This window comes from Gossypium arboreum, chromosome 10 (assembly GCF_025698485.1).
Source record: "Gossypium arboreum isolate Shixiya-1 chromosome 10, ASM2569848v2, whole genome shotgun sequence".
Taxonomy (NCBI): Eukaryota; Viridiplantae; Streptophyta; class Magnoliopsida; order Malvales; family Malvaceae; genus Gossypium; species Gossypium arboreum.
This window is the reverse complement of record NC_069079.1, coordinates 6,540,393-6,606,885: the sequence shown is the minus strand read 5'-3', so window position 1 is coordinate 6,606,885 and position 66,493 is coordinate 6,540,393. Positions and strand designations below refer to the sequence as shown.

Sequence of the window (66,493 nt, the reverse complement as noted above, 5' to 3'; positions counted from 1 at the left end):
TCGACATTGAGTCGATGAGACACTATGTGTCGACTCATCGTTAAAGTTCGGATTTGTTCCGATGAAGTACTTTGTGTACTATAATGTTAAAGTTCGGATTTGTTCGATGAAGCACTATGTGCTTATCCCGAGTGTGGGTTGGATCTGTATCCGTTAGTGTCCGAGTTATGTTAATAAGGGTAAATAAAGTAAAGGTTATTAAAGTCTTGATTGATATTGAATAATAGTAATAATGTGTTTGAATTACCATGTCTTAAAGTTGATTAAGCTATTGTTTATAGAAATACCACTGAGAGTATTCTCAACGCACGGTTTGTTTCGTCATGCAGCAGCTAGGTCTGAAAGTATAAGGACTCAAGATACAAGCCGATCCCCAAACTCAAATTGGTGAAGTTTCTATCTTTTGGAAAATGGCATTGTACTTAGGATGTCTTTTGGTTATTTTGAAAGTATCTAAGTTGTTAAATGATATTTTGGTATGTTTTGTAAATGTTACCAAAACCTTAAGTATGGTATGTTTTGATATGTTAGTGAAGAGTAATAAGAGGAATTGTTGGTAAATGTTGTAGAGAGAAGAAATGAAGATGTTATAAACTTAGTTATCAACATTTTATACTAAAACAGATTTGGACAGTAACAGTAGTCCAACTTTGAAAATATACCAAAAATAGTATAAAGTGAATTAGATGATGAATAAAATATGTAATTGAAGCTTAATGAATCTATTTTTATATGGAAGAAACAAAATAGGTAAAAGAGTTTTATTTTATGAGATATTTACGTTTTGGTGAAACAGGGTTAGAACAATTTCTGGATTCCCTGTTCTGACTTTAGAAATTCACCATAAATTGTGTATTAAGAATTAGGACTCAAAATTTATTTGTATGGATTCATTATTGAGTCTATTTTTAATTTAAACAAATGGCATAGTCATTGGATTTCTGTAAAGGAAGAAATTTGATTCGTAGTGCACAAGGGTCAGAGTAGCCGAACCCTGAAACAGGGGAGACTTCTTCTAATAAACTGTACTAATTGGCCCGACCAAAAATTCTAGAAAAAAATTAGTAAGTAGATATATGAGTCTAGTTTCAGGGAAAATTTATGGAATTGGATTTCGAGTTTCGTAACTCGAGATATGATTTTTTTAGCGACTGTGACGCAGATGGATAGTTTACTACGAAAACTGTTTAAGTGCTATGATAAGTTTTGTAATGTCTCCTGCTTGACTCCGGCAACGGTCTCGGGTAGGGGGACGTTACAGTGGCAGTTCTGAATAGAAACCATCGAAATGAGATACCATAAAAATCAACTTCGACGCCTCGTTTAACTACCAAACGAGAAGCTCTTGTTCAGGAGTTATAGCAAGGAATAAGGATGGATTGGTAATGGGAGCGTGTACCTGTCCATGGGAGAATATATCAGATCCAGTGATGGCTGAGACACGGGCATATTTGTAAGCCATCTCTATGGCTGAGGACATGGGCTTCCAAGATATTTGCATTGAAGGAGATACGTTAACGGTAATCCGGAAGTTAACCTCTGAAGGAGAAGATAAGTCTGAGATTAGCAGTCTGATTAGCGAAATCAAGGGAAAATTTTCCAGATTCAGAAGAACGAGATTTTTGCATGTACCAAGGGAAGCTAATAAGGCGGCCCATGGGATGGTGATGGAGAGACGGCGGTATGTAAGCCCCCAATACTGTATTGAGGAGGTTCCGCAGGCGGTGGAAAGACTGGTGGCTGGAGAAAGGCGAGTTAACAGAGAGGAAGGAGAGAGGGTAAGCTAGAGTCCAGACTGGAGGCAGATTGTTTGTCCGATGAGCTCGTGAGACCGGCTGAGGAGACTACTTCAATAGTTTTGATACTGGGAGATTATCGGTCGTTGTGGGTAGCTGATACAGAGAGATTGGAGTTTGCCGAAAGGGAAACTGAGTTTTCAGGTCTATGGTTGTCTAGTCTAGTCATTTCATTTCCATTTCTGTGTGGTTAAGAATAAGTTTAATTTTATTGCTTTGTTTTAGTTAGTTTTTTTAATTCTAATTTATTAAAAGCACCGTTTCGGTGTCCTATAGGATACAAATAGGTGTAGGTTTAGTCTTTTTAGGCCTGATATATTTATTTCTTTCCCTTATCAATACAAGTATCAGTTCTGATTTCAAAAAAAAAAATTTCTATGTTAGAGTACATAAATTTGAAACAATATATATATATATATATATATATATATATTTGAAAACCATTTTAAAGCAATAAAATAAAAATATAAGATATTTTAGTATGATAAACTTGAGTCATTAATTAACTTATTTAGCTCCCAAAATTATTGTTTTAGAAAAATCTTAAAATTTGAGCTTTCATTATATGTTCTTTAGAATTTTTTAAAACTATTATAAATTTTTGAATTTTTATAAATATTTTGAATTTTTGAAAATTATTTTGATTTTTTTGTAATTTTGTTGAGAGAGATCAATTTACTTATTTTCAAAATTGACAGAACCAAAGGGTATTTACACCAATATATTATTGTTTTATTCAAATTATTCAAGTTATTCAATTGTAAAATTTAACTCGATTTATTCAAATTTAATCGAATCACTTGAAATTCAATTTTTTTCCAAATCAGGATTTACAAGTACATCTTAAACTATTATTCCTTAAATTATTTCTAATTAAATTATGATTAGAATCATGGTGAAGGAAGAATTTTTTTTACCCAATGTCAAATTGAAGTAAAATTTTCTTTTAATGAAAGTTTATTAAAATTAAAATATGATTTTATCATTATTTTAACTTATAATTCTCAACACAAAGCAATATGGATTTTCTTCCTAGATTGCTAATTCTGCTTTAAAATCCTTTGAACCATTGGTGGATGCTTTAAGAAAATATTGTAAAATCACTTTTGATAATAAAAATAATGTTAAACAGAAGGTTTCTGCCCATCAAAATATTTTTAAAATTGCTTTTGAAGACAAATACTAGGTGTTTTTCTAAAGCATTTTCAATATAATTTTAAATTAGTCCACAATTAATTATGAATTAAAATTTATAATTTACATAATAATAAATTTAGTCTTCAATATTTATAAATTGTTGTCAATTTGGCTCTTATTTTCTTATGAGCTAAATTTGACCATTAACATTTAAAAAACAATCAAATCACTTCTATATAACGGAAATGCTGACTAAAATATTAATTTTTTTAATGATGTTGATATAGCAACTCGTGTAGTAACCTATGTGTACTTTATGCTAACATGGCACTATTTGTCTTATATGTCATGTCATCAAATAATTTAAAATTTGCAAAATATAAAAAGTTTATAAAAATTCAAAAAAATAGCTTGAAGTACTTGTGGATTGCCATGCGAGTTGTTGTTGGAGATCGACCCAATTAAGCAACGAATAAGTAAAAATAGCAGAAGAAATTGAGAAATTGAACATACAAATTTAATGTGAAAAAAACCCTCCAAAGTGGATAAAAAACCACCGGCAAAGATAATTTTACTATAATGGCAAAAGAACGAAGATTACAAAAGATGGAGATAAAAACTAAGCCTCGAAAACCCCCCCAAAAAAACTCTCAAAACGTAAACACAAAATTCTCTAAATGTGTTATGTGTTCTAATATCTAATGAGTGATTTTTTAAGGTTGTAAAAGAGAATATTTATAGGCTAAACTCATAGGTCAAAATATAATAAAATAATCTAGACTAATCAAAGTTTGATTGAAACAAATAAACAGAGTTTAACTAGAAGATTATTTCTCAAATTTGACTGAAATAGGAGTCATACTTAACAAATCTCCACCTTGACTCATATTTCCACAACGCCATCTTTGCCAAAGCCTACCACGGGCCTATTTTAAACTATGTAGGGAATTAGCTTAGCCAAATATGTGCTTAGAAACTGGAAGACTTCTAGCCTTCGACTTGTACACTACCAAATCAAAACTAATCCAGGTCTGATTTTCACAAATACAGTGCTTTAACTTTTCAAAACCTGCATTTAAAAGAGAACTTCTCTTCAACAAAACGGCCATACTTTTTCCCCCATAACCAAGTTGTCTCCGCTCCAAACAAGTTGACTTCGACTCCGTAACGGACGAGGGACGTCCAATTTCACCAGTCACTGTAGAACCTTCCAGAATATAAAGATTGTCGGTTCTTTTACCTTTTAATAAAATGAGAGCTCCATGAGATACTTTAATGTCACTCGACTTGATGTTGATTCTGCATCCTTTCAAGTTTAAAATACTCAAGGAGATGAGATTCTTTCGTAAATCGGGTACATACCTGACATCTGAAAGTGTCCTAATCATCCCATCGTGCATCCTAATTTTAATAGTACCAATACCAATTACCTTACTGGATAAATCGTTTCCTATGCGCACAACTCCACCTTCAAATGAACTGTATGTGGAGAACCATTCACTATTAGGACACATGTTGAAAGAACATCCCGAATCTAGGATCCACTCGGACGTAAGCTTGAAGTTATCACTTGTTAATACTAACAAGAAATCATCACCACTTTCATCGGCCATATTAGCACCAACTATGTAACAGCCCCTTTTTGATAAAAATCGAAACAATGGTTTCGGAACCACAAATCTAATTTCGGAAAGAAAATTTATTTTAAAATTATTTTATGGTCTATAGTATGATAGTAATGTCGTATAAAAATTTTGTAAAGAAATTTTACCGATTACATGTTTAATTTGATAAAGGACCAAATTACACAAAGTGTAAAAGTTGAGTTTTAATAGCTAAAGGGATTAAATAGCTATGAAATTCAAAATTTGAGGTCCTTAAATGGTAAATAGACCATTAAAAATGCTTAGTTGTTAAGGATGATTATTCATCCGTGGAAAATAAAATAAAGAAAAGGATGAAATTGAAAAGTGAAAAAAATAAAGATAATAAATGATAAAAAGATGAAAATATCATCAATTTATCATTTTCTTCCCCAAAAATACATAGAAACCCTAGGAAATAGAAAGCAAGCTTTCTTGACTCAATTAGATATGTTTTTTTGTCCCGTTTTTAATAATTTTTATATTTCTGAGATCGTAATAGCTTAATTTTGCTATCTCAGGGACTAATTTGTAAAGTAATTAAAGTAATAAGATTTTTCCATGGATGAGTATGCTGAAATTTTAAAATTATGATAAAAAATGAAAGGTTGGTGATAGATAAATAACTTTTACAAAGAGAATTTTGATGAAATTATGATTTAGGGACTAAATTGAAAATTTGTAAAATTAATGGAAAAATTTTAATTTTTTTGAAATATATGGGCTGCTATTGTGACATGTAAAAATCGGTTAGGGTTGGAATAAAGATTAAATTGCATGAATTTCATTTTCCGAGCCTAAGGACGAAATCGTCATTAATATAAGTTTAAGGGCAAAACGATAATTTTGCCTAAGATGTGAATTGGACTGAATTGAGTATGAATTGTATTAAATTTATGTTAAATTTACTTGTATAAATCCGGATAGACCAAATTCGGAGTTAGAACGAGGAAAAGAGAAAATGTCGGATTAATAGATTTTACATACACGAACATTTATTGAGGTAAGTTCGTGTAACTAAATTGTGTATATTTATATGCTTGAATTGAATATGTTTATGTGAATTGTATAAATGTTATAAATAAATGAAATGATCACATATTCGACAATGCCCGAAAAATGTCAAATTCCGTTTGAATAAATGAAAATCGATGGATACAGGATTTCTCAGTTTGGTTGTGGTCTTGCATATGTTGCAGACAAATCATAGCTCAAAAAAGCGTCCCGATATTAGCCCTCTCGAACTTCCTGTTATAAGGTTCTTGCTAGCTTCCCATTATAGCTCTTCGGAGCGTCCCGATAGGTTGTGATCCTACATTTGTTGTGGACACATCTTAGCTCTTATGAGCATCCTGATTATAGGCTCTTCATGAGCTTCTCATTAAATTGGCTCTTTGTAAGCTTCCTGATAGTGCTTGTTTAAACTTCCCGATATTGGCTATCCGGAGCTTCCCATTATATGGCTATCTATGAGCTTCCCGATATGGTTCTTTGTGAACTTATCAATTATGGCTTTTATGAGCTTCCCGTTATATAGCCCGAATAAGCTTCCCGATATGGTTCTCTGTGAGCTTCCCGATTAATGGCTCTTTGTGAGCTTCTTATTATATGGCTCGAGAGAGGATTTCCCGATTATGTGCTTTAATGAGCAACCCCGAATATGAATTGACGATTTTTAATTTGTACATTTTGAGTGTATTACCTGTGTATCCATTGATGTTTTCAATGATTCAATGGGCAAAATCCTGACATGAGGATATATGAATTACGAAAAGAATTATTACATGTATTTGCCTAAAAATACATGAAAAATAATGATACATGATATATGGAAATATGGAAATATGGAAATATGAGATGATGATATATGAACATGGAATTTGTTTGATGAATATGTTCATCTTTGATTATAGATTTTTACACCTTGAGTGTAATACCGTGTGACATTGATATTTCAAATGATTTAGTGAGTAAAGTTCTGACATAAAATAATCTGAACTCCACACGAATTATCATGAAAATGCACTTCAAATACATGGGTATGATTTGTATATGTTATTTGAATTCATGATGTAAAAAGTATATGTATATGGGAATTTGGTTATTATTGAGCACATACATGTTTCTTAATGTTTATATGAGATAGTATGACTTAGAAATGAACTATTACTCGTAAGAACATGAAGTACATGGAAATAACATTACCTAATATAATGATGTATGAATTGGTTGTTACATGAATGTGGATCATGCTTGATGACTTTGTTCATCCATGATCAAGGACTATTATATGTGATTATTTGGCTAACATGATGAGGATATGTGTTTAGGGCTTGTGACCAAATTGGTTGATAGTGCCTTGCATGTTTATTTTGAACATAAATATATGGTAAGTTATTTACCATGTTATACGAAGTTACTAAGCATTTCATACTTACTTTGTTTTATTTTCCCCTGTTCTATAGTAATTCGGAAGCTCGTTGGACTGGAAACTTAGGGGAGATCACTCACACTATCCATCAGCCCAGAGGCGAAACCAGAAAATTTTTTTAGGGGGGCCGGATGAAATTTTAATTTTCTATAGTTTATATCTTTATAATTTGTAAATGATTAAATCAAATTTTTATAATTTTAGGGGCCAAAGTGAAATTTTACCTTTACTAATTTAAAATTTTTAAAAAATTTAAAGGGCCAAAAATATAATTTTACATTTTAGGGGGGGCCGGGGCCTATGCTAGCCCCCCTAGATACGCCCCTGTATCAGCCCATCTTGGTATATATGATAAATTAATTATGGTTATAATGGCATGTATAGGTTAATTAACCAATGTTGGCATATAAATGTTTGGGTTATAACTAGCCATTGGAATGTCTTGTGATGAACATGTTTTGATATGTATAAATGAGGCTATAACATGTTTGGTGTGTGCTTAAATGGTTGAATGATAGAAATCATGTTGGCATATTGATGATTAATTCTAGCACATTTGGTAAAATATGCATATATGTGAACTTGATAAGTTAAGTAAGTTTTGTATGTTTGGTTACATGATGGTAAAGTATCATCTGAGGTGCTTAAGAGCACATTGGTTGTATGTGATGTTATGTCATGCATGAGACTCGGTTATGACTTAAATTAATTGCTTTAAAAATGGCTTGTGAATATGTTAAAGTATTGGTGTAAAAGGAAGACAAATTGGGTAAGAAATGTGGCTTGGAAAATAGCCTATTTTTGTCCGCACAGGCAGAGACACGGATGTGTATCTCAGCTGTGTGTGACACACGGCCTAGCACATGGGCATGTGACCTGGCCATGTGTCCCCTGAATCTTTAAAATGTCAAATCAGAATACTCAGAATTGATCACACGGGTGTGTGAACTGGCCGTGTGACCCCTACACCTACACACGGTTTAGCACACAGGTGTGTGAGTTGACTGTGTGACCCAAGTCAAAGAGTTACATAGCATAAGACACGGGCGTGTCCCTGGCCATGTGAGCCACACAGCTTAACCATATAGGCGTGTGACCCTTATACCTAAATTTTTTTTTAAGATTTTGCGAAAAATTCTCTAAGTACTGGTTTAGTCCCGATTCGTTTCTAATGCATGTTTTGGACCTTGAGGGTTCATAGAAGGGACTTTATGTTTGATTTCTAACATGAATACTGTATAAAATGAAATATTTGTTTACTTGATCTGTATATTCCATAAATGCTTTGTAACCCTGTTCCGGTAAAAGATACAGGTTAGGGATGTTAAAAGCTATATCTTCCTCGTTACTCTGAGCAGCTCTTTTAGTTCGCAGTTTATAACAATTTGCTTTGACGTGACCTAATTTTTTACAATAGCGACACCTTTTGTCTCGTTTCTTTAATGCTACCAAAACGGAAGCTTGGCTATCTACCTTGCTATCCAGACCAAACTCATTGTCGAGTTTGTCTCTACTCAATAAATGACCCTTCATATCTTCGAACGAGAGTTTGTCTCTATCATAAATCAAGGTCTCCCTGAATACTTGTATGAAGGGGGTAAATGGTATAATAATATCATAGCCTAATTTTCATTGTCAATCTGAACCTAAACTTTCTTTAAATCATTTAAAAGAGTAATGAATTGATTGATGTGATCTCTAAGAAGCTCACCTTCATTCATGCGAAATGTAAATAGACATTGTTTTAACACTAAATGGTTAGCCAGAGACTCAGTCGCATAAAGAGTTTCTAACATTTTCCACAAGGCGGATGAAGTCTTCTCCATCAATACCTCCTGCAATATCGTATTCGCGAGGCACAACTGGATTGCAGACAAAGCCTTTTCATCAAGCTCTTCCCATTCTGTTTGATTTAGATTCTCAGTTTTTTTCCCGGCAACAACCCTTTTTAACCCGGTTTAAACTAGAATTGCCATCATCCGAACTTGCCACAGATTGAAATTTATCTCACCATCAAACTTCTCAATTTCAAACCTTATTTCTGGCATCTCTAAACAGGTTGATCTATGAAAATTGAACTAGCTCTGATGTCACTTGTTGTGGATCGACTCGATCAAACAACGAATAAGTACAAATAGTAGAAGAAATTGAAAAATTGAACACACAAATTTAACGTGGAAAAACTCCTCCAAAGAGGATAAAAAACCATGGGAAAGATAATTTTACTATAATGGCAAAAGAACGAAAAGCACAAAAGATAGAGATAAAAACTAAACTCCGAAAACCTGAAAACAAAGAACCCTCAAAACGTAAACACAAAATTCTCTAAATGTGTTATGAGTTCTAATCTCTAATGAGTGTATTTTCTAATGTAGTAAAAGAGTCTATTTATAGGCTAAATTCATAGGTCAAATAATAATAAAATAAACTAGACTAATTAGAGTTTGATTTGAAATAAATAAATAGAGTTTAACTAGAAGATTATTTCTCAAATTTGACTAAAATAGGAGTCATACTTAACAATTGCCAAATTTAAATTTTTAATATTTTAGTTAGTTTCCTATTAAAAAAACAATTCGACTCTTTTTGAAGGTTGATGGTTAAATTCGACTCATTTAAAAAGGTTAATAGCTAAAAAAAAAGATAATGATCAAATTGACAAAATATATAAACGTTAAGGCTAAATTTATCGTTATGTTAAACACTTATTAAGTGAAAGTGAGATATAGGTGTAGTACTTTGATTAAGTGGAAAAGTGAAATGATGGAAAATAAGAAATAAAATAAATTTTAAATGTGCATAGTAAGAAAGAAATGTAAGATGAAAGAAAACGGAAAAATGATAATTTCTTATCCTAATACATAAAAGTAAATCAATTCATATTAGAATGGTAAAAAGTAATTATTATTTTCAGTGTTTTCATTTTCTTCGTCTCATTTTTCAACGCTAAACAATAAACAAAAAAATAATTACTTTTACTTTCAAATTTTTCATTTTTCTACTAGCCACACTAATAAAATGAAATATATATATATATATATATATATATATATATATCTTTATATATTTGCTTTTCTACTCCTTCAACTTTTCATTTTTTCAATATTTTAGTAGGAGTCATCGTAAAATGGTAAGAGGAGAGATATAATCTCAGATTAAGCATTTTTAAATAAAAAATCATTTCTCTAAATTTTTAATTTTACTAAATAATAAGTATTTTTTCTTCTCATTTTTCCGTAATTTCTACTAAATACACAAATAATAATAGTTATGTTTATTGATAAAATTTCCATCTTACCAAGCTAAGCAAAGCCCAATAAAATATAATAGGAAATAGCTTTTAGCATGCTTGTAAGGAATTTAGTCAATGGACCAATCATGTCACCGTAAATGTGCAAAAGCTGTAAGAGAGGTATGCCAAGAGAATAATATAAAAACTATAAATTTCAACCTTTTTTATTATTATATATTTTAGATACATAATTAATAATAATACAATATTTTTTTGAAGAAATAAAATTGTTAAATATTTTGTGAGTCTATCTCTTGTAGAAGTTAATTTACATATTTATATGATACAGTTTTTAGATGTGACGTATTAGTTAAATTCTTATGCATGTTAATACGTATTTTATTCTAAAGTCAACACACATTTTAAATATAAATTCGTTTGTTTGATAATACTGAATCCACCACATGTAAATTATATAGACTATAACTACTAAAGTAAAGAAGGTTAGGTTAATATTAATTGGATAGTGGATGGGTAATAACCAACACCCATAACAAAAATATAAATTATTAATGTGTAAATTTATTTGATATATAAAGCATATTATCATAGTGGTCCTGATTTTGAGGTAAAACGAAACTGTATCAATATTATATTGTTTTATTTTTGTACTGACTTGCATTAGTCGTATCTCATTGTGTCAATTTATATATAAACAAATTTAGATATTAGATATTCATAATTTTGAAATTTATGTTTATATATAAACAAATGTAAGTTTTCATGTGTATATAATAACTATATCTTAATAGAAAAATTAAAATAAATATATGTTTTGAAATTATCCACAAACTAATATATCCAAACGTAATTGTATTAATGGGATTTGAAAAATTTTTTCTAAGTTAATCTTGAATTTGGTGATTATTTTTATATTGGGGCTTAAACTTTTTTTTATCTATGTTAGTTATTGGACTTGACAATTGTTTCTATATTAGGCCTAAACTTCAAGGATTTCAAGGAAATATTAGGGACTAACTTGGGAAAAAAAGTTTCAAGTCCTACTGTAAAAACAATTGTCAAGTTCAATAACTAACTTAAATAAAAAAAAGTTTAGACCACAAATTAAAAATAATTGCCTAGTTCAAGCCCCAAAAATTTATTGGCATGAGGTACACGCAAATTGCTATGTACGCTGCCATGTTAAAAAAAATTAACATTTTAGTCAATATCTCTATTGAGAAAACATCAATTCAATTATTTTTCAAAAAATTGATAATCAAATTTGACTCTCTTTAAAAGGTTGAGAGTTAAATTTAACTAAAAAAAGAATAAAGAACAAAATTAACAAAAGATGTAACAGCTAAAGACTAAAGTTGAGATTATACCAAAATATATAACCTTTAATTATTTTCTTTACCCAAAATACATAAAATTAGAAATCTTAGTTAAAAAGATAGAGCACACTTTTATGATTCTGCATTTTTGGTGAGACTCTTGTAACTTTATTTTTGGCTTCTTTTGAGTTTTTTACTGAATGAGAGAAGGGTGGAGGTGATTACACAAAAACATATACATTTTTTCTTACTGGTAGATAAGAACATATACTTTTATGAGTAGAAAAATTAAAGCTTTGTAAAAAAAAAGAAAAGATAGGAAGGATATTTAATTTTGATTATATTATTATTTATAAGATGGTGGTGGGAAGAGAACAGAGGAAAAGACAGAAAGGGCAACGTCAGAGTTACCGTAAGGTTCCCTCTTATTTTGGTTGTTGTTGTTTGGACTGCTTTGGGATATCACACTATACGCCTTACGGAGGGATCTCAATCTCATCCTCATCTCTCTCTCTCTCTCTCTGAGTTTTATGAGCTCAGTCTTTTCTTTTCATAATTTCTTCATATTTATATGGTTATACCTAGTAAGATTTTATTGAAAGGTGAAATCATGAAGCTTAAAAGTGGATAGGGAAGTTCTCTATAACCTCTACCCGCCTAGTTATATACCCCTCTCACACACATATATATTTATATTTATTGAGTGTTTGCCTATAAAACAAAAAGAATGGTTCCTTTGGGTTTATGCCAAACAAAGAAAAACAATCAAGGGTCTCTATGATTAGGATTATGGGATTCATTCACATATATGTTAAGAGTAGCTACTTGAGTCCATAACTAGTATCTATATTTTCTTTTCTCTTTTATCACTTAAGGTTTTTGTTTTTTATCTATGGATTTTCTGTAACCAAGATCCATGGTTATTTAAGAGAAGATGATGAAAGGTTATATAGTCCACCACCAACAACAAGAAGTTATGGAAGAGAATATGTCTAATTTGACTTGTGCATCTGGTGAAGCCAGTGTTTCTTCAGCTGCTGGTGGAACCAACTATTCTCAACAATACTTTAGTAACCCACCAGCTCAAGCTCAGCCAGTTAAGAGAAAGAGGAATCAACCAGGCAATCCAGGTTTGTTTGGGTTCAAACTTCACAACCCTTATCTTAAAACACCGTTACTTTTATTACATTTTTTTTATTTGTTTTCTTAACTAAGACTTTTGTTTTTAATCAGACCCAGATGCAGAAGTGATAGCTTTGTCACCTAAAACACTAATGGCTACAAATAGATTTGTGTGTGAGATCTGCAACAAAGGGTTTCAAAGAGACCAGAACCTTCAGCTTCATAGGAGAGGGCACAATTTGCCTTGGAAGTTAAAGCAAAGAACAAGTAAAGAGGTGAGGAAGAAGGTATATGTATGTCCAGAAGTCAGCTGTGTTCATCATGACCCATCCAGGGCACTTGGGGACTTGACTGGTATCAAGAAGCATTTTTACAGGAAACATGGTGAGAAGAAATGGAAATGTGACAAGTGCTCCAAGAGGTATGCAGTTCAATCCGACTGGAAAGCTCACTCCAAGACTTGTGGCAGTAAAGAATATAGATGTGACTGTGGAACCCTCTTCTCAAGGTATAAAAAAACAACTAATCCCCTCCTATAATCATTTTTGGGAATTAATGTAATAACATGAACATTAAAGTTACTTTTAAACACAACAGTCAAAATATCCATTTATTGAGGCATGCACTTGAGTAAAATTTTGAAATTTTAAGAAAGGTTTTTTTGCCAAATCTTTGTCTGATACATTGAAGAATTCATTGCACTACACATGTAGCAGTTCCTACTTTCTCACACCCTAGAGGCTAGAGAGAGATAGAGGGATATGCCTGCTTGCAGCCTGAGTGCCTGCCTGGTGTAGTTTATTTGGTAATTTTGTTTGCACCAGCCCAAGTGGACAATCTGTCCCATGTATATGCTCTGAGTGAAATGAAACATAAATAAAAATAATGGGACGCAGAAAGAGAAAAGTCAGAGACAAAGTCAAATGTTTCTGGCATTGTCATAATAGCAGTTCATGACTGGTTTGGGTTTTTGTTTTCTTCTGTTTGTGTTTCTGGTTTTTTTTTTTTTTTCCAGGAGGGATAGTTTCATTACTCACAGAGCCTTCTGTGATGCATTAGCAGAGGAGAGTTCAAGAGCGGCAATCATGGGAGCCAACACTTTTCAACCAGGCTCATCTCATACAAATTTACAAGTACCCCAATTCAATCCCCATGACATCCAAGCATTTTCACTTAAGCAAGAGCAGCATCAAAGGTTCACTCCTCTCAAGCCTGATATTCCTCCATGGCTCGCGACCCAACCAATGCTAGGGGCTGGGGCTGGTCTTTCCTCATCATCATCTTCCATTTTCTCCCCTAGTTTAACACTTCATGAGAATCCCACCCCTATCCCTACTCTTGATCCGACTCTTCCTCCCTACCATCCAACAACAGTACTTTCCCCACACATGTCAGCTACTGCGTTGCTTCAGAAAGCTGCTCAGATGGGTGCAACCCTGAGTAACAAACCTGGCTCATCATCCGCGCCAGCTACTACTACTGCTATGAGACCCCACCTACAAACTCACGTGTCTGCTGATTTTGTTGCCAGCACCAACAACAACAGCACAACAGCTGGCTTTGGTCTCAACGTGTCTTCACGTGAAGAAGTCTCTATGGGGAGTGGATTTATCCATGGTTCGACTCATCATGCAGCTGAAAGCTCAGGTGCTCCTCCACCTCCTTCCCTTCTTCTACAGGGCATGATGAATTCTTTGTCTTCTCCCATTGGATTTGATTCCACTTCCTTTGATGATATTGCATTTAGTGGGATTTTGAACGCAAAGAACAAGAGCGGGACTCTCATCAATGAATCATTCTCGAAAACAACTGCAGCACCCAAAAATGGCACTGGAAATAATAATGACCATGAAAGTAGAGCGGGTGGTAGTACTCAAGGTGAAGCCTTGAGAAGAGATTTCCTAGCTCTTTGACCTTTCTCCCATGTCTAGTTTCTCAACATTGCTGATGTTAGGAACTGCATGAACAGTTGGATTCCATGATCAACAAGGCAGCCAGTCTCAAAACCATGGAAAGTTTTAGGTAATATAGAAAAACATTTCAAATACTATATCTTAAATTTTATACTCTCTTTTGATTTATTCTGCCTTTTCCCCTTTATCTAATCTCCTCTACAATCTTTCCAAAGATAATCATGTTACAAATTTTTGTTGTTGGTATAGTATGGTTTTATATAAATAATAAAACCTTGCATGCAAAGCAAAAACGTAAGGTTAATAGTATAGCAAATATTAAAATATGATAAATTAATATTGGGTGATGTTATGTTATATGAAATTAAAGCAACTTGTTGACCATGATGAATATGACATCCAATCAATGAGTTTAGTCTTGTAATGTAATCATATATGGTGTTTAGTTTTTGCTTTCTTGATCACCTTTACGTGTAAGTTGTAGCTAGGAAAGGGAAAACCATGTCAAATTAATTTTTGTTTTATTTAATAGCTTAGAAGGAAGGCTACCTATATCCTTTTATTTAAATCTTTTTTTTTTTTTTCATTTGTGGGAACGTTATGATTATGATTCAAATAATAGATAAGTAGATGTTATGTCATCATGATTAAGAAACATAAAATCTATTTCTCTAATTTCTTACTTCTCATCATTAATTAAGATTTTTAATAATGATGAATTTTCTTGTAACTCAATTTCCAAGCGGGTTTAGTGTGGGATGAAAATTACTGAGTTGCTATATATACGACCTATAGATGTAGCAAAGTTAATATATATTTATATTTGGTTGGATGGTGTCCTAGACCAAACCACAGTACCTCAATATAGACCAAACGAGAACTGACAAATAAATGTTAATGATTGGGTAATAGACTCCCATATTTCTAATGTTTTATTTTTAAATATTTATTTTGTTATAATTTCTTATTTTTATACCATACTTAAAATTATTCATAATTTTTATTTAACTTTACATAATAACACATGTTATTCGGGATTACCTGATATATATTTACAGTAAAGCACTTGGACAATTTAGGATAGTATATATCTTAGGTGGCATATCTTAAAGAATAACAATGGAATACTCTACTCATTTTCACTTTTAATATTAATAATGAGGTGGATCCACCATTAATTATTTTAAAATTCATTTCTATAAAATCAGTTTAAAAATGTTTTTTTTATAATTTCTTTTCTAAAAACATAATGCTTAAGTAGTTTTTGTAAATTAATAATACATTAAATAATTTTAATTTATTTAGTAAAACACTTTTTAATTTTGTTTTCAAATTAAAATGTTTTTCTTAAAATAGTTTTAAAATATTTTCTTTTCAAATTACTATAAAAAATAAATATTCTTTAAAATCTAATATTAACAATGATTATTTTTAAATTAAAATAAATAATTAAAAATATATTTAATATTAAATATAATTAGCTAGAAATAAAAGTAAATTTCCAACACAAAAATTTACATATAATTGTGATCTAAGTTAAAGAGAAATGATTGTATGACACTGTGATTCCACGTCATCCTTATCATTTTTCAATAGGAGAATGGCAAATCAAAATTTTCCTTCTAATATTCAACTTTTTATCCTAAAAAAAGTTCAAATCCAATTAAAAATGGTAAAAATCAAGAGGAAAAATCTGATTTATCATTCTCTTATTGAAAAAAGATAAAGATGATGTGCAACCACAATTTCATACCACCTCTTCTCTTAAGTTAAGTTATATTATATAACACTATTTCGCCCGAAGTCTTTGTTTGCAAAGTTGAGGTCTTATTAGAGTCCATTTTTGATAAGTTGATTTATTTTAATTTGAATATATATATATATATATATTATAATAAAAAGAATTAATCCACTCAATCCCAAGTTAGAAATAGAGTTGACAGGGAATATGAAAAAGCAAAGATATACATTTAACTTTAAGTACAAAAGTAATTTATTTGCTCACAATTATTTGGCTTTTTACTATATTAAATCAGGGCAAGTTTTCATAACTTTATAATGTGAAGGCTAAGACTTTCCATTCTAAGTAAACTCGTGACGCTCCCATTAGCTACCATTGTCCATATTCATGGTGGCCCACCAAGCTCCTTGGATCTCATATTCTTAAAATTTTCACATTTTTCTATTTTTACAAATCATGTGAAGGCTTTTTTATTAAAATATCCACGATTTTAATTATTTATAAAATGATCTATTTTAAAATTTATCTACGTAAATAATTCGTTTTAAAAATAATTTTTCTATAATTTTAAATTGTTTTGCCTCTAGTTTTAAAAACTTAAAACTTAATAATTTTGGAATTTTTTAGAGATGTATTTGGGTAATTTAAATAAGAATTTTATATAGGTTTTCAAGTTTATTATTTTTAAAAATAATAAAATTTGAAAATAGTTTATTTTAGTATTTTATATTTTTAAGGACTATTTAAATTTAATTTCAAAAGGGAACAAACCTAACATGCAAATAGACAAAAAAAATTTAAAAATCATTTAATTGGTGGTGCGCCAAAAGGAATGGCGCCAACCCTTTTTCATTTAATTGTTTCATCAAGTTCTTGAACGTTTTATATAATTATACTTAAGTCTAGTGCTGCCAATGGCAACAGCGGCACCTAAATTTTTTTTTTAATTGGAAGTGGTGATGCCAATGGCAATGGCGTCACTGACACTTACTATTCAAAATGGGTCATTTATGCACATAATTTCAAAGTGGGTCATTTTCATAAATAATAAAAAATTTTGAATCATTTTATATATTAAAAAAAAGCCTTGTGTGAATTTCAATATCCATGTATATCAACCACTATTAAAGTTAAAATTCAAAACTTATATTTATATATATAGTTAAGATTTTATCATAGTTGATGAGAAAATGTCGATTTTTTTAAAAGATATTTTATAAGGCATGAGTTTAAATTTCACTAGTGTAAATGTTGAGATTTCTTTTACAAGTAATTATGCGCATCTATCACGAGGTTAGAGCTTTAGTTTGATAAACCAACGAGTAAAAAAGCCATAGAGAAATAACACGCACCAAGTATTTGAATAAATGCTCTTAATATATTCTTTAACTCAAGAACGAAATAATTGAAAATGAAGGGGAGGGCTCTATTTATATTTGAACTCTCACAAATCCAACGATACAAATTGAATTACATCAATGGCTAAAAATAGTTCTCATCTACAATAAGAGAGTCCTTGTAACATCCCAAAATGGGCCTAAACGTTAAGACCAAATTCGAAAAATTACATTTGTAAGATTGAATTCGGAAGATTACATCGGCTACCTAATGGACCCAATAATATCAAAGTTTATAAAACAGTCTTTTTAAAATATTTGCTTATTTTAATATAAAAACTTAGTGTATTATCAAAAGGTACAATATCTTTCAAAAACTAGATGATTTTAATAATTAATTTCACGGAAAGTGATTTTCAACATAGTTTTAATGAAAACCATATTTCATGAATAAATAATTCAAAATTCATGTTTTATTATCCTAAAATCAAATTAAATGTCATGCAAGTTATATAAACCCAAAACCTAAGTCTCATGTCACAATTTAAAAATAACACAATACAATCTCTAAAAAATAGAAAATGCAAATAATAAATCTAAGATGCTTTAAATAATGAAATAAAAGAAAATATTCTGACCCGAGCTGTAATAGCCCAAATTTCAGCGATGTCGAAAATAGTGGTTTGAGACCACCAAATCTGAAAAATGAACTCGTAGATTATATTATTTAATATTTATGAGCCAAATGTAACTTTTAAAAGATTTTTAAAATAGTAAATTGTGTTTTATAAAGATTTATTTGGTCAAGAAATTGAGAAAAAAAAAGTATCGAGATCTCGGTGTTATAAAATAAGCCATAAATACTTTTATAAATATTTACGGAGTGTCAATAAGGTAGTATTAAAATTTCGTTAGAAATTTTTGACGTTTGGGTGATTAATTAAATAAAAAGAACTAAATTGAAAAAGGTGTAAAAGTTACTAGAAGGATTAAATAGCTCAATTGTCAAATGAGGAAGGACCTAAAGTGAAAATAAGCCTAAAGGAGATATTTTATGTGGAAATAGCTATAAAAAATCAGGAAATTGGTGAAATAAGGGCAAAATTAGAAAATTGCCAAAATTAGCTAAATAAAAATGGGACCAAATTGGAATATCTAGAATTCTCTTCATTTTCTCTTCATTTTCATCAGCTGAAAAATAGCCATGGAAGAGGGTTCAAGTTGATTTTCATACTCTAGCTTCATGTAAGTTTAATTCTTGCTTTCTCCTTGAAATTTCTAAGATTTTGGACTTTTACAATTGGGTCCAACTTACTATGTCATTAGTTTTTGATTCCATGGCTAATTTTTAAAGTTTCGATGGATGAGTGCTGGAAGCATATGATGAATAAATATAAAATTGAAGCTTTAATTTTGATATATAATGATTTTATCAAGTAAAATTGATGGAAATTGATTTTAGGACCTAATTATCAAAGAGTTTGGAATTAAGATCTAGTACAAAGTTATGATTTTCAAGGGTTATGAAGTAGTTTAAAATGATAGACTAAAGTATTAATTGAGAAAATTTAGCTCAATTGAGGGGGTTAATTGAGCAAGGACTAAATTGTATGAACTGTGAAATCTGGGGTAAAATGGAAATCAACATTTTGCATTAAAACTGTTTTGGATAGCAGCAGTAGCCTAACTTTGAAAAATCACCAAAAATTATAGAAATCGAATGAGAGAATGAATAAAATATGAAATTAAAGCTTATTGAGAAGGGATGGAATTGTAAATCATGAGATATAATAAATTTTGTGAGACAATGTCAGAATGATTTCGAGTTCCCCTGTTTTGACTTTGGAAAATCATTAAAAATTGAAAAAAAATAATTAGGGGCTTAAATTTATATGTTTAGAATCCTGAATGAGTTTATTTTCAAGAAGAACAAACAGGAACATTATTCGAATCCCGTACGAGGAGATAATTAATTTTTAGTGAAGAAGGGTCGGAACTGTTAGACAGCAGAACAGGGGTGACTTTAAAGAATAAACTGTACTTATTGGCTAAACAAAAAATTTTGAAAATTTTATGGTAAGAAGATATGTAAGTCTAGTTTCAGGAAAAATTATCGGATCTTAATTTGGAGCTCCATAGCTCAAGTTAAAAATAATTTAGTGACTATGACACGGATGGACAGCTTGGAATATAAATATAAGTAAATAGTGAAATTATAGATAATGTTACTTATAAGCATGTTATATACATTAAGGAAGTGAAATGGAGAGGAGGAAGAGGAAATATATATGAGTGACTTATGCATAAATTGATCACATGCTTGATTATATTTGGTAAATGTTAAACTTTGTTAAAATAAAAAAAATCATGTTTGAATTAAATGTTATATATGTTAAAGAATAATTTGAATATTTGATATTGCCTAATAAATGAATATTCAATATTACTTAATAAATGTCAAGCCAAATATAAAAAAAAATATGTTATAAGTGGAACATGTGTGAAAGAATGTGGCAAGTATTTTCATGTTATTGAGCTCATTTACATGAATTTGTCATTTGAAATTGTGATAGACAGGAAGAAATAGTGAATGGCATGCTTATGTATGGTTATATGTATTTATCTGAAACATAAGAGAATGATGGTTATATATTTGATATATGGAGACATGAGACTATGATATATGAACATAAAATCTATTTTATAAATGTGTTCATTCATAATTATAGAATTGTGCAACTCAAGTGTACTATTTGTATAAAGATAGTATTTCAAATGATTTGATGAGTAAAGCTCCAATATGAGATAGTCTCAAATCAAGGCAAATTGTTATGAAAGCATATTTAAAATACATAGATATGATTGTTATAAGTTATGTGAATAAATGATGTGTAAAAGTATATGCATATGAGAAATTTAATGAAAGATGAGCCTATACATGTTTCTTGATATTTATATGAATTATATGATTAACATTGTGATAAGAATAAGTATTAGGGTTTATGATCAATTCGAATAATTATGCTTTGCATAATTATGTTGAATATAGAGAAGCGGTAAGTTAATTATCATGTTATACGAATTTATTAAATATTACATGTTTACTTTGTTTTACTTTTTCCTCTAATTAATAATGATTCGATAAGTACCGGTAATGTCTCGTACGCTATTTTGATGACGGATATGGGTAGAGGGTGTTACACGAGCCCTTCGGATGCCGTGTCTACGTCTTAACCTAGCGAGTTATTTAGAAAGATGGAAATTAAAGGAACTGAGCTTAAGAAACTTAGAATGTGTCTAATCATAAGAAAATTAGTGTGAAACAGTAGACATAACATACAAAATAACAATTTTTAGAGTAATCATATTTGTATAGCAATTTAGAATTCACGGTATTAGTTTTCAGATTAACACATCACTATAATATTTCAACATCCACGGTTTTGTATACACATGCTTATGTATGACAATGCAATTTTAGTTTATTAGAAAATGTCCTACCCAACTTCGCTACACACCACACTATGAGTTCCCCAGAACTCACCCAATCTTATACACCGAGTTGTGGATAAACCGCCACTAATTCGCAGATAAACTGCCACTTTGTTTTGTAAAAATTATGAGTAAACCACCAGTATTTTCAGATAAAAACATTTAAAGATAAAATGCCACTTGGTTTGTGAACAAACCACATATTTGCAAATAAACTGTCATTGGGTTGTGGATGCACAACATATTTGTAGATAAAAGCTATCACTGGGTTGTGGACGAGCCACCATCATTTGCGGATTATTAAACTGTTACTCTTCCTTCGTACATATCATCCCCATGCAGTGCAATATGACATGCTTTGTAATAGAACAATTCAACATTAGCAGTCAACATGCTTAACATGTATTCAACACTAGCAGTAGACACGCTTAACATGTACTCAGTAGGGTGGTAACTATAACAGCCCATTTTCAGTAAAATCAAAACAGTGATTTCGGGACCACAAATTTGAGGTCAGAAGGAAAATTATTTTAATATTATTTCATGGTCTACATTATGATTGAAATATTGTATAAAAAATTTGTTAAGAAAATTTTACTCGTTACATGTTTAATTGATAAAAAGATCAAATTGCATAACATGCAAAAGTTGAATTCTAGTAGCTAAAAGAATCAAATAGTTATGGAATTCAACATTGGAGGTCCGTATATGGAAAATAGACCATTAATAGGAGTTAGTAGATAAGTATGATGATTCATCCATGGAAAATTAAATAAAGAAAAGGATGAAATTGGAAAGATGAAATAATTAAAGATGATAAATAATAAAAATATAATATATCATCATTTATTATCATCTTTCCCAAATTAAAAACATGGAAACCCTAGCCATGAGAACTTGAGTTCTAGCAAACTTATTTTACTCAAATAGATCTGGATAGACCAAATAAAGAATTAGAACGAGGAAAAGAGAAGGTATCAAATTAATAGATTACAAATACACGAACAGTTGTCGAGGTAAGTTCGTATAACTAAATTTTGTATATTTATATGTTTGAATTGAATGTTGTATATGTGAATTGTGTAAATGCCATATATATGTAATTGATCACATACTCGATAATGCTCGACAAATATTAAGTCTCGTTTGAATAATTGAAATTCGATGAATATAAGGTTCCCGAATTAGTTATGGTTCTGCATGTGTTGCGGACACACCACAACTTAAAAGAGCGTCCCATTATTAATTCTCATGAGCTTTCCGTTATATAGTTCTTATGAGCTTCCAGTTAATAGCTCTTCGGAGCATCCCGATTGGTTGTGATCCTGCATGTGTTATGGACATACTGCATCTCTTATGAGCGTCCCAATATATGGCTCTTCAGAGCTTCTCGATAAAAGACTCTTTCATGAGCTTCCTAATTAAAGGCTCTCCGGAGCTTTTCAATATTGGATCGCTTGAACATTCTCGTTATTGGCTCGTATGAGCTTCCCGTTAGTGGCTCTCTGGAGCTTCCGGTTACATAGCTCACATGAGCTTTCTGTTTACATGTTTGCATGAGCATTCATGTATATGAATTGACGGATTATAGTTTTGTACACCTTGTGTGTACTTCCTATGTATCCATCGATATTTTCAATGATTCAACGAGTAAAATCCTGACATGAGAAAAATATGAGTACTAAATGAATCATTTCCTGTATAACCTTGAAATACATGGAATTGATATATGTGAATACAAGATGTGGGAAATTTATGAACATGGGAATTTGATATTTGATGACTACCTTACTTGATGAGGATATGTGTTTAGGCTATTGGCCAAATTGATTTAGATGTATTTTGTGTACTTACCTTATATGTAAATGAATGGTAAGTTAATTTTCCGTTATATGAACTTTCTAAGCTCTAAAGTTTACTCTATTTATTTTCTCTTATTTTATAGTACTCAGAAGCTGGTCGAAGACACATCACACTATCCATCGGCCCATCTCGGTACAAATATAAAACTAATTTTAGTTATAATGGCATGTATAGGTTAATTGGCTAATGTTGGCAAGTAAATGTTTTGTTGAGATTAGCCATTTGAATGGCTAGTGTTTGGTACATTTTGATGTATATATATGTATATGGTATCATAAATTAGGTGTGTGTGTGTGGATGAATGAATGAAAGTGAAATGGAGATTGAATATGCATATGAGTATCAGGTAGACATGAAAATAAATTGTAACTTGAGGTGCCTAAAGTCACATTGGTTGAATGTGGTAATATGTCATGTTTAAGACATGATTTTGGCATGTTTTGAGTGTTTTGATTTGGTTTGTAAATGTGAAATTTATTGTGATAGGTTGATGCCAAAATTGGGTGAGAAATTTGGCTTAGAAATGACCTTATTTCGTCTACACGGGCAAAGACACGGGCGCGTGTCCTTTGAATCTTAAAAATTTCAAAATAGAATTCTCAAAATTAATCACACGGCCTGGTACACGAGCGTGTGGCTTGTCCGTGTGACCCCTGAACCTATTTAATACAAGTTATTATGTTCACACGGCCTAGAACACGAGCATGTGACTTAGCCGTGTGACCTAAGTCAAAGAGTTACAAGGGTACAGACACGGGCTGGGACACGACCGTGTGCCCTATTTCAAATGCTCACATGGCCTGAAACACGAGTGTGTCTCTTGACCGTGCGAGCCACACGGCCTGGCTACACAAGCGTGTATCCCCTACACATTAGAAAAATTTTAAAATTTTTAAAAAAAAATTTTAAGTACTCGATTTAGTCCCGACTTGTTTCTAATGAATGTTTTGGGCCTCGAGAGCTTTTGTAAGGGACTTTATGATTGATTCCTGATATGATTGTATAAATGATATGAATTATCTGTATTTTAATTTGTAAATTTCGATAATACTCCGAAACTCTATTCCGGTGACGGATATGGGTTAGGGGTGTTACAGTAACCATATAAACACTAACAGTTCATCAGTATTACAATGACAGTAAGCATGTAATATTCACTTCTCATACGATATAACAATAGCACTTTAGTCATTAAATCACGAATTCTAGAATAACATAATATCAAGGACTCAATTGAGTAAATAAAAACTTTAAGAACAATTTCGGGAATAAACAAGAACTAAACTACACATCATAAATTTCTATGCAAAACTGTAAAAGAGGAATCACATGGCCGTATGGTCCAAGTTGTAACACCCCAAACTCGGCCTAGACGTTATGGTCGTATCTGGCAATGTCACACGATAGTGTTTTTGAAACCTCGTTGTTACGATGAAAACATTTCATGTTATTATCTTTAGTAAACCTTTTATTAAAACTTAGTAAGTCATTTTTATTCCTTTAAAACATTTATTTTGAAACATCCCTCGTTGCGGAAGCTTTAATAAAACAGTCTAAATGATCATGCATTTAGAAAATACTTTAACTTTTTGAAAACTGAATTTCCTATGACCAGCAAGTATAAATCCATAAAGTAAAATAAATAAATAAAAACTCAAATTTAAAACCAAAGTCCCAAAAGGTCCTTAAATTACAAACCAAATAATCAATAATAATCAAATTATAAATCGTAAATTGAAAACTATGAAGTCCAAAAATTATTGTGATCACTACTGAGTCCTTCGTCGCACCGATCCGTCTAAGTTTGAGGATTACCTGTGCACACTAAACAAAGAGGGTCAGTTTAAGTAAAATCAGTGTGTAATCCCACAGAGACAAACAAACAATCAGTATTCACAGTGCACAGTTGAACAGTTTTGGGCCTAAGCCCTTTTCATTATCAGTGATAGTTTGGGCCTTAGCCCATCTCAATACAATGTCAAAAATAGAGTAGGGCCTTACCCCATCACAGTATCAGTAGCAGTAATAGTTATGCAGTAACAAAATCCTACCCATCCAGCCTCTATACACCATCCCCGTCCAACCCTACACTTCATGTGGGGATTTAATCAACCCATTCATCCCTACACTCCAAGTAGTACCAAATGCGACACAAAACAGTAGTTTGCAATTGAACTACCAGTAAATTAGGCTTAAAGCCTTTCAGTACACTTCCTCCGAATAACAACCCCTAACCCAATGCAATGTAACATATAATGGATGATATACTATTATGCAATTTCCATACATATATTTAGTTCAGATATTAACATGCTCAGTACAGATATCATTCAGTCAATTTCACATATTTAGGGGTCTAAGTAGCACTTATCGACCTTACAGTAGGTTCACAGTCGACTTGGGCAACCCGTGCAACCTTAGAAACATTTCGGTAAAAATGGGCTTACACGCCCATTTTATCTGCCCGTGTGGGCCAACACGCCCGTGTGACCCAATCGGCCCAAATTGGCCTTGGCCGTGTGATTCATTTTTAATGTAACCCATGCTAGCTAAATATTCGTATATATTTTCACTATTTACTTATATGTTTATTCAAAGCTGTCTACTTGAGTCATTGTCACTAAATTATTTATATCTTGAGCTATAAAACTCAAAATTAAGATCCGCTTTTTTTTTTGAAACTAGACTCAAATACCTTTCTACCATAAAATTTTCAGAATTTATAGTTTATCAAATAAGTACAGTAAAATCTTCAAATTTATCCATATTCTATTGTTTGACAGTTTCAACCTTTTCTTACTAAAAATTATTTATCTCTTAGTACGAAATTTGGATGATGTTTTTGTTTGTTTCTATTGAAAATAAACTCATTAAGGATTTAAACATATAAATTTGGGCCCCTAATTAATTGTTTTATAATTTTTGATGATTTTCCAAATTTAGAACAGGGGAACCCGAAATCATTCTGACCTTATCTCACAAAATTTATTATATCTCATAATTTACAATTCCATTACTTAACTGTTTCTTCCATGAAAAACTAGACTCAATAAAATTTAATTTCATATTTTATTCAACCTCTAACTAAATTTCCACTATTTTTGATTATTTTTCAAATTTAGACTACTGCTGCTGTCCAAAACTATTTTAGTGCAAAATGTTGATTTCCAAGTTTATAACACCCTTATTTCCTTTCTCTACAATTTTTTTTCGCATCATTTTCTCTTATTTCTCTTATTTCGGTAGCAAAAAATTTCGGCTTTTCGCCAAATCGTATTTTCTGCGTTTCGGGTATACACCTGGTATCGTTTCTGATGCGTAAGCACTCCTAAGCCTCCAGAACCTAAAAATATTCGACTAACATTTCTTCAGATTAATCACTTAATTCGTTTTTAATCAACCAATTTCGGAAGGAACTCGACTAAAAACCTAACAAAACCCTTACCTAGCTTGAGTAATCATGACTTCGCACAATCACAGTGTCGATTCAAAACCACCAGCCCCTTGATTAGCTCCTGAACACCAAAAAGGAATCCCCTTTTAGAGATTAACCCAAAAACGATTAACAATAGACAAAACTGTTACTTACCGAACACGCGCAACCAATTATGAACAACTGGATCAATTGGAAAAAGAAACGGAAAGGGAAAAAATAATGGAAATTTCAGCAGCAACTAGGGGAAAGAATCGACAGAGGAGAGAAAAGAAGAAGAAGAAGAAAACGTCAGAAAAAGTTTGGGGAATTGGAGAGAAAACCGAAACTCTATTATTATTTTTTATTTTTTTTACAACAAAAAGATAATCAAATTATTTTCTGATAACTTCTCCCCAATTATCTCCTAAAATTCTCCCTATTAACCCACTAAAACACAACTACTCAGAGTTTTGCCCCAACACAACTCTTAGCCAAAATTGGAGCGAAAATACTATCTCCACACCATTACTGAGAATTGAACACAAGGCCTCCAACACTCCAACACTCCACTTGATCACCAGATCAGCATACCCATTCTAATATATATTTACCAACAATTAAACTTAAGCCCTTTGCACAATGTTAAGGCTTTATTTATAAAAATACCAAAATTTTCCCAAGTAAGGTTTGAACTTGGGACCTCTCACATACACCTAGAACACTTAACCACTAAAGCAAATACTCAATTGTGTGCATACATACACGAAATAAAAAATTAAAATTTTGGGGCGTTACACAAGTTGTGTAACAAACTGTGGCCATATGGAAGGATTATATGACATAGTTTGTGTTATTAGTCATTGATTGAGGTGTTCTAGCTCCATGAACCTGACACCTTATCAAACTTTCAACAAAATCAAGGTTTTGGGGAGACACTTCTTAACCTTCTTTTGAAAGAATTAGATATCTCTAAAAAAAAAAACAAATCATATAATGCAAATATGAAAAAGAAAACCATAAAATGCAAATTAGGCATGGTAAATTAGTTTTTTCTATTAGAATTACTTAATAAAGTTCATTTAAATGACCTAATTTATATTAATAATAAAATTTCCAATTATGTAATTTGATCAATTAAAAAATTATAAGTTACATGAAAGTTGGTATTATTTTAATGATTTAATTTGATGAATTTAAAAGTTTGTGACTTATATAAAAATTGAAAGCAAGTTTAATAATTTACATTGTAAATTATCCATCCACCATATTCATACTTTTGAAAAGCACCCATTTTTCTCTCTTTTACTTATGGGATTTCAATTTTCATAGTTTACAACTCCACTCTATTACTTCACTATCGGAATTGTTGAGGCTCAATTTTTTAAAAGGATTTTTAGTCTGTTTACTCTATTACTTCACCCATTTCCACCCAAACCAATGATCTAATGCCCTCACACTCCCAACCACTCTAAAAACAACTTTCTTTTTTAATTTCCTTTTTCAGCCTTTCTAATTAGCCTTTTTACTTAAATAATATAAAAATAATAATTATTTACGAATAAAAAAGGAAAAATAAATTAATTACAAAAATAGGTAATTGTTATAGTGTTCTGATGGTGTCGCTTAACATATTGGCAGCACTAGATTGAAATGTGATGACCTAAAATATTCAGGGACTTGATCTGTAAATATCTCATTTTAATTAGCAGGAAAAAAGTCTTTGGGGACCTAACAGTGGTGGCACCAAACTTTAAATAGGGTTAATTTCTTTTTAAACCCCCATTGTTTATTATTTTCTTTTATTCCCTTTTAACACAAAAAATAAAGATAAAGGGGCCTCTTACCAACTAGACCAAAAAAAAGTTTCTACCAAGAAGTATTTTTGTAAAAAAGCCGATTCCAACTGGAAATAAATTTATTTATTTTTAAAAATATTTTTTTGTTCAAATTATTTTGACATAGCAGTTAACAATATTCATAGTAATTTTCTTTCGCTTACGTTATTTTTGGAAACTATAAATTTAACTAATAATTATAATTTATACATAATAAGATTTTTCTAAAGCTTTTATAAGTATAAATTTATACCGTATCCGTATCCGTAATTCAAATTGATAATAAAATTATAATTATTTTTAAAGAATAAATAAAACTTATTTTTAGTTGAATCGATTTTTTATAAAAATAATTTTGGTAGAAAATTTTTTTGAACTAATTGGTAAGAGGCTTCTCTATTTTTGGTGTTAAAGGGGAATAAAAGAAAATAATAAATAAAGGGGTTTATGAAACAATTTATCCCATTTAAAGTTTGGTGTGGTCACATTGTTAGGCGGCACCCTTAAAACCTTTTTTTCAGCTGCCAATCAAAATGAGAAATTTATATATCAGATTCCTGAATATTTTAGATCATCATATTCTAGTCTAGTGCCGCCAATATGTCAAGCGGCACTGTCAGAATACTATAGCAAATGCCTATTTTCGTAATTAATTTATTTTCCATACTTTTTCGTAATTGATTATTATTTTTAATCATTTAAGTAAAAAGCCTTCCTTTATTTGACTATTTCTTCTTTATTTAGGTGGTGTTTAATAAATTAAAAATTAAGTATTAGTTTTAAGTTATAAAATTCATTTAGTACATGAGTGAGTAATTAATATCTTGGCAGTTTATTTTTATTTTTTATTGCACAACAGTCTTAAGCATATGATATGTCTCTCTCTTTAAAATATTTTACTATACTTTATATGACACTTATCAACTTTCTAACATTGCTTGTAGAGTAAAAAAAACTCCACTAGTAGTGTACTAAACTATTTCCTTAATATATTACTTAAAATTAAGTATAATATATAATTGAATTGTTTAATAAATATAATTTTTAAATTTTAAAGATAAAATATTTAACATATAATGTTAAATATAATGTTAAAATATAACAATAATTGAAAAAATAAGTGATAAATAACCCTTTTATCTATTTATTATTTCTAATTGTTTCACGAGAAAAGATTGTATAAAATTGTAATTCCTCGTCAACTCTATCCCTTTGGAGGATGATAAATCATATTTTTCTCGATATTCAATATTTTTAGTTTGGATTTTAAATTTTGTCGAAGGAAAAATTAAATATCATGAGAAGAAATATAATTTGTCATTTTCCTATTAAAAATAAATAGGGATAACGTGAAATTATAGTTTCATATAATCTCTTTTCTTATGTTGCAGCATATTTCTTTGAAGTATCCTGGGTAATGATTTAATCGAGGCAGTTCAATATTTTTTCAGCACTTCAGAGTTGTTGCCAGCCTTTAATGCCACAACAATTCCTCTCATTCCTAAATGTCAAAGTCCAAATCACATTAAGGAATATAGGCCAATCTCTTGCTGCAATATAGTGTATAAATGTATCACAAAAGTTTTGGTTAAAAGGATTAATCAATATTTGCCAATATTATTTCTTCTTGTCAAAGTGCTTTTATTAAGGGTAGAAGTACCATTGACAACACTCTCTTTGCACATAAGCTTGTCGAAAGCATATTTCACCAACATGTGTTGTGAAGGTGGATTTGCAAAAAGCTTTTGACTCCCTTAATTGGTCTTTTAATCTTGGCGAGAAAATGGGTTAAATGGATTGCTGCATGCATTACCACTCTTAGATATTCCATTTCTTTTAATGGCGGGCCTGTTGGCTATTTTACGTGTGGTAGAGGGATAAGGCACGGAGATGTACTATCTCCCTACTTTTTTGTTATCTCAGTGCATGTTTTATCCAAACTTCTTGATGTGGCACAACGTGTGGAGTCTTCATGTTTCTTCTTAAATGCCTCAGGCTTAAACTTACTCATCCGTCTTTTGCAGATGATCTTCTTATCTTTGCAAAAGGTTCAACTAATTTTATTTTGGAGGAATTTTATTATCTTTCTGGTTTGCAATTGAATGTTGCGAAAAGTGAGTATTGTTTTGTTGGCGTTTCTGATGAGGAATTGGATATTATCAATACAGTTACTGATTTTCAGTTAGGAAAGATATTTGGGAGTTCCACATTGTAGTCCTTTACGACTACAATTAATAGTTGGTCTTCTAAGCAATTAAGCTATGCTGATTTATAATATCCAACAGCCAAGCTTACTGGTGTCGACAATTTCTTTTGCCAAAATGAGCTCTTAAGAAGATTAGTTCTAGGTATTTCTAGAAAGAGAAAGATAGTGCAACTTTTGGAGCAAGAGTCAGCTAGCAGAAGATTTGTTCACCTAAAGTTGAGGGTGAGTTAGGTTTGAAAAAACTTGAAGATTGGAATCAGGCTTGCATTTTGCAACATGTTAAAGCCATTCTTGCTAGCTAAGGGTCTTTGTACTATTGGTTCTCCAGGTTGTTGGAACTAGAAAAGACTACTTAAGATACGAAAGGTGGCCGCGACTGACTGCAGGTAGTAATATCTCTACTACCAAGTTGAGGGAGGAGATTAAAGATAAAGGAGAGAAGGGTAGTTGGCAAAAGTTGATAAGGTTTCCATTACACATTCCCAATTAAGCACTTTATTTTTGCTTGGATGGCAATGATGAACAGGCTTCCGCTTAGAGATAGATTACTTTACGCGGAAGCATGAACATAGAAATTAATTGTTTGCTAGCTTTGTTCCAACGAAGCAGAAACCCCAAATCATATTTTCTTTGAATTGGCGCTTCTCTAAGCAAATTTGGACTTTGTGATATTTGAAGAGCAGTTGGGACTTGGATTCAAGAATTATGTTCAACTGTTCTCAAATTCAACGGCAAATATCTTATTTCTATTATCCTTTACAAACCACACCTATACTAAAATATACATATTTTTCTATTTTGGCATCTAAACTTTTTTTTTTATTTCAATTTAGTACCTAACATATGTCAAAGTTATGTTTTTGAACCCTGTTTTAACGGACATTAAGAAAAAACCGTTGAGTAGATTCAGCCAATGAAAAAGTACCATTAGGCATATTGTGACCAATGAAAAAACGTCACTTGACGTTCCTTTATAAAATATATCTTTCTTTTCTTTTAATAAAATATGTATAAAGTGTAAAAATTAAAATATATATAATCTAAAAAATATATGTCAATTGTAAAATGGAAAGAAATTATAAAATAATCTAAAAATATGTGAAATAATTAAATATATAAAATTTAGAAAATATATTAAATATAAAAATATATAATTTATTAAAATGAAAAGGAAGTATAAAAAACATATATAAACTATAAAATTTAGAAAATATAGAGGCATGGCATTGTTGTTCGGTTACCCTCTAAGTCCAATACAAATTCATATTGATTTCACTGCTTTGTCTAACACTTAAATATACTTTGATTGTTTTATGTTGCAATTGTTTCCCAAAAAAATGATTACAGAAATCCAATTTCGACTAACTTATATTAAGGTATCCGTTTAATGCTTTAACCCATCATCATCTTTTATATAGAATTTTATGTAATTTAGATTTTATATGTTTTATTATATATTTAATTATTTTGTATATATATTCCAGATTAATTTTATACTTCCTTTTCATTTAAATAAATTATATTATATTATCAACTAGTCTTAATTTGATTGGCAACAATATTATTATCAAGTATAGAAAAAGATTATGAATAATTTTAGACATTATATAAAAAATAAATATTATAATAAAAGTTAATTTAAACATTTTTCATTAAAAATATATTATTTATCTATTATTATGTATTATCTTAAAAAATTAATTTAAATGTCGATTTTTGTGACACTCATCCCATTTCTCTTACCTCGTGGCAGAACGTAATTGGAGAAAATGGTGAAGGGGCATGTAGGGTACGAAACCAAGGGCCCGCAAATCTGTCTCTAACTGTGCACCGGCAATGGCGCGCGGCAAAGTGGTAAAGGAAACGAGGGAGCTACCCATAGCCAGCCATTGAGAGAATGACGATGGATACGTCCGCAGGAGGTGGAAGCTGGACTACGATCCCAAGCGTCCCACCCCACAGTAACGTATCTACTCCCTCAAATCAAGACCCTCCATACCTCTCTCCACCTCCACCATCACAACAAGAAGTGCAGCAGGATCAACATCATCAGTCACTACCTTCTCACTTTCACCTCTTACACGTATTCCTTTAATCAAAACCATAACCTTATCACTCTTTATACTTTCTTTTTGTTTATGGGTTTGTTTTGGGGGTGCAGTTGGTCGAGAATTTGGGTGATGCAATTGATAATGGAACTCGGAATCAACATTCTGATGATTTGGTTTGTTTGGTTTTTTTTTTTTCCCTTCTTTTAAAATTTAAAACTGGTTTATTATTTGTTTCGAAGATTACTGATTTTCTACTTGGTGGGTTTTCTGAAAGATTAATGAACTGAACAATCATTTTGAGAAGTGCCAACAGCTTTTAAACTCGATTGGGGCATCAATTAATACCAAACCTATGGTAAATTATCTACTTATATTCTCTTGTTTCTTAACTTAAAATTTCTGTTCATAAACTGTGATATTGATAAAGCTGCATGTCTAACATGAAAGTTTTTACTCACATATTCTTACATAGTTATGAGAGTAACCCGATACATAAAATGTATTAATATATATTAGTGTTAGTGCTTCTTCCTGTAACTTAATTTATAGTTTTTGGATTGTAGACTGTTGAAGGACAAAAGCAAAAGCTGGAGGAAAGTGAACAATTGTTAAATCAAAGGAGGTTAGCAATTGGTCCTTGATTTGTGTTTTTCTTTCCTGCAACTTAAGTATTTAATGTGTACATTTCGTTTTTCTTCCAATTCAAGGGACCTAATTGCCAACTGTAGAAGCTCTGTTGAAGATCTTGTTAAGACTGAGCCATAATGCACAGGTAAGAAAATGCATACAAAACAATTTGACATAAATATTTGCTTGCAGTACTGTTCACTGTAACGTATCAATTAAGATTTCAATTTGAGTAAGAACTGCTCATTAACATTCTTTGTTTCAAAGATTCAATTTCATCGACCTAGTTTAAAAAGTGTCATTGCTTCTTTGTGTACTCTTTTTTGTGTTTTGTGTGAAAGAAGCAAGTAACAGAGTGTTTAGTCTTATAGATACTGTGGGGTTTCAGTGAGGGCATATTAATCAGGGTCAGGGCAAGGGAAGTTGTCTGGAATCAATATAGGGAAAAACCATGTAAATGCTAGTGTTTATCTTCACAACAAAAACAAAACGAATCTTACCATGAAACAGGTTTTCGAGTAATGAACAGAAAAACCGGACCATGGCAAGAAGTGTTTTTCAATCTTGGAACTATTGTGTCTGTTATTCTGCAGGTCTACTGTTTAGATTACATTATGATGCACTAATGAAACTTGAAACGGTAAATATGCATGATTTTTGCTGCATGTTTTTCTTTTGTATATGTTCAATCTTATGTTAGATTTATTTGATAGTTTATTTCGATATTGAGCTTTTAGTCTCATTACTTAGTTAATTTGGACAATTTGGTAATTTTTGAATTGAAGTATTCAAGTATCTAAATTAGTTGACATTTGTGTTTTAAGGTTAATATATGTAACTAGATATTTCATGTAATTGATTGTTTGGAAAAAAATAGTTGCTTGTACATAAATAAATAAATAAAATGAAAAATAAATAAATAAAGGCTCAAGTTATGAGTGAAGATTTCGAAAACGTGACCGAATTTAGTAACCGGGGTAAGGTGTTTGGGTTGTCATTTCATCTCACGTTAAAAGGTTCAAGTGAAAAATTGAGAACTTATAAGCACTCCACTAACCGAGCCTTAAAAAAAAAAGACTGTTTGAACTGAGTAACTGGGATAGGGTGCTTGGGTTGTCATCTTAGTTCGCGTAAAAAGGTTTGACCCTGTTTAAAATTTTTTATTAATGCGTGATTAATTAATATCTTGCAAATTATTGGATTCAAACTCAATTTAGTAAAATGATTTAGTTTACATATTTTAGTTTTATGACACTTGTTGATCAAACTATATATTCTGAGCATTTATTTATTTTTACTTATGTTGTTTGCATTGATTATGGATGCGAAAAAGAGGCTCGATTTTTAATAAATTGTAGAATAATTTCTAATGTTTGAAGAAACCATATGCTTTAGGGCAAGCATGAGATGAGCTGAATAGGGGGATTTGATAACATATTGGGAAAATCTATTTGTGGATGTTATAAAGATTATTGTTCAAACTTTGCATTGTAGTTGTTTATCATTTGTCTGCAGAGCCTGTGTCCTTTAAGAGTATCAAAGAGAGGATTTAAATTCTTTTCCTTGATTTTGGAATCATTGGCCAACAATTTTGTTACCACTTCTTAAGATAAAAGGTTTTATCTATTGTCATTGAAAACTCTTTAAATGATAATTTCAAAAACACTTGCAAAGTTGTTCACCACTGTTCTAGAGCTGTTGGGTTGGATTGTCTACATGTTTGCACTCATCCTATGATAGATTTGCTTTGCTTATGCTGTTCTATATTTGCTTTCTTCTTTGGTTCTTTCATATTGATGATTGTTTTCTTCCTTGAATTTCAAACTACAGCTTGCGACAACCGGTACTTCGCTTTGCTGCATTCAGGTCAAGTGCTCGTTCTGTTGAAGTCCGGAAGTTCGACAACAGAATCCATAGAACTTGTAGTTATAGAATTAGATCATATTCATTTCTTTGTTTTGTCAAGTCCAAAACTCTTAATATCTTGTCTACCTTGCTCCTTTTATCAAGATTTCGTTTGGAACATGATCATGTTCAAATGCAATCTTTTCCTTTTTCTCTTTTTGGTGCCATTGAAGTTTATCGGGATCTGAAATCTCGTTTGTGCTGGGGCCTGGATGTTCATAAAGTTTCTAGTGGAAGTGAAATTAAGATTAATAAACCTTGTCCACTGTATTGCATTCAAGTTATTCACTCTCCAAGTTGATAATTTTAGATGATTTCCGTTTTATGTTTTCATTTGCATGAAAATTTTTATGAGATACCTATTTGACACGGATTCAAATTGTATTATCTCATTATCATCTCACTATCATTTTTAATATTATATATGATAAAAAGGGATTGCATTTGCAAGCTATTATAATAAGACACATCTTTTATATGAAATAATTAAAATAAATCCCTTACAAGTCATCATTTTGCTTAACCAAGGTGAAAAGAAAATCAATTGGCTTTCTCATAAGAAACTAGTGATTAGAAATTTCTGGAAAACAACAGAAGATTGAAGAAACAAAAGGGGCAAAGACTAATGCGAAAAGTGGCAAAAGATAAAAAGTACCAAATTTAGCAAGACATTAATATGTTGAAAAAAAGAGGGTCATTACAAAAATTTCAAAAACTCCATAAAAATAGTTAAGACCATGAATCTATTTTAAGCTCCCATAGATAAACAGATAATGTTTTTAAGTCAAATAGTGTGCCAACTTACCCAATAAACAATCCAAAAATATCCATTGATAACAGAATTTGTTTAATTTTCCTTCACTCTTTGGACCCTTTCTCCTTCATATACCAACCTGTCTTCCATTCCTTTCATTTCTCTCCATCTCTTATTTTCTCCCTTTCCTTTATTCCCATCCCATACAACCCTCCAGAAATAAACATTTTTCTGTAAAAATACATAAAAAATAAATAAAAACAAACAAAAAAAAACTGCACCATCCCCGGCGGCAACGCATCCGATATCTCATTCCCTTTCAAAAACAATAAGCAAAAAAGAGAGAGCCAAAAATATGAGCATTTCGAGAACTGGTAGTAACGGTACAACGCAAGCTTGCGCTGCATGTAAATACCAACGTAGGAAGTGTGCACCGGACTGCATTCTCGCCCCATATTTCCCTCACGATCGGCAACGACAGTTCCAAAACGCGCATAAATTGTTCGGGGTCAGCAACATCACCAAGATCATTAAGAACCTTAACCCTCCCGAAAAGGACATAGCCATGCGTACGATCGTGTTTCAGTCCGACGCACGAGCTAATGACCCTGTTGGAGGTTGTTATAGGATCATTCAAGAGCTTCAACGACAAATCGAATACAGCCAGGCCGAACTTGACCTGGTTTTCAATCAGCTAGCCATATGCCGTGCACAGGCCGCTCAACAACAACATAGCGATTTAACGCTATGTTGCGATATGATCAACCCCCAGGATCCATTGAACTCGTATAACTCCAACTATTATTACGTCCAAGAACCTCACGAGGAACTGTTTGCGGTGAACGATAACAACCAACAACATCAGTTGCAAGAAAACTATGATCATTCATGGGGCATACAAGAATCGACGACAGCATTGTCGACATTGAATATCAAGCAGAGTTTTATGAAACAAAGTGAACATAATGACGTACATGAGGATGAAGTGAAGCATGATTATGGGATAGCTTGTGAAAGGCATGAGATGAAGTTTGAGAACGATGATATAGTTGAAAGGAGGTTTGTGCCATCCACACAATTAGTTATGTCATCTTAATCACATTTTTTTGTTCATTCTTACGAATGAATATGATCCATATTCAAATTAATATAAGAGAGAAATAAATGACATTCACATAAACCCTTTTTTTTTGTTGATATATTATATGGGTGTCTATTTTGCTTTCTTTGTCGCAATGTAGTTGATCTAATTATTTGAAATAATATTTTTCCCAGTCCCAATTCTCTCTCTCTCTTTTAATAACTGGTCATCTTTCTTTATTAGAGAAGACATATATATACCTACGTGTATATATATATACAAATGGTTCTACTTGTGTTATAATGTAGTGTCTGCATGCCTAGGTCTGTGAGTTTCAAGTTGATTATATTAAAAAAAATTAATAGTTTTGTTAACAAAATTAACAAAATGTCCTCAAACCTCTTATCATCTTTTCATCTCTAAGCAGACACCTTTGGGTATAGTAGTAGCGTAATTCAGTTAGAGCTCGATTTTAACTTTAAATTTTAAGTTCAGTATTCAGCTCTAACTCAATTAAACATTTATTTTAAAATAGAATTTTAATAGAAATATAATAGAACTATTTAAACTCAATTAAGTTTATTTATTAATTTTGTAATTAAATTGAATTTGAGCTAAATATGATGACTACTTTAGCAGGAGTGACTTTTCCCGTTAAGGAGAGAGTTTTAGCTTTCCAACTACATGACTTTTGTCTTTACCCAACAATCAGATCATTATGAACTAACGAAGGCATTTTTAAATGCTTATCAAGACTATAAGAATAAATTCTTTTTAAAAAATAAAAATTAAAATGAGTAAAATGCTATTTGATAAATTTAAAATCTAAGTATTAAAAAATAAATGCTTAAAACTTAAGTATTAAATTTAAATATAGATTTTAAATTATAAAATTATATTTTTATTTATAAATATTTTACTTTATTTTAAAAATATAAAATTTTGTATATAAAATTTTCCATAGAATAATATAACATTAAAATAAATAAAATAAATTTAGAATATTCAATTAAAAATATTCTCGGTTAAATGATAAATAGATTTTATTTACTTATTATTTTCATTTTAAAAAATATTTAATTTTAAATTATCAAATATGGAGAAAAATAAATTATTAAAAAAATTCCCTAACTTAAAAGTACATAAATTAGAACAGGCGGTCACGCAAAAGGGTTAGAAATTGAAATTTTGGAATTCCCAAAATGTCAAAATCATGAGTTGATGAGGTGTCCTGTTTGCCAATGACAGTATCTTTCACACGTGCCCTCTTTCATTTATCCTTTTATGCGTATGCTTTCTTAAGATTCATAAAAAAATATTATTTTATACAAAACACAATCATGAATGATAAATAAGTCAGTTATGTGCCAAATTATTTGGAGTTATTTGATACCTAAGTTTATATTTGCTATTTTTACATTAGTTATGAGTTATGACAATCTCATATGTGGTTAATCATCATTATAGCACGCGATAGGTATAAATAAATATAAAAATATATTAAATTAATAAAAGATAAATTATTTGATACACTTTTAATGTTATATTAATAAAGATTGAAGTTTTTTGAAGGTTCAGCTTTGAGTCTTACTAATTGCATTTACGATGTGTTGGTCTCTTTTTCATTATATGCATATGCCTTACGAGGGTCTTGTTCAGTTTCTTTTCAAATTAACCAAATCTTCATCTGTTGTGTATTGTCTTGGTTGAATCTACATATCATTATAATTGGTTAGATATATATATATATATATTTATACTTACACTCACAAATATATTTAAGCGTCAACTATATAAATAATCATCTAACTAATAGCGTGTTTTTGTTTAGATTATTCAAGCTTAAAATTTTTTATTTTAGTCACTAATGTTATTGAAATTTAATATTTTGGCCACTCATCCTCTAAATCACTAATAAAATGTTGATGAATCATTTTCATTTTCATAATAACAAATTTGGCTATCTAATGTTTATTAATACTATCAATTTGGTCTTAATTCTTAAAAGTTCAACAAATTTAACCCTCAACTTTTACGTATTATATCAATTCATTCGACTCTTATAAATTCAAAAATAAAAAAACTTTTAAAAATAAAATGATTTAAAAGTTCAGTTTTTGATAAAAATACATAAAATTTTATAAAAAACTTATAAATAAATGAATATATATATTTATTATAACATTTATTTATTAAAATAAGAATTTTATAAATAAAAAATTAAGGAAAAATATGAAGAAGACATAAGCAGATTCAGGTTTTCTCATTTTTTAACATTAACGACCACCATGTTAAGGTTGTATACAAAATTATAGTATGAGGTTCAAACGGGTAAGAATCAATATCTTTAGATTGTTACCTAGAACAAGTTTGTTGCATTTGAGGTTGTGCTTGAAGGCAGGTATGATTAAGGATATATAGGTAATGATGAAGTCTTGGAGACCCAATAGGTGGAAGACCATGTCGGTAGCTCCACGATAAATTCCTCGTTTGATGGCATGATGAGGGTGTGAAAATCAATGAATTGAGCAAAGGTGGTGCAAAGCATTCGAAAAATTTGACAAAAACCAAGGAACAATGCTAAACATATAATATATAAATTATTATTTATTAAAAAATTAAAGAAAGGAAAAGTTTGAATTTGGTTTAAGTTTGATTTGTGGGTTTTTTTAAAAAATATTTATAAAATTATTATTTTAATAAATAAATTTCATATTAGAAAAGAAAAAATTAGATATTCATTTATTTATAAATTTGTATGTATTTTTATCGAAAGATGGAACTTTTAAATAATTTTATTTTAAAACTTTTTTAATTTTAATTTTAAATTTTAAGAATTAAGACTAAATTGACATAATATATATAGTTATGAGTTAAATTTGTTGAACTTTTAGAATTAAAACTAATTTGATAAAATCTATAAATATTAGATGAATAAATTTATTATTATACAAATAAAAAATATAGCCACATCCATACCCTATTAATAATTGAAATGACTAAAATAATAAAATAATAAATGGTGACTATTTATACCGTTTACCCTAGTAGTAATAATCTAAAAGTAGAATTGGAAGAAATGGTAGAAAGCAGGGAGAATGGGACCCTGTTCTTGAATATCACCCACCACAATAATTGTGTACTCGTCCTTTGGAATCTCCTACCGACACTAATATTCTCCATAATATTTGATTAGTAATTTGCATATTTGTTTTATTCTCTTAATTTTTATATGAAAATTAATACAACATAATTTTTTAAAATCTTGACATGACAACCGCTATCAAACACGTAGACAAAATTAATTTGGGGACACAGGTGCTTGGAATTTAAGCAAAGCCAGTAAGTCATAAATTTTATGCATGAAAAAGTCACTTTTTTTTTTTCTGGCTACCTAATTATTTCTACTTTTTGCATGTGAAGAAAAAGATAAGGAATGTTCAAAATTCCTTTATAATACCTAAGACAAAGTAGATTTAACTTTGTTTACCATTGTAAGTCTAAATTTTTAATTAATTATGTATATTACCATTAGGTACAATCAAATGCGGGGTTTCATTTTTAATGATTATTGTCGGTGGTAAAATGGAAGAAAATAAAATAAAATAAAAATTAGCCTATAGTAAGACTTAGGTGTGGTAAAAAATAATTTAAATCCTAACAAATATTAAAATAGAATAATTTCACATTTATTGTAATGTAATAATAAGAGACTTTTTGCAAAGAAATTAATTTATCAATTGTAGGTCAAAACTCCATAAATTTCCACCACTTAATTACAAATTTTGACACATCTCTTCAATCAAAATTACCCTCTACTGGGAAAAAGATGTAAAGAATTGAACCAAGTTATATTAAGGAGAAGACTATAAAATTTCCCCAATGAACCAAGGACTAAAAACAAAACAAAAGAGCCAAAAAGATAATAAGAAAAAATTATACATCACTGTTTTCTATACCCTATCATTACAATCAATCACCAAATTTACACAAGATATAATAATCACCCAAAAAATGAAAAAGCACAAATTTCTTAAAACAAAAACAACACCAAACCTTTTTCTTCTTCATTCTTTCTAATCCTCAGCTCTCATAATCATAAAGTCCATTTCCAGATCTTAATCCTCAAATCAACCTTACACTTTGCATTAGAAGTTGAAGCTATTGTTGCTGATTTCCCCTTGGGAGCAGTAGCTTTAATCCCTTCACAAGAAACCCTAATCCCAACCTTGGGGGTCTTCAGTGCTCCCATCTTTGCTTTCACTTTAGTGTCCAGCTTTATCTTTAATGGCAGACCCTTCTTGCTCTTCAAACCACTCCTTAACTTGCCAGCTGACGCCTCATCAAGTTCTTGCCTGTTGCTACTTGTTATGGCAGCTTTCAAAAGAGTCGTGTTTTTATTGCCATGCACGAACGAACCCAAGGAACCCTTCCCTATGTCGATCTCGTCGTTTGTGATAAGAGATATGGTGATTGGGTCGTAAATGTAGATGAGCTTTTTGTTAGGGTTTTTGGCGGTGACGTTAAGGTGGATGTTGGTGATGACCTTGGAAGCTGAGGTTACATTAAGGGTCGAGACCTTGAGGGAGGAGACCGTGAAAGTAGGGCGGTGGGGACGGTAAAGGACGTATAAGATAGCACCAGCTATGGCGACTAGGAGGATAAGAACAAGGATAAGTATTGTGGTCCAAAGGCAACAAGAACAACAGCATGAGCGGCGGTAACGGTGGCGCTTGGTTTGTGGACGGTATAGAGGGCGAGAGGCTCCATAGAGTTGAGATTTAGTGGCGGGAAATGACGGGTTGGCGGCAGCGGCGGCGGAGGTGGTGGTGGGGGCGGTGCCATTTGTGGGTTGTTTGGATGAAGGGTAAACCCTGTCAGTCATGGCAGGGAAGAGAAAAAAAAAGAAAGAAGAAAGTGTTTTGTTTTGGTGGGGGAACAGGAAAATAGTAGTGTGTGGAGCTTGCTTTCTTTATGTTACTACTTAAATGATGGGAATGTTGTATAGGCGCGTGTGTTTAGAGAGTGTGATTTTGGAGAGAAGGGAATTGTTTTGGACTTTAAGCAAACTGATGAAAAAGTAATCGGTGGGGTGTCTTTGTGGGTTGAAGCTATTTTGACTAAACAAAACCCAATTAATATAAAATATGCAAAACTGAATTTCACTATTTCGCCTTCCTGCTATTTTGTGTGGTATTTTAATTAGGTTAGATAAAAAAAAAAATAATTCGATTTCATCATTTTTATTAAAAATTAAAGTAAGATAAATTTATTTATATTTTCTGGCCATCCACATAAATTGAATGAAGTGTTAGGAAAAGAAAGAAAAGAGAAGGAAGGTGAGATGGGAAAGTGAGAGACAGCAATGTTGTAACTACAACTAAATGAAAAAGCTATTAGCGACGCGCTTGCTCAGGACAACATGGATTTAACACGTAAGTTGAGTACGTGTGTCTTTCTCATATCTCTTGGTATTACACTAACCAGTTCAGTGGAGATTATGTTTTGTATACAGGCTGGGAACAAACAAAAAAAGTTTTGTACGCAGGGAAAATAAATTTTGTTAGTTATTTAGGGGTTTGATTCGACTGTCACGATTTAATAAAATTAATAATACAAAGAAAATATAAACATAAAATCAAGAGTTAATTAGTTTTTAAAAAATGAAATATTGTGAATACAAATTAAGTATGAAAGTTGGAGATTTGAGACAATTCACACCATAGTTGTGCGAAAAGTGATGGGAGTGGTTGTCTATGGGAATGGGTGGTTTTCTGGACTTGGTTAGAAGGGTCTCGTTACCTAGAAAGATGTGTTGTCATAATAGACTTTTATATTCCTTGAGACAAGTGTCTATCACAATTAGCTTATAAGACTCATTATACTGCCTAAAGGCTGTCAGAAAATGATGTTGCCAAGGCTCAATATAAGAGGTCACAATTGGGTTGTCCTTTTTGAAAATTGAAGTGACAAATTTTCACGGGGACAAGTTGCGTGTCTTAGGAAGCCAAGTGCCAATTTGCTAAGAATCTTTCATTCTATATGATCCTGTCTTGTCCATTAGACAAGTTATATTGGGAAATGATATTGCCAAGGCTCAATATAAGAGGTACGTACTCATGAGGCTGTCCTTTGAAAATTGAAGAGACAATACCTTTGAGAAATGTCTGGTTATACTGCTTGAAGGGGAATAGCCCTAATGGGTTAAGACTAGGAGATGTTGAGTGCAAAAAAAATGGCTCAAAAAAAAAAAAAAAAAGCTTGCCCCCTAATGTAAAAGATAAATTAGCAAAGATTCTCTCTAGCACGATAGATGAGCCAAAAGACTTGTAAGTGCTCATTGTAAGGGCCCAAAATGAATTTGGAAATATATGAAGTCCAAATATAAGACTGCTGATGATGAGGATTTCAAAAATATTTATGAGAATGTTGATGATGCAGGCACATCCCAAGCTACTGCTGTTAGTGAAGATGAGGACAATTTTGAAACATGGATGATTAATAAATCTTTGTACGATGAAGAGAATGTTACCTCTATTCCTTTTAATCAAACCCTTTGAATATAAAATATCCTCCTCCCAACTAGGAGAGGCAAAATTAAATTTCTTTTAGAGATCAAAATTAAATTGTAATTTTTACAATAGAAAAAATATAATTTCATTATTTTGATAGATAATATTTTATAAATTTTAAAAATTAAATTGATTTTTATATTTTTAAAAATTTTAAAAAGAACAAATAGAAAAAAAAAATTATTTTAGGAAGTTGGGTCCTGCCAGCACTTCAATTTTGCCACTGCCGAAGAGCTTTTGAATTCTTCTTTTTATGCTACTACTGATAGTTATAGTTTGTGTTACATTCTTATTTTTATTTGCACATAAAACTAATGTTGAAACTAACATCTTTCTATACAAAGTAAGATGTGTGAGGTTGTTTTCATTTGGATAGGGATTTAGGGGCTGATAGGACTCCACCCTCCTTAAAATAAAAATTTTTATTTTGATTTTTAAATTTTTAAAATTTTAAATTAATAAAGGTAAAATTATACTTTGACCTTTTAAAATGATAAAATTTTAATTTAATCTTTTAAAATTATATTTTAATATCGTAAAATTACAATTTAATTTCAACCTCCTTAAAAAAACTTTTTAACTTCCCCTGCATCAGGAAATTAACAACCCCACAAAAAGCAAAAGAGCAGCACTGATCTTGAGAAAGGCCAACAAGAGATGAAAAAAGCTCCTAGGCTTTTCAACATAGAGGAAGTTAGAAATTTATTATTCGAGTTGGTAAAATAAAAATTTAAAAATTTAGGGTCCAAAGTAAAAAAAAATAAATTTAAAAAGGCTAGAATTTTATAAAAAATAATTGCCTGCGTCCCTACTTTTCAAGTGCGTCATTGCCTTCAACAGGGTTGCCTCCTTTTGTAACAATTTGGTCAACCACAATACTCATGTTTCCAACAAGACAATCAATCAATTGTGGTACTTATAATTTGTAAAATTAAAAACCACTTCAAATTGAAATAAATTTATCTAAAAATGCTACCATTTCAAGAATTAAAAGATATTATAAATTAAAAATTAATTGATTTTAATAAATATAATAATTTAATTACTATTTGGATCAATATAAGATTCATTAATAAGTTATTAAGCAGTTAAAATAATTAATTATAAGTAAACAATTCTTAATTATAAAAATATATATTGTCATAATAAATAACAAAAACAGACAATTTACATACCAAAACGACTAAATATGAAATAATTTCTGATTTAACTTAAACATCAAAGAGTAATCGAAGCTTTAACTTATTTGAAATTTTTGTCTTGTTAGCCCACTTTTTTCTGTAAGACAGTTCTAATCTCAATCTATAGATAACGATATTGTGTACGAAGTTGTTACACATCTATGCTTGTTTTAAACACGACAGTACACTTGTGCAATTAAGTCTGTTCTTTACTCCATCAATATTCTCAACGACAGCCGTTTTTCCTCGTTAATGTTGTCTCAAAGTACCTTCATCTTCTTACCCGACCAATATTTCCTAATCTCTAATTCAGTTAAACTTTGAAGCTGATTACATCTAAAAACACTTTCTTAATCTTTAATTTACATATATAAATAAAGCTCTTGTTGTTAACCAAATAAACCTTTAACTAAACTCTTGATATAATTTTTTTTTTTTTAAAATAACAATAAAAAAGACTTGAATAGTTGATCAATTTGCTAGTGTTTTAGCCTAAATAGATTCGATGCTTCAAAGGTATAAAAAGGATCAAAGTATGGAACCTTAAATCTCTGATTATAGGACACTGAAAACATCAAAAGCAAACACATAGCTAAGCCTAATGTCCGAAAATATTTTTCCCTTTTTTTGACTTCTCATCAATCTTGGCACCAACCATTAGTAGAGCACAGTCAACATGACAGAAAAATAAACAGCACAAATCAAAAGAAAACACCAAATTTCCTATTTCTCTACAAACTTATCACATTTCATTTCCTACTCCCACTACTACCACAAACAAACGCCGGTCCTTACACACCAGCAGCTTTGCCTAGTCTTCGTCTCAAAATCTTGACTCCCATATATCTGCATAAATCCAAAAAGAAAATGAGTGTGTGCCCTTGCCCTACCACTTTTGTACATAGTTGATTAATGCTTTGTGTTACTAATCAAATGTGCCTTCAATGCTTACCTGCCCATCATCAAGACAGTGCCTTGAGGGTTAGTTCCGGGGGATTCACTAAATGTGGAGCCATCCACGATCCGGAGTCTTCTGGTTCCAAGAACTTTGTGGTTAGGGTCCACCACCTTCCCAACAAGGCACCCTCCATGGTAATGCCAGATTGTGATTACAGTGTCTTTGCAGAACTGTTCTAGGGACTTGGTGTCATTAGTATGCTTGGGTATAAGGTTAATGTTAGCCTTGACACTCATGTTAAGAAGCTTCTCTACGGTCGGTTTGTCACACTTGGTGAAGTTCGTGAATCGGTCCGATTGTATAACCTTGGCAGCCATCCGGATCCCATTGACGCATCTGCCTAGGTCGCGGGGGTGGCCGAAGTAGTTGAAGGTAACCGAAGGGTTGTTGTCGATGTTTGTGTTGATTAGGTTGAGGTGGCCAGTGGAAAGGGGCATTGCAATCTTCTCTAAAATGAAACCTCCCTTGAAAGCCTCACGTGGAAGGTCTCGTTTCCTTTTGATGAATTCTTCAATGGCTTGTCGTGTTCTTTGCTTTGGTGGAACTGTTGAGAGTTGCCCTATCTCAGCAGACAACAATCCATGATGACAATGAATGCTGTCCTGGGACTGTCCGAATCCACTGCTAGCTTCGACGTAAACACCCATCTTGGTAATGCCAACAGTTTGTATCAGAGATTGTTCCACAGAACGTGTCATCGGGACGAAAACCGAGTTCATCGGGTTATCAGCCATGCCCTTTCCAACAAACTCATTATGCAACACCATGGAAATGTTCAACCTCTGTAGTTCAGCTTTGGGTCCAATGCCACTAAGCATTAGCAATTGAGGAGTCCCAATTGCACCACATGATAAAATCACTTCACTCCTTCGATTATTAGTCAAAAATGCCTGATGTTGGTTCCCGTTTTCATCTTTGAACATCACTCCCATTGCCTTTGGCCTCTTCCCTGCTGATTTATCGAATAAGACTTTTTGGACAGTGGCATACACTAAAACAGTAAGCATTTTCGGGTTAGCAGAAGCAAGAAGCTCAGCCGCCGTATGACGACGGCCAAATCGGTCGAAAATGGTGCCTCCAACTTTAGTTCCATAGATATGGTCGTAGGTGAATCCATTATAAGGTGAGACCCCAACATCTAAAAGACTGTCCTTGAAGGCATCTTGCCATGGTGCTAGTTTAGGCTGGTGAACAATCTGTTTCTCCACCCATGGATAGGACTCGTTCACTAGCCTAGCATCCCATCCTACTCTCCGTAAGAAACTGCAACATTTGAGCCATAAATTTCATAAAAATAAAAAATAAAAAATTGTATTTAATCCATTTGGTGGTGCTTGTGCCCTAGTAATCATAATCTTAGTAGGGTGTACCAAATTAAATGTATAGGGCAAATAATGAAGTACAAATAAATATCATTGCTTTCTATTTTGGATTCTGTACTAGACCTTACCTAATCATATCTCTGAATCAAGCAAATTAAGGCAGAAGGACCACTCAATATCACATCCAAACATTTAATAGGTGACACAATAAAAGGGACAAAAATTTAAAGAAAAATAAGAATATTTAAAAGAAGAAAAGATGACTTCATTGAAATTTGAAAGGAAGATGGAATCATTAATGGGTTCTTTTTATTTTTCCAGTTTTACAATTCATAACAAAAACCTAATCAATTCTTCTTGATAACTGAAACATCTACATCTTTGATTTTAATTAAAAAGAAAATTAAATGGGATCACCAACTAATTTAAGAATTTTGGCGATATGGGGGACCCTAAATACTTAAATACTTTCTTGTGGACAATACTTAATGATTTTCAGGTTTCACATGTATATAGAAAAGTCAACTATTGTTGGACCAAATTCTCTTACATTTGAACTTTTTTCTTCAACATCAGGATAATTTACAGTCACTTTCAGAGATCATTAGGACCTTAATGCAACCATATTAAGTTAAAATGTAAAAAAAATCAAACAAGAAACTCATATGAAACAAAAAAAAAAAAAAGGGGAAGAGGAGACACTAACATACTCTGAGTTAGCTCTGGTATAAAAGCCAGCATTAATGCAAGTGCCACCACCCAAAACCCTAGCCCTAGCATTAATAACACCATCGGTGGAAACGAAAGGTTGGGAAGCAGAGGTTGGGGAAGTGTCAGCCAAGGCGATGTGGAAGTTTCTGAGGAAGGAGACGTTGGCATTTGAGAAGGGAACACCACCTCTCTCCAACATCAATACACTGAAGTTTTGAGACAGTGTGGCTGCTAAGGGACACCCGGCTGTGCCACCTCCCACGATTATGTAGTCGTACCTAACTTCATCGTTACTCGATGATGAGAACGATGACGATGATGAAAATGAACTCGCCCTTTTGATGAACGGGTACCGAAATTCGTAGAAATCCCTCGCACCTGAATTAATTTTGCAGCAAAATTTTCAAATTGTTTATACACATATTTTGTGACGTGCTATACTTTCGTCACAAAAAAAAAAAAAATTGGTGCTTTCCGTCGCAATCCAACACCTAGTGAGAACTATTAGTAGTTTAATTGAAACTATTAGTACTAGAAAAAATGAGCGATTATGAACATAACTGATAATTCATTTCAAATGAAAAGACTCAAAAAAGAAAAAAGAAAAAAAGAAGAGGTTGAAATGAAAAGATATCTAACTACCCCATTTAATTAAAAGGAAGTAAATTGTAGAAAAATAAAACAAAAGGAAAATGGGGGATCACAGTTGACATTAATTTCTTCCCAAATTTTCCAGAAACAAAATGCATATTATATTGAAGAAGGAACATATGTAAATAAAATTATTTTCAGATTGTTTTCTCACCTATAGATTAAGAAAAACTATATATACCCAAAAAACGAAACAAGAAGGAGATGATTATATATATATATATATATGCAGAAACGTTGGAGAAAGATGGAAAAAGAAAAAGAGATGAGAGAAGAAGGGAAAACCTTGAATAGATGAGAGAGTGTTGAGCCAAAGAACCAAAGAGATAAAGAGCTTCACCGCCCCAACAAAAGCAGCCATTGAAAGGCCTCAGCACAACAACAGAAACTCAGAGCCCCCAAAAAAAAAATATATTAATAACTTCCAAAGATAAACAAGTTCCAGTATGTGGCTTTCACCGGTTGGCCTTGTTTTGTGTGTTTAACACTCAGATAGTTATATATATATATCTACACACACAGAGTTGAAGCCTTCAAGAGTCAAAAGCTGATCAATGATGGATGAATATAAAAAAACCACCAAGATACAGTATGGCTAAGCAAATACAACACAGATTATATATATAATAATGAGAATATATATATATATATATATATATATATATATATATAAGGGTATTGCAACCAACAAGGAATGCAGCTATCAACAATATTTAAAGCTCACTGAATCAAGAGGGTAGCTGGTGTAAGTCATTAATGGTGAAATTAATGTCACAGTTGGAGTAGGAGAGAAACCTTGGCCTTGCATTTGGCCCTTGGGTTTAAACATCCTAACTAATTAATTTTTAGGCCACCTCAGGTAACCCCTCTCTCTCTCTCTCTCTCTCTAAATTAAAGAAAAAGAAAAAAGGTTGTCTAAAAAACAAGAGACCAACTCTTTTCTACACATTATAAACAAGAGACCAACTCTTTTCTGAAATATCACTTAGAAGTTATGTTGTTTGTTTATGTTAGGGTTCGAGATTTTTAATTATTCTTTTTAATAATATCGTTTTTAAAGTTCGAATCCGTATTCTTTCTTTAATAAGAGAGAGATATTAAAGCGAAAAATTTTACTTAAGGGTGCAATATGTAATTTATATAGTAAATTTAAATCTACAAGTAATTAAGTTATTGATAATAAATATGAGTGATGGTTGGATAGTGTGGAATTTGGAAACTAAATTGACAGTTAGAAAGAACTAAAGGAGGATGATATGATTAAAAGTCAAAACATTCACGAGGGCCAAATAAAATTATTAAGCTTTTATAACTTTATACTATACTGAATTAGAAATTAGAAAATTGAAAAGGATTGTTAAAGTTAGTGTTTCCACATGAAAGTCTTGGCCTTATTATTTCACAACTTGGGGTACCATTAATGTTTTCATCAAAATCATTAATTTCAACATAACCCATGCGTATAAAATAATATTTTTATTTAATTAAATTATTTATATTAAAGATTTTTACCAAAATTCGTCCACAAATTAAAGTCATTAGTCTAAGTAGGAGTATTAATTAGGATTAGTTAATGGAAATATTATTGCATTCCAATAATGGAACACTCATTTTAGGACACTTTAGCATAGCTATGCCATCCAAAACAAAATGTATCACAACACTACTATTATTTGTTTCCTACTTTAGTTAACATATAGGGTTACCATCTAAAAAAATTATTTACGAATTTTACAAAAATTAATTAATTTATTAAATTTTAATCATCATTTCTATTATACACATAGCTTTAAATAAATGGTTTTTGTTAATTTATTTATATAAATTATTGAATGTATATTTTAAAAAAGGTGGTTGAATTTATGCTACCCATACCATTAATTTCACTCATAGGACCTTGGCTCATTATGTTGAAGCATTTGACAGCTCAATAACTCTGATCACCTGTCTCATCCTCAGCCCCTCTCGGTTCCGTAAACATACATCATTCAATAACCTTACCCCAACTTTTACACTTAGGGAGCGAAATGGTGATTTCTCATATTAGTTTTTTTTTTTATAATTTCCCTCTCCTTATGTAATTAATCTAACATGTTTTTCCATAAGGCAATCAATGTAATTATAGTTTTCAAGGTAAGCTTTCTCTCGTTTCCAATCTAATTTAGTTTTATATTATTTGTGCAGGTATTTGAAGTCTTATTATCACAAAAATTACCACGTTTTGCATTTGTTCTATTATTGTTCGAGTAAGAGTTAAAACAAGTGCAAATTATCATAATTTTAATTGGTATCAAAATTTAACTTCAGACATATTTGAAGGAGATTTTAATTACGGTTTGTAGTAAATTTTTTTTTTTAAAAAAAGGTTGTTCTATCTCACGTACATTTTTAGTGATTGAAGCACTAGATTCAAGGAAGCTTACCTGCTATCAATGATAGATAATTGAAGTAGGTTATGTCAATTGAATCAAGCCTTTAAGAACGATAATGTTGAAGTCAAAGTTGAAAAATATAAAGCTTATGGAGGAAATCAACGAAAAGATTATGTGATTGTTTATCTTAAGAAGGCTAATGCGAAGTAGTCAAAATTATCAAGGAAAAGAATGAGATGATTGCTAAACGAATGCAACTTTGAAAGAAAATGAGTAAGAATTCAATAATGTCAAAATAATTCTCAAAAAATATGAAAGCCAAAGTTATGAAATCTCTGCTATTCGAACCTAATAATAGTGAACTTGGTAAGAAACCTATATCTCTTACGAATTTTGTTAAATCTTAGTATATAGTTGCTACTTCTTCCTTTAAGATAGGTAAAAAGAAGAATCAAAAGCTTGTTTGTTACTATTATGAAAAGGCAGGGCATATTAGATCTCACTATTTCAAGTTAATGAATGATTAAAGATGGAGAAATATAAGGAATGTTTAGTCTAATGTTTACAACTATTGATAGAATAATACCTAGGCAACAGCATATATGTAACAAGGAGAAAGGAAAAATCATATGTTATTTTTGTGTGGTAGCTGGACACATTAGGCCTCATTGTTATAGAATGATGCATGATGGGAAAAAAATTCAAGGTTATTGCAAAACTTATTATAACAGTGAATGGAATAAAGAGACTACGATAAAGGTTGGTTTGGATAAAAAAAGAAGATCAATCACATCTTAGCTATAAAGATCAGCAAGTTATTGATGCTCAAGTCTGGACGTTTAAATTCAATTATGTACAAATTATTTGTATTAAGTCTTGACGTTTATCTTTTCCAATTTTAAATACAATGTAAGATATATATATATATATATATATGTTTAAAATGGCTTAAAATGTCATTTGATACCCGATTTGACAATTTTTTCTAATATGATATTTATGTTTTTTCTTATAATACGGTACTTGTGTTTGCAAAAAGTTGTACATTTTAGTATTAAAAGGTAACGAGATGTTAACTTTTTCATATTTAATTAGGATTTTAGGGTTGATTTAATAAAAGTTAATCAATTTTCTTTTGGTATTCTTCAGGTCTATTTTACAATCTATGTTCAAGATTCATGACTGCCCCTACCAATAATGCCATCTCTAAGGTTCGAATATCTGCCTCACCTTAGGAATGCAGTGTGTATAACACCCCTCACCCTTATTCAACGCCGGAATAGGGTTACGGAGCATTACTGGACTTACAAAATAATTAAACATCCATTTAACATACATTTCTCAATTCAAGCATTATCATTCAATCTCAATCAATTTGTCCCTTATACGAGCTTATGAGGCCCTAAACATGCTTTGAGAGTGATTCGAGACTAAACAAGTAACTCAAGAAACTTTCACGAAACTTTGAAAATTTTTCTAAAAACAAAGAATACACGCCCGTGTGGCCAGGCCATGTGAAACCAGACAAGCTTGTGTCACAAGCCGTGTGGACATTCAAAATGGGAGCACATGGCCATGTCCCAGCCCGTGTCCGACCCCGTGTAACTCTCTGACTTGGGTTATACGGCCAATACACACGCTCGTGTGGCTAGTCTGTATGCATTAAATATGGCCATACACGCCCGTGTACCAGGTCATGTGTTAGGCCATGCCAATCCTATAGGGTATACTGACTTATGCCACACGGCCAAGTCACACGCCCGTGTGTGAGGCCATGTGGAGCATACTGACTTGGTTACAAATTCAACACCAGGGGACACACAGTCGTGTAACATGACCGTGTGTCACACACGATAGAGACACACTCCCGTGTGGACAAAAATAGGCTATTTACTAAGCCAGCCACCCTATTTTTACATACCTGCACAAGCATAATTTGCAACACTTTAAAACTCAATAGGCAGCAAATCCATAACATTTCATACACATATTAAATCAATTCAACTACAATCATTTTTAAATTCAATATTCAAACGATATAACCAACCGAACATGGTATTCAAATACCTAAGTTATAATCAAACATTTTCCATTCATATGCCTATCATAAATCAAGACAACATTTGCATATTTCCATTCCATTTACTACTGATCTTGAGGTTTCGTGACAGGTTTTAAATATTTATAATTACTCATTCTTGAACTAACTATTATCGTGATGTAGGCAAATGTACCTATCGAATAGTAGTATAATTTTAGCAAGACCGGGTTGTCAAACCCAAAGGAACTAAAAGTACTAGTAATGACTGTCTTTTTATTATCTAGCCTAAGAATAATGGGGTTTGTTTTAATTAACTAATTATCTAAACTAAGAACGCACAGAGAAAAGAATTGGGGAATTACTTTCGGGAAAATTGATTGACTTGAGACAATACCTAAGGAAAAATCCACCTAGACTTTACTTGTTATTATGGCTCCGAATCGGACGATTTATTCATTCAACTTGTTCTGTAAAGATCCCTAAGTTATGTTATTATCCTTATTCAAGACTAATAACGTCTAATCCCTAGATTGAATAATCGAGACTTTTCTCTAATTAACACTCTAAGGTTGCATTAACTCGATCTATGAATCCTCTTATTAGGTTTCACCCTAATCCGGCAAAATCTTGTCACCCTACTTCTAGGCGCGCAATCAAATCCTCTTAATTATGGCAAATTTACTCTTAGACATGGTCTATTCCTCCTCTGAATAAGAGCGTGTCTTGTGTCAGTATCCTGGGATATCAAAACAAGAATTAAGAACACATAATTAATAACAAGTTAAATATTTATCATACGATTCAGAAAATAATAACAAGATTCGTCTTAGGTTTCATCCCCCTTAGGTATTTAGGGGTTTAGTTCATAACTAAATAAGAAAACATCTCAGAAGAATAAAGAATACAAAACATAAAGAAAACCTAAAACTCCTGAAGGGAAATTGAGGAGAGATCTTTAGTCTTGATGATGAATCCACCTTCTAAGATAGATCAATCGGCTTCCTTAGAGTAATTCCATACTCCCCCTTCTCCGCCTCCTTTTTTTTCCTCCTCTAGGGTGTATTTATAGGCTTTGGAATACCTAGAAGCCCTAAAAAGTGGACTTTTTCGAATTAGACTTAACTTGGGCTCGGCAGAGACACGCCCGTGTGTGATTACTTCAGGCCGTGTTCGAGCCTGTTAGAATGGTACGGGCGTGTGTTATACCCGCGTAAATCGTGCTTCAATTCTGCCAGATTGACATGGCCGTGTGGTCTGCCCGTGTGAGGAGGTCCAGGTCGTGTTGATCTCGTACTTTGGCCCATTTTCTCAGTTTTTGGCCCATTTCTCGTTCTTTTCGCTCTTCTATACTCTCCTAAGTATAAATCATGAAATTAAAGCATTAGGAGCATCGAATTCACCAATTCTTATGGAAAATCATCCATAAAACGCGTTAAACATGGGGTAAAAATATGTATAAATTACAGTTTATCAAATACCCTCACACTTAAGCATTTGCTTATCCTCAAGCAAAATTCTCAACTCATAATCAAAATAATTTCTCCTCAACTTATAATTCTTATCGATAATATCTCAAAATAATCCATAGGTAATTATACATTAAGAATTCAACTAAAAGAACATTAAAGTTTCAAACATTCCAAGTTGAGTATTTAATCATGCAAACATAAGTGTCTCTCCGTATCTAAGTAATTACCTTTGATTTAGAATATCACAGAGTTTCACATCCTCACTAAAGATTCACTCAAATCACTCAAAGTGTTTAAGGACAATAAATGAAGCACTCAATAGTCAATAATGAAAAGTCATTACCATAGGCTTGCATGAAAATCAAATCTCCACCACTATAATTTAAGATGATACATCAATCAAAAGGTCTTTAGAGGGTTGTAGTGAGGCTTGTAGTGAGGCTTGGTTAGGGGGTGTGGTCACAAGCTGAAAGAGAGGGTTAGAATCGAGATTGAATTGAAAAATTGCCAAACTATAAAAAGAGTTAATCTTCACTTGCGTACAACAGAGCTTCTCTCAGAATATGAAAGTACAGATATGTATACATAGTTTTTTTTTTACAAGAACAAGTTAAAATAATATAGACTAACTATTAAGAGCAAAACATAGCTAGGCAGCCCATTCAACTCAAATCTCGACAAAAATAGGGATTAATATAGGGGATTTCAACAATAATGGGTTAAAGGTTAATATTAAGAGTAATACAAGAAATGACTTGTTAGGCTCAAGGGGGTTTACTAGGGGTTAATTGTGGAGGTAGGCTTTTCATGGCATGAGTGGGTTAATCCTAAGTGCCTTAATCATTTTGATATATCAAATCAAATGGTGTGGTCTCGACATGCATAATCAAGCAAGTTCTAGAATAACAGTTCAATACTGATGCACTCAAAAGAAATAATAAAAGTGAGCATGAAAGAATTAATAGATGCTCAAAAGGCTTAAAAATATCACAAAAATTGTGGCTTTTTTGATGTTTAGACTCGTGAAATCCAATTCAAATTAATACCTAGACTTGGGGAAACAACCTATAATTTTAAATTCTTAAAAATCAACTTATCATGCTTGATTCTCTAATGTCTTAAAGTTTAAACAATCAATGCATAAATGCCTATGTTTTAATTCAAGAAATATCAATCAAAATCATAAATCAATTAAAATTTATCCTAAATATGATATGAAAGTTTTTCAAGAGAAGAAGGTGATTATTTAGGGATTTTTCTGATAATGAATGAATGCCCCCCACTTAAGATGTACATTGCCCTCAATGTACAAAGATAAATATTAGAGTATAAAAATAAGATAGGGAGAGAAGTGAAACTTCCTGTATGATGAATTCCTCGAACTAGAGTTTTGGAGAGTGATCGGTTCGAGAGTGGAGGGGGATACTCCGGCGGTCGTAAAGGTTCATTAGGCTATAAGTCCTGCGCCAAAAGAATATTATATCTAGTAGTAGCTATGGTCGTGGTAGAGCAGGATATGGCAGTCCTGGAAAACCTTTCCCGGTGGAGTTTTAGTTCCTATGTGATGATGAGCTTAAGAGCTCTATATAACTGTGATAAAATCAGTAACTTTTTAGGGGATATTAAGAAGAATAAGTACTCGAAAAGAAATAACCGAAATTAATAATTAAAAATAAAATTCTAAAATCTAACAAAAATAAAAAGTAGTTTCAATAAAAATTAAAAATATAAAATAATAAATAAATATTTCTAAACATTTTCATCGTTGGATGATTCGCGATGTGGGATTGGCGATGAGATGTGGAGGTGCTAACAAATCTGCTTAGAGTAGCATTAATGTTGTCAAATCGTTGAAAACACTATTGCTCGAATAGGGTGAAACGCTCAGAGATGTCAGCATATGAAGTCGTCGTATGAACTGGACGAGCGGGTGGTGGTGGCTTAGTTGGTGGGTCCTCGTGCTGTGGGGGGACATCATCAGGAATGTCCTCGTAGGCCTCCTCCTCGGTATATTAGGCGAGACGATACTGGGGAGGGTAGGTGCCTCAGCGCCTCTCGATCATCCTCATGCTAAGCATGCTTGAGATGCCTTGTGGAGACATTTAGCCGATGAGGGTTAGGGATGATTCTTGGGTCGGGCCAGCCTAGTCACATAGGGACCAATGGAGATGACCCCCTTCCGATGCCGCTCTGTCTGGTGCTGAATCGCAAGGGAAATGAAATAGGCAAGGTCGATGACGTGCCCTTGCGACATGCACCATAAGAAGTAGACGTCGTGGGTGTTGACGACGCCAGTGCTTTCTCACCTCCCTGTAATCGTGTGAGCTAAATTAGCGTGTTAGTACCTCTGGGATGGTAGTAAAACTAATGCCTTGGAGCGGCTAGGATTGTACGAGGCCGTGCTAAAGGCCAAAGTGTGCCAGCACTTCCAGGGAGAGATATGTATGTGGTGACTGAGAGCATGTAGTTCATTCTCCTCGCGAAATTTCTCCGTATATAGGCCTAGAGCAGCACCGAACTCTGGGACGCTTAGCTGGCGGATTAATCTGCCTAGGCGAAACTGGACCGTGCCGGGATCATCATACCTTGCCATTACGGTCTAGAGATGGAATGTTGAGCATAGTTCCATCGTGAGCTCGAGGTATGTCAACTCGATAATCCCGAAAAAAAGCTCCCAAGGGTCGGTGGTTAGGAGAGCCCGAATCGCGTCAGCCATCTAGACTTGTTCAACGGCAGCCCAGTCGATGCAGCGGTCCGCAATTAAGGGTCGGGCCCGAAGTATTTGGAATAATTCTTCCTAGTGCCCTCGGGGAAACTGTAGGAGAGGGTGATGGATTTTCGCAGTTGCGGAAGAGGACGCTCACTTTCTCTTCTTTGAAACAGGTACGGCGGTTTTCTTTCCTCTTGACGATGACATGGTACTTGCGATTAGAATCATCAAGTCATCTTGATGAGTGGTCGAAGTAAAAGGAATACAATTTACAACTAAAAAGCAGACTTTCAGCCACAACCAAACATAATTAATATAATAATTTCGTGACTTTGTCATTGTATGTAGTAATGGCATATGTAAAAGAATGAAGCTTTCCTAACAACATGAAATGTATAAGAAATAATTGAACAATGCAAATTACATGAGAGATATTGGCATGGGAGTATCATGAGGATAAGCATGGTAAAATCATGGGTATGAAGTTTCCTAATCACTTGATTTAACATGCAATATATAATAACTAACTAAAAATGCAAACCAAATGATAAAGTAATGAACAAAAATGGAAGATAGTTCAAAAGAAATGGAAATTATTGTAATAATAAGCATTAGTAATAAGTAAAATAGAAGTGAAAAGAGTAAACAAACGCTAAGGGAGAGAGATTGAGCGTCAAAAATGAAGTTGAAGGCGGCGCACCAGCGTGGCAAGGGGCCGTGTGGAGTTGTAGCAGCTAGGTTAGGGTTTTTAAATGGGGAAGAAAATGAATAGTGCAGGGCATTTATAGATTTTGGGGCACACGGCCATGGCACATGCCCGTGTCCCCTAATTTCAGCCCGTTTGATTTGGGAATTTCAAATTTAGACGCATCTGACATTTAGTACACGCCCGTGTTCCTCGGGTGTGTGGATTCACACGGCCGTGTCGCACGATCGTGTCTAGCTTTGTTCGCTTCTCCTACGCCCGTGTGTTCAATCCCCACGTCTGTGTTATTTTAACAGGTTTGACCATGGGTGTTAGACACGGGCGTGTCGCACGCCCGTGTTGTTTTAGCAGGCTCGACCACGGCAGTATCGCACGGCTATGGCGTTTAATCGTAGCCCGTGTTGGGGAAATCTTTTGCCCTATTTTCACACGGCCTTAAGCACGCCCGTGTGCCTGACCGTGTCTCTGTGGAAACACCTGTATTCAAGATTTCTATTAGTAAGTTAGGAGTTAAATACCAAAATTTAAAGAAATTAATATTGTTAGTGCTCGGGTTACCTCCCAAGAAGCGCTTATTTATAGTCTAAGCTCGACTTACCTCTCCGTTGTATGGTCATAGTGGTTCGAGGAGTTTATACTCCTCATTCCTACTATTAGTCTCATCAAAATAAGGTTTTAAACAAGTGTTGTTTACCTTAAAAGTGCCGAACCTAGGATGACTCACCTCCACCGTACTGAATGGAAAAATACTGAGTACCGTAAGAGGTATTTCTTCATTTGGTATGGTGGTGACAATGTGTAGATTTGCGGCATCTAGTAAGACTCTATTACCAACCTTAAGTTGATTTGGAGAGGTATCGAGCTCGTTTTGGCGTAGTTTCAGTTTATCGTATGTTCTTAGTTTGTGCGTCTGCCATTCATCGAGTTCCCCAATTTGTAATCTTCGATCTTCATGAACAGGTTCTCTACTGTTGCTTGAGAGCAACTCATGTGCTTCCTTCAGACTCATTTTCTGCAAAGTAGGTTGTACCATATTGTTAGTTTTAGCAGAATGGTTTAGATGATCACCTTCAATTCCTGATGTGTTGCTAGAGTTTCGAGCTTGAAGGGTGATTGTTTCGTCTCCCACTCGGAGTGTGAGTTCACCTGTGCCAACATCAATGATGGTTTTAGCAGTTGCTAAAAAGGGCTTCCCTAAAATCAAAGGGGTGTTATTATCCTCCTCTATGTCTAGAACAACGAAATCAACGGGAAATATGAACTTATCTACTTTCAATAGTACACCTTCAATAATACCCCTAGGAAATCTTATAGTTTTATCTGCCAATTGAATGCTCATCCTAGTTTGTTTAGGTTTCCCAAGACCTAGTTGCTTAAACATTTTGTAAGGCATGACGTTAATACTAGCCCCTAAATCAGCTAATGCATGATTTATATCTAAACTACCAATTAAGCAGGGAATTGTAAAACTCCCAGTATTTTTCAATTTGTGGGGTAGCTTATTCTGTAGAATAGTTGAGCAGACTGCGTTTAGCTCCACATGCGACGCTTCGTCCAACTTCCGCTTATTTACTAAAAGCTCTTTTAAAAATTTCATTGCATTCGGCATCTGCAACAGAGCTTCAATAAATGGTAAGATTATATGTAATTTTTTCAAAAGTTTAAGGAATTTACCGAATTGTTCACCTGAGGTGTCTTTCCTTATCACGTTAGGATATGGGACACGAGGTTTATATTCTTCATTCACCGTTTTGTTGTGACTTACCTCACTTTTACCTTTGCTCACCACAGTTTCTTGCATCAATTCTGGCTCGGACGCAATGAATCATTTCTTATCTTGAGTACTAATTGCGTTGAGGTGTTCCCATGGGTTAGGTTCAGTATTACTTGGTAAGCTACCTTGTGGTCGTTCGGAGATTAGTTTGGTTAGCTGGCCTATCTGAGTTTCGAGTCCTTGGATCGATGCTTGTTGATTTTTAAGTGCTGTCTCAGTATTTTGAAAACGGGTTTCTGACACTGATATAAACTTTGAGAGCATCTCTTCAAGGTTTGGCTTCTTTTCTTGTTGGTAGGGTGGTTGTTGGTAGCCCGGAGGATGTTGTGGTATTTGATTTCCTTGACCGCCCGACAAGAAATTGAGGTGGTTCCTCTAACCTGCATTATAAGTGTTACTGTATAGATTGTTTTAAGGTCGAGGATTATTACCCATGTAATTTAATTGCTCGTTATCCATGTTGTGGCCATAAGGTTGGTATTCCAAATGGTTTGTTCCACCACTACTTGCTTCGCATTGCATTACTGGGTGAACCTGTGAAGAATTAAGAAAACCATCAATCTTTTTATTTAAGAATTCTACCTAATTAGAGAGCATGGTGACAGAATCGACGTTATAAACGCTAGCTGTTTTCGTTGGCTTTGTCCTCATGACTTGCCACTGATAGTTATTCAGTGACATCTCTTCTATAAACTCATAGGCATCTTCCGGTATTTTATTGTTGATGGTTCCGCCAGCAGCTGCGTCAACCAATTGCCAAGTCGAAGAATTCAGACCATTGTGAAATGTTTGTACTTAGAGCTAAAGCGGTAACCTATGGTGAATACACCTTCTCAAAAGGTCCTTGTATCTTTCCCATGCACCGTAGAGTGTTTCTGAATCCATCTGCACAAAAGAAGAGATATCATTACGTAACCTAGCCGTTTTAGCTGGCGAAAAATATTTTAGCAAAAATTTTTCGGTCATTTGTTCCCAAGTAGTGATAGACCCTCGTGGTAACGAGTTTAACCACTGTTTAGCTTTGTTTCTCAGTGAAAAGGGGAATAACTGAGGCGAATGGCATCATCATAAACGCCGTTAATTTTGAAAGTGTCGCAAAATTCCAAAAAAATTCGCCAAGTGAGTGTTGGGTCAAAAAATTCACCATCAAACTGAACAAACTGCTGTATCATCTGAATTGTGTTAGGTTTTAGTTCGAAATTATTCGCAGTAATAGCAGGTCTAACTATACTTGGCTCAGTTCCTATTAAAGAAGGTTTAGCATAGTCATACATAGTGCGTGGAGCAGGATTTTGATTAACCACAATTGCAGGAGGTAGTTGATTGCCTTGGTTTTTAGCCATCTCTTCTGTTGGGGGTTGAGTATCGTCTTCTTGCTCGTTCTCTGTGTATCTTAAGCTTCGCCTTGTTTCTTTTTGGTTTCTACGAACTGTGCGATCGATTTCTTTGTCAAACAGTAATGGTCCCGACGGGTTTCTTCTAGTCATAAACTATGAAAACCTGCCAAGAGAAGGAAAAAGAAAGTTAATAAATAATAATATTAAATTAAATTGCAAGAAAAATAAATGGATAAAGTAATAAAAATTGAGTGTTCCTAATATTTCAGTTCCCCGGCTCCCCGACAACGACGCCAAAAACTTGATTGTAAGGTTTCGTGATAGGTTTTAAATATTTATTATTACTCGTTCTTGAATTAACTATTATCGTGATGTAGGCAAGTGTACCTATCGAACAGTAGTATAGTTTTAGCAAGATCGGATTGTCGAACCCAAAGGAACTAAAAGTACTAGTAATGACTGTCTTTTTATTATCTAGCCTAAGAATAATGGGGTTTGTTTTAATTAACTAATTATCTAAACTAAGAACGCACAGAGAAAAGAATTGGGGAATTGCTTTTGGGAAAATCGATTGACTTGAGACAATACCTAAGGAAAAATCCACCTAGACTTTACTTGTTATTCTGGCTCCGAATCAGACGATTTATTCATTCAACTTGTTCCATGGAGATCCCTAAGTTATGTTATTATCCCTATTCAAGACTAATAATGTCTAATCCTTAGATTGAATAACCGAGACTTTTCTCTAATTAACACTCTAAGGTTGCATTAACTTGATCTATGGATCCCCTTATTAGGTTTCACCCTAATCTGGCAAAATCTTTTCACCCTATTTCTAGGCGCGCAATCAACTCCGCTTAATTATGGCAAATGTACTCTTAGATAGGGTCTATTCCTCCTCTGAATAAGAGCGTGTCTTGTGTCAGTATCCTGGGATATTAAAGCAAGAATTAAGAACACATAATTAAGAACAAGTTAAATATTTATCATACAATTCAGAAAATAATAACAAGATTCGTCTTAGGTTTCATCCCCCTTAGGCATTTAGGGGTTTAGTTCATAACTAAATAAGAAAACATCTCAGAAGAATAAAGAATACAAAACATAAAGAAAACCCAAAACTCCTGAAGGGAAATTGGGGAGAGATCTTCAGTCTTGATGATGAATTCGCCTTCTGAGATGGATCAATCGGCTTCTTTGGAGTAATTCCTTACTCCCCTTTCTCCGCCTCATTTTTCTTCCTCCTCTAGGGTGTAGTTATAGGCTTTGGAATGCCTAGAAGCCCTCAAAAGTGACATTTTTCGAATTGGACTTAATTTGGGCTCGACAAGGACACGCCCATGTGCGATTACGTCAGGCCGTGTTTAAGCCTGTTAGAATGGCACGGACGTGTGCTATACCCGTGTGAATCGTGCTTCAATTCTGCCAGATTGACACGACCGTGTGGTCTACCCGTGTGAGGAGGTCCAGGCTGTTTTGATCTCGTACTTTGGACCATTTTCTCCGTTTTTGGGCTGTTTCTCGTTCCTTTCGCTCTCCTAAGTATAAAACACGAAATTAAAACATTAGGAGCATCGAATTCACCAATTCTTATGGCAAATCATTTATAAAATGCGTTAAACATGGGGTAAAAATATGTATAAATTACGGTTTATCAACTACTTACCAAAACACTAAGCTCTTATGAGCTGATATATCGGTAAGCTTATACGAGCTATAGTGAGTCCGCAACACATGTAGGATCTTATCCAAAACTGTAACCCTATTAACATGTCATTCGTATCCTACGACTTTATTCAAATGAGACTCGGTATTCAATAATTCTCATCAACCAGGCATTCAAACTCAATAATACCATTTACTCAATTATACTTTCATTTCAAATAATTTACAAGTATTTAAAAACATTCAATTCTAATTATATGAACTTACCTCAAGTTGCTCAAATGGAAATTATCAACTTTTAGTCCACTTTTCCTTTTCCCCGATCTAATCCCAATCTCGGCTTATCCTGATCTATAAATTATCAAATTTAGCATATTCAGCATTCGATCTATTCAATTTAGCCTATAATTTACAATTTGACAAATTTACACATATGCCCCTAATGTTTCATATTTTCACAATTTAGTCCTTATCATATAAAATTGCAAATTCATGTAATTTAGTACAAACCCATTTCTAGACGAATTTAACACATGTTACTAGCAGCCCATATTTTTAATTTATTCACACTTTTAACCACCACATTTCACATTTTCTCAATTTAATCCCTTTTTGACATTTTTGTCAAAAAATCACTTTACAAAAACTATTAAATTAACATTAAACCTTCCAAATCTATCATAATTCATCAAATTACTCAAGCATTCAACAATAGCAACATGATAAATCTTTAACAATTTCAAAATCTAGGGTACGGGCTAGCTAGAATAAGAAGCAACGATATCAAAAACATAGAAATCATTAAAAACGAGACCAAAATCATACCTAATTGAGCTTATAAATCAATGGCCGAATGAAACCTAATTCTTTGGCTTTTCTTCTTGCAAAATTTGACTAAAAGATGAAGATGGACAACAAAATTCATTTTTTTTATTTAATTGACCTATATTAACCAAATTACAAAAATAACCTTAATGAACATTAATTATTTCAAATTTACCAAGCCACTATCATAAAATATCATGTTAATGGTCTAATTACTACTTAAGGACCTTGAATTTAAGGTTCTATAGCTATTTGACACCTTTAGCTAATAGAACAACACTTTTGCATTTTATGCGATTTAGTCATTTTTCTCAAATTAACTATTTAAACGATAAAATTTCTTAACAAAATTTTCACACCATCATATATTCATGTTGTACATATTAAAATAATAATAAAATAAATATTTATACTTTAGATTTGTGGTCCCGAAATCACTGTTCTGATTTGACAAAAAACGGGTTGTTACAGTGTGCCTTACCTTTACAGCCAACATATGTTGGTTTAATCAAATCAACTTGAAAACCCAAAATAAATACTCAAAAATTAATATGTTTACCTTTAGGTATAAAAATGTATAATAACTTTTGTCAAATACATATATAATATTGAAGCAAAAAAAAAAAACAAAAATACTTGTTATACCCCAACCCAACTTGGACACATGGCACTATGATAAGCTACTTGAGAAGCACCTATAGATGTCCCTTCGCCTTACATTGTTCGACTGGTCACTCATGCCCCATTCTTCATCAAGCCACTAGCAAATCATCGGATTCTCTATCAGGGCATCTGATCTTTAGTGGGGATGCACCCACCACTAAGAGGAGACCTATAGGGGACCACTGAGGTGTAACAACCTTGTACTACCTCAGCAGATGGAATGTTAGAGCAGTGTCATACTTGATGACAATTCATCTGCCACCTGGCTGACCACATGAGTGGGCCACTATCCATATTGTTAATGACGAGTAGCGGTGTTCAAACGGTCGTAACTAAATTGAACTACCATTAACCGAATTACCCAAAATGTAAAACAATTTAACCATTAACCGAATTGAATTTTTTTTCAAATACATTAACCGAACCGAAATATTTCAGTTAATTCGGCCAGTTAACCAAATTAATTGAACACTGGATGAAAAGTAAAGAAAAAAGTAATAAATCAAAGACCAACCACAACATCAATGGCAATCGACAAAGAAGAAAAAGAACCCAAAATTCGATCATGACTATAATAAGGCAATGTCCAAACAAAAGTTTAACGAAATCCATAGATAGACACACATTAGCTCTTGTAAAATAATAAATAACTATAAAAATCAAACCAGAGTAAGGGATCAAAGAAAATCAAGCCTGTAAATCAACGAAGGCCAAATGAAACACAAGACTTATATAGATCTTTGTATTTTGTTCTAAACTAATGGATTTGGGTGGATTAGATTTTTTTTTAACAAGGGTTAAGGGTTTCTTGATTTCGCATTTTGAGGTCAAAGACAATTGAGTAGAAGCATGATTTTGAATGAGGGTGATTTGGGAGATTTTGAAACTATCTTTTCGGACAATGGTGACTGGTGAGTGTGTTAGGCTGCCGATAGTTAACATTAGGAAGTTTCTGATTTTAAGAGATTTAAGGATTGTCTAGTTAAGAATTAGGGTTGTTCAACAAGGGTGAAGCTAGAACAATCTTTTAGGAGGGGCCGAATGAAATTTTAATTTTTTATAGTCTATATCTTTATAATTTTTAAAGGATTAAATTAAATTTTAATAATTTTAAGTGGGCCAAAGTACAATTTTACTTTTACTAATTTAAAATTTTGAAACAAATTTAAAGGCTTAAATAGTAATTTTACATTTTAGGGGGGGGTCGGGCCCATGCCAACGCCCCTCTAGATTCGCCACTAGTGTTCGACATCTTGTTTTTAGTCTTTGGGGTATTTTATTAAATTATTTATGTAATATAAGTTAATTTTATAATGAAACTAATTACTAAGTTGACTTCGGTTTATAAATGCATATTTGGATTGAGTATTTGGGTTTATAGTAGGACCTCGGCTAGGGGGTGGCCAAATGGGTTAATATATACTATATATATTATTTATTATTTATTTTAATTAATTAGTTAATTTGGTTAATTACCCGATTTCAAACTGAATTAACCGATAATCGAAATACTAAAAAATCATTAATCAACCTCCAATCGAACTAAATTTGGCCACTTATTGATTAACCGAATTAGATCAGTTTGGTCAGTTAATTTAGTTTTAACTGAACTATGAACACCCCTAATAATATGACACTACTAGACATGGGACATTCTCCCTATAAACACCCCCAAGGAATTATGAAGAAAGGACATTTCTCCCCTTCAGCAACCTTAAGCATTTATCCTCACTACTCAGGCTCCATTACCTTTCCAACTTCACCTTATTCCCCTCTTACTCTAGTTCTCTCCTATTCTATGTGATTTGGCCTCCTTGCCACCACTATTACCTCCTCCCTTATTAAATATTTGTATCAACAATGCTCTATTAAAAAAATTGTTAAATTCGTACACTAAATAATATATTAAACTTTAAAAAGTTAAAATATTTAAAAATATATAATTACACTTATGTTGAATATAACATGATCTGACAATCACCTTAAATTCCAGATAACAGAGTCCATAAAAACCAGCTACTCATATCCAGCTGTAAAAGCCAAACAGAAAAGTTTCCTGCTAAATGTAACAACAAATCAAACAACATACTGTGAAAAATGTCAACCAACCGGTTTTGTCTTTTTATTAGCTGCGCAATAACATGTTTCACTACGTTTGCAATCCAACGAACAACAAACTAAAAGGGTGTGCATTTTACTTTTCTTATTAGTTTAAAATTAACTAGCTATTTGCATTGCTTAAAAAAATTTATATGAAATGTTATTATTTGTCTTTACCAACTAGCAAGTTGGGCAACGGGAAAAAGGTCTCATCCATAAGCTATTAAAGAAGAGGTACCAAATTGATGGGGGGTAGGAAGCAAGGACGGAGTCGAAGGCAAAGGCATAAAGAAACCTGTGAATAATTTAATATTTGGTCGATGACCGTACGCTGTGTGTTGTGTAGTAAATACTCAGCTTTACGTACAATTATAATAATGCCAATTTTAGTGGCAACTGGCAACCAATTACAGCTATGGATGAATTTAACTTAATCCACTTCTTAAAACTGTAAAATTAATTATACCATAGGAATAGGATGTTTCCCCTAACAAAGTAGAGCAGGAGAAATAGCTAAG

At 32.4% G+C, this 66,493-nt stretch overlaps 5 protein-coding genes across 6 annotated transcripts; 3 read left to right on the top strand and 2 right to left on the bottom strand.

Annotated features, from left to right (window-relative positions):
• The first annotated feature begins 12,004 nt into the window (after positions 1–12,004).
• LOC108474054 (protein indeterminate-domain 7-like) lies at positions 12,005–14,904 on the top strand. 2 transcript variants are annotated; one of them, XM_017775941.2, is made up of 4 exons: positions 12,005–12,706; positions 12,810–13,206; positions 13,714–14,345; positions 14,446–14,904. In XM_017775941.2, exons 1-4 carry the CDS (start codon positions 12,511–12,513, stop codon positions 14,454–14,456), a joined length of 1,236 nt encoding a protein of 411 aa, XP_017631430.1. In that variant the 5' UTR covers positions 12,005–12,510; the 3' UTR covers positions 14,457–14,904. The 2 variants fall into 2 exon arrangements, with proteins under 2 accessions (XP_017631430.1, XP_017631429.1); XM_017775940.2 differs by having other exon boundaries at positions 13,714–14,904.
• A 17,311-nt stretch (positions 14,905–32,215) lies between these two features.
• On the top strand, positions 32,216–35,387 carry LOC108473053 (mediator of RNA polymerase II transcription subunit 9-like). Its single transcript, XM_017774619.2, has 6 exons — positions 32,216–32,583; positions 32,662–32,724; positions 32,826–32,906; positions 33,115–33,173; positions 33,259–33,323; positions 35,009–35,387. The coding sequence occupies exons 1-5, from the start codon at positions 32,398–32,400 to the stop codon at positions 33,314–33,316; spliced, it is 447 nt and encodes a 148-aa protein (XP_017630108.1). The 5' UTR covers positions 32,216–32,397; the 3' UTR covers positions 33,317–33,323; positions 35,009–35,387.
• A 619-nt stretch (positions 35,388–36,006) lies between these two features.
• LOC108472177 (LOB domain-containing protein 22-like) lies at positions 36,007–37,118 on the top strand. Its single transcript, XM_017773683.2, has one exon. It carries the CDS (start codon positions 36,193–36,195, stop codon positions 36,931–36,933), a length of 741 nt encoding a protein of 246 aa, XP_017629172.1. The 5' UTR covers positions 36,007–36,192; the 3' UTR covers positions 36,934–37,118.
• A 3,514-nt stretch (positions 37,119–40,632) lies between these two features.
• LOC108470470 (NDR1/HIN1-like protein 13) lies at positions 40,633–42,206 on the bottom strand. Its single transcript, XM_017771790.2, has one exon. The coding sequence runs from the start codon at positions 41,801–41,803 to the stop codon at positions 41,015–41,017; it is 789 nt and encodes a 262-aa protein (XP_017627279.1). The 5' UTR covers positions 41,804–42,206; the 3' UTR covers positions 40,633–41,014.
• A 2,999-nt stretch (positions 42,207–45,205) lies between these two features.
• On the bottom strand, positions 45,206–48,957 carry LOC108473655 (protein HOTHEAD-like). Its single transcript, XM_017775335.2, has 4 exons — positions 48,599–48,957; positions 47,662–48,040; positions 45,624–46,892; positions 45,206–45,517 (listed from the first exon to the last, which is right to left on the bottom strand). The coding sequence occupies exons 1-4, from the start codon at positions 48,672–48,674 to the stop codon at positions 45,463–45,465; spliced, it is 1,779 nt and encodes a 592-aa protein (XP_017630824.1). The 5' UTR covers positions 48,675–48,957; the 3' UTR covers positions 45,206–45,462.
• Positions 48,958–66,493: the final 17,536 nt, after the last annotated feature.

What these genes read in the sequence shown, in the direction of transcription:
- LOC108474054 (XM_017775940.2), top strand. Translation starts at nt 12,511, where the DNA reads ATGATGAAAGGTTATATAGTCCACCACCAACAACAAGAAGTTATGGAA. An exon ending in GAATCAACCAGGCAATCCAG is followed by an intron (nt 12,707 to 12,809) that starts GTTTGTTTGGGT and finishes GTTTTTAATCAG; the next exon opens with ACCCAGATGCAGAAGTGATA. An exon ending in TGTGGAACCCTCTTCTCAAG is followed by an intron (nt 13,207 to 13,713) that starts GTATAAAAAAAC and finishes TTTTTTTTCCAG; the next exon opens with GAGGGATAGTTTCATTACTC.
- LOC108473053 (XM_017774619.2), top strand. Translation starts at nt 32,398, where the DNA reads ATGACGATGGATACGTCCGCAGGAGGTGGAAGCTGGACTACGATCCCA. An exon ending in CTCACTTTCACCTCTTACAC is followed by an intron (nt 32,584 to 32,661) that starts GTATTCCTTTAA and finishes TTGGGGGTGCAG; the next exon opens with TTGGTCGAGAATTTGGGTGA. An exon ending in ATCAACATTCTGATGATTTG is followed by an intron (nt 32,725 to 32,825) that starts GTTTGTTTGGTT and finishes GTTTTCTGAAAG; the next exon opens with ATTAATGAACTGAACAATCA.
- LOC108472177 (XM_017773683.2), top strand. Translation starts at nt 36,193, where the DNA reads ATGAGCATTTCGAGAACTGGTAGTAACGGTACAACGCAAGCTTGCGCT.
- LOC108470470 (XM_017771790.2), bottom strand. Translation starts at nt 41,803, where the DNA reads ATGACTGACAGGGTTTACCCTTCATCCAAACAACCCACAAATGGCACC.
- LOC108473655 (XM_017775335.2), bottom strand. Translation starts at nt 48,674, where the DNA reads ATGGCTGCTTTTGTTGGGGCGGTGAAGCTCTTTATCTCTTTGGTTCTT. An exon ending in CACTCTCTCATCTATTCAAG is followed by an intron (nt 48,041 to 48,598) that starts GTTTTCCCTTCT and finishes AAATTAATTCAG; the next exon opens with GTGCGAGGGATTTCTACGAA. An exon ending in TATACCAGAGCTAACTCAGA is followed by an intron (nt 46,893 to 47,661) that starts GTATGTTAGTGT and finishes CAAATGTTGCAG; the next exon opens with TTTCTTACGGAGAGTAGGAT.